At 37.5% G+C, this 66,010-nt stretch overlaps 7 protein-coding genes and 1 pseudogene across 12 annotated transcripts; 4 read left to right on the top strand and 4 right to left on the bottom strand.

Annotated features, from left to right (window-relative positions):
* Positions 1-21,492: 21,492 nt before the first annotated feature.
* On the top strand, positions 21,493-22,550 carry LOC130997323 (calcium-binding protein KIC). The gene has a single exon (XM_057922605.1). It carries the CDS (start codon positions 22,076-22,078, stop codon positions 22,448-22,450), a length of 375 nt encoding a protein of 124 aa, XP_057778588.1. The 5' UTR covers positions 21,493-22,075; the 3' UTR covers positions 22,451-22,550.
* A 1,098-nt stretch (positions 22,551-23,648) lies between these two features.
* On the bottom strand, positions 23,649-26,282 carry LOC130997322 (serine/arginine-rich splicing factor RS31-like). Of its 4 annotated transcripts, none has more exons than XM_057922601.1 (6): positions 26,083-26,282; positions 25,854-25,998; positions 24,623-24,735; positions 24,306-24,529; positions 23,962-24,213; positions 23,649-23,842 (listed from the first exon to the last, which is right to left on the bottom strand). In XM_057922601.1, the coding sequence occupies exons 2-6, from the start codon at positions 25,957-25,959 to the stop codon at positions 23,821-23,823; spliced, it is 717 nt and encodes a 238-aa protein (XP_057778584.1). In that variant the 5' UTR covers positions 25,960-25,998; positions 26,083-26,282; the 3' UTR covers positions 23,649-23,820. The 4 variants fall into 4 exon arrangements, with proteins under 4 accessions (XP_057778584.1, XP_057778585.1, XP_057778586.1 ...); XM_057922602.1 differs by having other exon boundaries at positions 23,649-23,839; positions 26,083-26,261; XM_057922603.1 differs by having other exon boundaries at positions 24,623-24,751; positions 24,869-25,998; positions 26,083-26,206.
* Positions 26,283-27,053: 771 nt separating this feature from the next.
* Positions 27,054-32,230, top strand: LOC130997320 (calcium-transporting ATPase, endoplasmic reticulum-type). 3 transcript variants are annotated; one of them, XM_057922596.1, is made up of 8 exons: positions 27,054-27,511; positions 28,016-29,536; positions 29,624-29,745; positions 30,139-30,417; positions 30,513-30,896; positions 31,030-31,139; positions 31,236-31,464; positions 31,537-32,230. In XM_057922596.1, exons 2-8 carry the CDS (start codon positions 28,057-28,059, stop codon positions 32,101-32,103), a joined length of 3,171 nt encoding a protein of 1,056 aa, XP_057778579.1. In that variant the 5' UTR covers positions 27,054-27,511; positions 28,016-28,056; the 3' UTR covers positions 32,104-32,230. The 3 variants fall into 3 exon arrangements, with proteins under 3 accessions (XP_057778579.1, XP_057778582.1, XP_057778581.1); XM_057922599.1 differs by lacking the exon at positions 27,054-27,511 and adding an exon at positions 27,514-27,675; XM_057922598.1 differs by lacking the exon at positions 27,054-27,511 and adding an exon at positions 27,524-27,861.
* Positions 32,231-32,293: 63 nt separating this feature from the next.
* LOC130997321 (U-box domain-containing protein 43-like) lies at positions 32,294-37,269 on the bottom strand. Its single transcript, XM_057922600.1, has 5 exons — positions 36,919-37,269; positions 35,237-36,569; positions 34,833-35,136; positions 34,201-34,691; positions 32,294-33,504 (listed from the first exon to the last, which is right to left on the bottom strand). The coding sequence occupies exons 2-5, from the start codon at positions 36,470-36,472 to the stop codon at positions 32,506-32,508; spliced, it is 3,030 nt and encodes a 1,009-aa protein (XP_057778583.1). The 5' UTR covers positions 36,473-36,569; positions 36,919-37,269; the 3' UTR covers positions 32,294-32,505.
* Positions 37,270-45,788: 8,519 nt separating this feature from the next.
* LOC130997319 (ATP synthase delta chain, chloroplastic) lies at positions 45,789-46,812 on the bottom strand. The gene has a single exon (XM_057922595.1). It carries the CDS (start codon positions 46,602-46,604, stop codon positions 45,915-45,917), a length of 690 nt encoding a protein of 229 aa, XP_057778578.1. The 5' UTR covers positions 46,605-46,812; the 3' UTR covers positions 45,789-45,914.
* Positions 46,813-48,815: 2,003 nt separating this feature from the next.
* LOC130998253 (uncharacterized) lies at positions 48,816-49,643 on the top strand. The gene has a single exon (XM_057923685.1). The coding sequence runs from the start codon at positions 48,816-48,818 to the stop codon at positions 49,641-49,643; it is 828 nt and encodes a 275-aa protein (XP_057779668.1).
* Positions 49,644-52,991: 3,348 nt separating this feature from the next.
* Positions 52,992-56,732, bottom strand: LOC130997317 (AAA-ATPase At2g46620-like; annotated as a pseudogene).
* Positions 53,043-53,915, top strand: LOC130997318 (ras-related protein RABA3-like). Its single transcript, XM_057922594.1, has 2 exons — positions 53,043-53,278; positions 53,373-53,915. The coding sequence occupies exons 1-2, from the start codon at positions 53,043-53,045 to the stop codon at positions 53,809-53,811; spliced, it is 675 nt and encodes a 224-aa protein (XP_057778577.1). The 3' UTR covers positions 53,812-53,915.
* Positions 56,733-66,010: the final 9,278 nt, after the last annotated feature.

Raw genomic sequence — 66,010 nt, 5'->3', positions numbered from 1 at the left:
AGTGCATAATTGCGCATACTATGTAATTTGCGCAGAGTTACTATGCGCATTGTGAATTGCACATAGTGTATTGCGCATACCATGTAATTTGCGCATAGTTACATTGCGGATTGTGAATAGTTCAATTGCGCATAGTTAAGAAGAGGCCCAAGAAGTAAATTGTGCATAGTTAAATTACAGTGCGCATACTATGTAAATTGTGCATAGTTACATTGCGCATACTATGTAAATTGCGCATAGTTGTAGTGATGCTCAATTTTTTCCAATTTTTTCTTCAGATCTAAGACAAGACAATGGATACAATTAATATTTTGATGAAATAATTTAGTGAAATAATTTAGTGAAATAATTATTGCTAGGCGTATAAAAATAATTATTTTGTGAAATAATGATTACATATTTAATATTATTTGAGCAAAAAACAATGGATATAATGAATTTAGTGCATAATTGCGCATACTATGTAATTTGCGCAGAGTTACTATGCGCATTGTGAATTGCGAATAGTGTATTGCGCATACCATGTAATTTGCGCATACTATGTAAATTGCGCATAGTTACATTGCGCATACTATGTAAATTGCGCATAGTTACATTGCGCATACCATGTTAAATTGCGCATAGTTACATTGTATAATTTTAATTGTTTGCGCCAATTAATTGTGTTTGCAATAGTTTGCAAAAATTAGTGATTCCTCTTGCTCTGTTGAGACCGACTACTATCAATGTAACATCGGATGTGGGCACTTCTTACAAAATCAAGTATTTAGAAAAGGTTAATAAGGTTTTAAAGCAAAAAGGTGGTCAAGAATTATTAGATAGATTTTTAAATGGTTGCTTTGGATATTTGTTGGGTTGGAATCCTGGTCCCAAATGTGCAATGGCCGTGCATCACGTAGTTTCTCGTCAAATTAAGTCAGATATGGATGGTCTATATTTTTTGTTGAATAATACTAGGGTGCATTTTTCTAGGAGGGATTATGCTTTGGTGACTGGTCTTAAATTCGGTGATTTTAATTTTGATATGTCACGTACTCATGATTTGAGTGAAGTAGAAGTATTTACGAGATTTAGTGGTGGTCAGACGCATGTGAAATTTTCTTTTATCGTTGATCTGTTTGATAATTTTAATATTGATGATGAGGATGGTAGTTTATACTTGAGGATTGCCTACATTATAGTCCTATATGGAATACTGGTAGGTTACGAGACCGATAAAACAATTGAAAATTGGGTTTGGGCGTTAGTGGATGATCTTGATGCATTTAACCAATTTCCTTGGGGGGAGTATACTTATAATGTGTTGTGTCATTACACTACAAAGTGCATGCCCAAAAAAAATTATAAATTCTATGGACCTGTTTGGGCGTTGCACGTGTGGTCGCTTGAGATCATGCCCGACTTTGGTAATGTGGTTGGCAAGTGTGTTGCTGAGTTTGCTCACCCTCGATGTTTGAAGTGGAAGTTTCGGAGTAGACCGGCTATGAAGGATGATTTACAGTCCTTTTTCGAGAAAGAGGTACTAAGTGCTTATTCTATAATTATTTATTTTATATGTGAGTTGTTATATTAAATTGGTTTAATTGGTTACATTGATAATGAGGTTCTTTTAATTGGTTTAATTAAAAGAAAATGACATTATAATGTTATTAATTTGTGAGTTGTTTTAATGATTTGTTGGGCATTATAAATGTTTTTAATAATGTGCATGTTTCATATAATGGAAGTGCGCATTGTTTTATAGTTTGGTTAATTTTAAAGTGTATGCGCATACTCTATCTATTTTAAAATATTTTATTAAGTATTAATCTAAGTTATTTCTATTTAAATTGAATGCGCATAGTTTAAACGTTTATAATCATTTTAAAATATTAAAATGTGCATAGTTTATCATGCGCATTGTTTATTAATCATAAAATATTTCCATTCAAATGCGCATAGCTATTTCTAAGCTATTTCCATTCAAATGCGCATAGTTAGATTAATAAATATTTAAATGTTTATAATCATTTTATATCTAAGTATAAATATTTTAATAAATATTTATCTAAGCTTTTCTTTGTTTTAAAATGTTTTTAATCATTTTATATGTAAGGATAAATATTTTTAATAAGCATTAATCTAAGATATTTATTCTATGTTCGCATTTTACTTTTAATCTAATGGAATATCTCTAAGTATAAATATTTTAATGGAATCTAATGCCATGTTGCGCATTTTACTTAACTTTCTTATAATTATATGTTGCTCATTTTGTTTGTTTGATTTATTGGGCATTTTTTTTGAAAGAGGTACTTTCTTCCATTTAATTGCTGAAATGTGGCGCCATAAGTAATTAACATAATGCAATCATATATTGCATAATTAATGTATTTTTATAATTGGGCATTTATGTAGGAGCAAGAGAGATTGTAGTTGGTCCCATATGAATTTGAAGTCACCACTATGTACTACTTGTCTACCGTTGGAATATATATGGGGGCACAGTATAACGAAGGCCAGAATCAGGATTTTCAGGACATCCCTATCCAAGGTGAAGAGCCAGAACAAGAATATGAAGTGCCATTGCATGACACCATTGTACAGGAGGAAGAAGTGTCTCTGCATGATATACCTATTCATGCGCATGATTTGCCCGCGACAGGGATGGATAGACGGGCGCGGAGTTCATCCTCCCGCGGAGGGGGTTCTCGTGGACGAGCTAGGGAAAAGCGTGTTAGGCCACCTACTACATCTTCATCCTCTAGTAGCGGCGATCATAGTAACCGACCTGTAGACCGTGCCTATCTAGATGCCACTGTGAGGAGGATGGAAGAGGCACATGAAGAGAGATTGAAGCGGCACAGCGAATCTATAGAGGCACGGGTGAAGAGGACTTTGAAGGAGTTTTTAGTGGAACTGAAGGGATTTTTAAGTTGTAAGAGTGTTCAAGCTAGGGATGTACATTCCCCTGCTCCTCGACCTACACCGGCATCCGAGACAAGACATTTTGATGATATACGAGACGAGGGTGCCGAGGAAGGCGATGTTCCTCGTGATGATAATGTGACACAATCGCCATATGTTCCACAGTTTACTCAGTTTGAGTGTGGGAGCACATCTTTTTTGGGCACTGATGCCGAGATCCCTCGTTTCTCCAACCCAATTGATCAAATGAGAGCATGTCTTGATTACATGGGAGAGGTACAAACTTAATTATAATTTAGAAATCCTTTTTTTTTATTTTAATTTCTTATTTCCATTTTGTTGGTATTTGAATTGGAGATGGTTAGTTTTGGAGAGCCCTCCCAACGCATTGAGGCGCCGGTATTGCCCCGTAGAAGTACACGTCAGAGATTCCCATCTCAACAGTTGGAGTCCCCGTATGCTGCATCTGGAGAACCCAGACTAGTTTCAACAAAGGAGTTGGATAACTTCAGGTCCTTCCTTAATGGAAACGATTCTGGGGCAACCGTGCTGGAAAGTAACCATAAGCTATCCAAGAATTGGTTCAAGAGCATACTGAAGCCCGATGCTTCTCTTCATCAGGATGTTAGTTGCTTGACTTTTGTTTTTAAATTTCTAATTATTTATGCAAATTTATGAACTGTATTGTATCTTGTAGGTTTTGGAGTTGTTCATATTGAGCTTGCAATCCAAGTTGATGCATCGGGTTTCTCTTCTCCCATTTGTTAAACCCGATAACACGATGATATCCTCTTTTGATTTATATGTAAGTACTTTTATTTGTCTTTAATATTGTGCGCATGTACTTTGCCCTTGCATAAATATGAAATTATTTTCCGAAATTGACATTTGTTTTATGAACAGCGAGTTTGTGAGCAATATTGGGGTCGTTGCTTCTTTAGTACAAGGTTGAACCATGCTATTCCTGGTTCATACGAATCATTTCATGATTGGGTTGTCCCACAATCCATCATATCCATGATTCAAGGAGTGAACGGTTCATCAACGGCTCAAAATTGGTTTGGTGCCACTCAGGTACAATATTTCCATAATGGTCATTGTAGCTCTAAAACTAATTGAATTATATGCGTAGTAATTTTATATGCGCAATAGTTTTAAGTCTATAATTATATGCGCAATAGTTATAAGTCTATAATTATAATTATTAAAACTAATTTTATATGCGCAATAGTTATATGCGCATTAATTTTTATATGCGCAATAGTTATATGCGCATTAATTTTACTATAATTTTAACTAATTTTATATGCGTATAAGTCTATAATTTTATATGCGCATTAAATTTTTAATTAAAATACTAATTTTATATGCGCATAGTTACTGCGGAAATCAATAGTTATATGCGCATAGTTATATGCGCAATAGTTATATGCGCATAGTTATATGCGCAATAGTTATATGCTAATTTTATATCTCAATCTTAACTTCCAATTATTAAAACAATGCGCATTCAAATTGCAAACACTACGGAAATCAAAAAATTACAACGCATAGTAATACAAACAATGCTCAAATTAAGTATAACTCAACTATGCGCTCCAATATTAACTCTGCGCATATTAGTTGCGCAGAGTTTGGACTATGCGCAATGAATAACTAACGGAATCACTCAGTACGTCGACATCCACACTGCAAATCATTTTCCCAATCATTACGCACAGCTTTTTCAGGGTAAGAAATATTAAATTAATACAATGGGTATGGGGTAAATCATTTTCAAAAAGTGGGTATATGGGAAATGTAATTTGTAAAAGGTGGGTATTTTAGATTTCCTCCCATATATATATATATATATATATATATGTATAGATTAGCTTCATTGTTGTAATTCAGTTTTCACATTATGAAATAAAATCAGAAATTTTCTCTCATTCTTCTGGTTCAGTTTATATCAACAATCTTATTATTATCCATGAATTAAAGCAATGAACATAAAGTATTTTGTTTGTGAAGAAGAATCACAGTAGATGCGACATCTTTTTTTTTTTTTGGCTTTATGTTGTTACCTATTGAATAGAGACCACTGCTACTGCTTCAGACGCAGGCGCCAAGGACAGAGGAGGCTAAGCGGGTCGGAGCGACGGGGAAGACTGGGCGGGTCAACGAGACCGGCGGCGCAGAAAGAAGAGAGGAGATGAGGGAGACGAGGGGTTGGGAAAACCGGCGAGGGCGGGGGCACCGAGAGGCCGGAGACGAGAGAGAGAGTATGTATGAGAGAGATAGAGAACAGCTGTGTCGCAGAGAGAGAGATGAAAGTGAGAAGAGAGACAAAAGAAAATACTCCCTTCGTCCGCCAAGATTATGTAAAATTGCTTGGGCACAAGATTTAATAAAATTTGTGATGATTTTGATGTAGTGAAAAAAGGGTCCCACCACTTTATGAGATGTGTGGTTGAGATTGAATTTGAGGTGGATTTTTCGTAATAACGAGTGTTAATATTAAAAATGATGGTGGGATCATTGCCTTAAAAGAAAAGTGATATAATTTTGGCGGACGTCCGATATAGTAATTTTTACATAATCTTGGCGGACGGATGGAGTAAAATTTTAAAAGCGGTGCGTTAGAGCACTCCCAGCAGAAATCTCAAAATTATGCTCCTATATTCCTCCATAAAGCTTCCCTATTTAATTTTAGGATCTCGATTTTATAAATGTATGCACCAAATCTTCTATTTTCTACATAAAAATAATAATTATGTGTGGGCCCTACTAATTATAAGCTTAAAATAAATTTAGGGTGAGTGTAAATTTAATATTGAATTTAGGTAGGTGTAAAATTTTTAGTGGGCCCCATCCAATTTAGGGGATCTGCTGGATGCATTTTTTATCTCATTTTCAATTGTTTTAACCTAAATTTAGAGTTAGTGATGCATTTAGGTGATTTGCTGGGTGTGCTCTTAGTGCTCTTAATTTCTTTCATTTTAGCTTGGGCTTTTAATTTGTTTAGTTTTATTAATGGCTCAAAATTGTTATAATTTGTGGGCTATACAATATTTTTATTAAGAGTAATTTTAAACACATCCCCCAATTTTCTCACTATAACCCCCTATTAAAAATAATTATAATTTTAATATTATACCCTTATAGCTTATTTAAAATTTGTAATAAATTAAAGTTTATAAAAATTAATTTGACTGAAGAATAATGCGTACAATCTCTTAACAGATAAATCACGTATAGCTCCATCCTGATTCTAATATTAAAAATACTTATAAATAACCTTAATAACTCCATCAGTATAGCCCCCAATTCAAAATTTTAGTCAAACACATCAGAGAATAGATGCAGAGAACAAAACCACTAGGTCCACCACCCATCTACCAAATTATGTTTGTGGATTTAAATCATTATTTTGAATTATATATTCTCTAATCAATATTAAATTCATTTCTAATTTGAGTATCTACCTAATTAAGCATAAAAAATAAACAAAAGAAATAAAACCCTACCTCTCATTCCAATAACCCAGCTGCCGCAACCACCCATCTACCAAATTATGTTTGTGGATTTGAGATAATTTCTTTTGAGTTTTGATATTTTGTAGTGTTTGGAGACTTCTTATTATTTTCGTTATTTTAGTTGTATTTATATGTTAATATTTGGCTATTAGCATGTTTAATAAAGTAGAATATTTACGATAAATTTGTTTAGTTTTTGGCCCATTTTGGCCCTACCCGCCCAATGGCCCGTGTAGGCTGGGCTTCAATTTCTGCGGCCCGCCGAATTTTTGGGCCGGCCCGACCCAGCCCAAAAAATTGCCTAGGCCCGCTGAGCTGGGCCAGGCTGGGTCGGCCCGCTAGGTTTGACAGCCCTAATTACAATAGATTATGAATTTGAAACATATCGACTTAATAAACCCGGAGATTGAGAATTGAATGGGAGTTTATCAATCCTTTGTGCTTTTGGGAGTTATAGGTTAGGGACGGTAACTATGACCCGTAATCTACCGTTTTAGTCGTCCGGGAGGGAGTTAGAACTAGTTGGGAGATCACTCTAGATAAATAGGTAATATCAAGATTAGGGGTGGCACGGTACGGTATACCTTATTAAATCGACCATACCTTATACCTTACCTTTACCTCCGGTATGCAGAAAATTCATACCTTTACCTTACCTTTACCTACGGTATACCTTAGTTCGGTATACCTTAAGTACGGTATGGAGAATATACAAATCCTTTACCGTACCTTTATTTCGGTATACCTTACCGAATTTCGGTATACCGTACTTTCACGGTATACCGCACTTTAACGGTATACCAAAATAATCGGTATTATCAAAATCGAAAAAATTCAATTGGTATACCGTACTTTATATTCGCATACTTGTATGCATTCATGTAATATATAATAAATTATATAAATGTTATAAGTTACATATAATTTATATGTTAGAAGTAATATTATTTATAATATAATACTAATATTATAACTATGCTATTATATATGTAACTATTATAAGTTAGATGTATAATTTATTGTAAAACAATAATTTTAGTTATATATTATAACTATACTATAATATCAAAATAAATAATTTTATTTTATTGTATAACTTATACTATATACTATATTTTATTTGTTTTTGTATCATTTGATGATATTTATAAATTTATAAGTTATATAGTATATACTATATACTATACAGATGTTATAAGTTATATGAGATTTATGATGATAATAAGGCTTGTATTAAAGGAAAAGAAAAAGAGTACAAAACATCCAAGAAAGCGCAAAAGAGAGCAAACAAAAAACCGAGCCTCATTAAAACCTTCTAAGAGGAAGAGACCTTAGAAGGAAAAAGAGTACTCGTGAAAGACTCACATCCGGTTCAGGAGCGGGAAGAGACAACTTCAGGAGTTCCGGCCTAACCATCACCCCTAAGAAGCTCGGCTCAAGAAAACCGGAAGAAGAAGAACCAAGAAAGAAAACAGGAGACCAACAACAAAAGAAAACAACCCAACCAAAGCCCAAGGGAACCAACGAACCTGCTTATATAACCATACGGATATGACTATGCGTCGACATATCCCTTGCAACCGCAATCCGAATCTCCTCAATCGCAAAAGGCCACCAGCCTTCCTGCCGATCATCATTGGCCATAATATCTGCCGGTTGATTACCCTCACGGTAAATATGCGAGACCATCAAAGAAAAATCCCGAAGCAGGCGAAGAGTATGATGCCAAAACGCCCTAAATCTCCAAGGAACATCACTCGAGCGAGAGTACAAAAGGTGAACCACATACATAGAGTCAGCCTCAACCCACAAATGCCGCCAGCCTCGGGTATGAGCAATGTGAATAGCATAGATCACAGCCAACAATTCCGCCTCGAAAGCAAAGCCTTTGCCGCCTTTAAAATGAAAACAACCTCGGACATGAGACCACTTGTCTCGAAAAACCCCACCCGCAGCAATAACTCCAGGAGCTCCCGCCGCCGAGCCATCTGTATTAACTTTAATCCATTGACCAACGGGAGGCCACCAGTGAACCTCCACCATAGAGGGGGGAGGAGCAGCACGGCTCCTCACCCCAATCGCACGAGTGATCGAATAGTCAGCCCAAGAATTAGAAATATTACCCAACTTCCGGAAAACCCCATCAATCTCCATAAAGTAAGCCTTGACAAAGGCCAAAACCGCACGTCTATCAAAGCACAAATCCTCAAAAATAAGCGCATTGCGTCCCGACCAGATACGCCACATCAGAGTGATAATTCCCGCCTTCCAAAAAGAACCAATTTGGGAACTCCAAGAGAGATTCCAAGCCAGAACTAAGAAGGAATGAATATCCATGCACCCCAAGAGATTCTCTTTACCAAACCAACCTAAAAAATCAGTCCAAAGAGGGCGAACACACGAGCACTCCCAAAGCACATGCGAAATCGTCTCACTATCTCGGAGACACAAAGAACAAGCATTGGGCGCAATTAAACCTTGCCGGATCAGAACATCAATAGTAGGCAAGCGCCCATGGAGGACACGCCAACAGAGAATAGATCTTCTCATCGGAATAAAGTCCTCCCAGATCCATTTGCCCCAGCTAACAGCAGGAAAACGATGGCAAATATTAGAAAAGGCCAAAGAGGCCGAAACCTCACCCTTAACCGACTGTTTCCAATATCTCGTATCCCTCTGGCCGCCCATCGGAATACGCAGAATATCATCCACAATATCAGGATAACGAGAAACAAAGGATGTAGTGAAATGCCAAACACCATCATAAAAATAATCACTAACCGAGAAGCTCAGAAAATCATGCATATATATCGGAATTTTAAGTTTATCCACAAGCTTGTACCCAAGCCAATCATCCCGCCAAAAGTAAGTATGCTCACCACGGTCAATACAAACATAAGAATCATCTACCAACTGATTGACTTCTTCTTTCATCCCAATCCAAACAGAAGAGTTCGACACCGAATCCTTTGCAACCCCAAAATTGTTTAGATATCTCGATCTCAGAATTGAATGCGCCCAAACAGTTCCCTGAATTAACTTCCAAGCCAGCTTCATCAAATAAGATTTGTTCATTAACGTAAAAGATCTAATGCCGAGGCCGCCTTCTTTCAAGGGGGAGCAGACTCTACCCCAACTAACAGCACAGTTGGGCCGTTTATCAATATTTCCCGACCAAACGAAATTACGACATTTCCTGTCAAGGGAGTGCAGTAACGATTTTGGCCATTTGTAAACCATCATGGAGTGAACAATCGAACTCTGAATAACCGACTTGACTAAACAAAGCCTCCCAGCCATAGAAAGATGACGACCTTTCCATCGAGCAAACTTCTGGACAATCCTATCATGAATTGCCTGAAAGAAAGAAGCTCTCGGACGCCCAACGAAAATTGGAACTCCCAAGTAATTGAAAGGGAGGTTCCCGGTAGTGAAACTGAGCTCACCATGAATAGCATTTTTCCTGTCATTGAGAACTCCCGAACCAAAGTAAATGCAAGACTTCTCCAGACTACACTGCTGACCCGATATAGAGTCATAGTAAGAAAAGATCTGATGAATTTTTCTAGCATTCCGAACCGTAGCTTTACAAAAGATCATAACGTCATCCGCATAGAACAAGTGAGTAGGGAACTGAAAAGTTCGACTATAGCGCATAGGTTCAAGATGCCCAGAATCAACACAACCTTTAAAAAGCCGACTCAAGATATCCTCCGCAATTCCAAAGAGAATCGGAGAAAGGGGATCTCCCTGACGCACTCCGCGAGAACAAGCAAAATATCCCCGCAGCTGACCATTGTAGAGAATAGAAAGCCTCGCCGAGCTGAAAATAATAGAAATCCAGTAAATGAATTTCTCATGATAGTGATTAGCTCGCAAAACTTGCAAGATAAAATCCCATCGAATAGTATCAAAGGCTTTTCGGATGTCAACTTTACAAGCCATATTACGTCCCCTGTCCGTGCGTTTCATACAGTTGAAACCTTCCGAGCTGAGCATGATGCAATCATGAATATTACGCCCGCTAATAAAGCCGAATTGATTGTCAGAAACATGAGACGCAGCCACCACGCCAAGACGAGAAGCAAGAATCTTCGAGATAATCTTGAATAAGAAATTCGAAAGGACAATCGGGCGAAGATCGGCAACAGTGTCGACAGAATCCTTCTTGGGAATCAAAATCATCGTACTGGAGTTACACCCAGAAGGTAAATAAGAATGGCGAAAGAAATTCTGAACAGCCGCAATGACATCCGCTTTAATCACATCCCAGCAACTTTGAAAGAATTTACCAGAGAAACCATCAGGGCCAGGAGCACTTGAAGCATCCATATTAAAAACCGCCGCCGCAATTTCACTCTCATCGGGTATACTTACCAACCGCGCATTCTGATCATCAGACACCCCCGACTCAAAAAGCGCATCAATCTCTAACTGATCTCCAGAAGGTCGACCATCATCAGCGAAAAGAGACGTAAAGTGGTCAATAATATGATTCTCAATAATAGTGGCATCATAAGTCTCTCTACCATCAATCTTGAGGCGAGTGAAAGGAGCATTCCGTTTCTTGAACTTGGTCAAACGGTGAAAAAACTCAGTATTCCTGTCTCCATCCCGAAGCCAGTTGGCACGGCTTTTTTGCTGAAGCAAACAGTTCTTATGTGTCAAAGAAACATTTAGCTTTGCCTGAATACTAACCTCCTCATCAAAGAGATCGTTCGTGTATCCAGAAGCAGAAATCTTCCCCTGAGTAGTCTCAAGCTGTTTCATGAGAGAAGAAATGGAGGAATCCACATTGCCAAAAACCTCTTTATTCCAAACCCCAATCTCCTTACGAAGCCTTTTCAATTTCAACATAACACATAAAATAGGGCAGCGTGTGCTGACAGTCTCCCTCCAAGATGTCGCCACCATCTCCTGAAAGGTCGGATGCAAGGTCCACATATTAAGAAAACGGAAAGGCCTACGACCAGTAGGGTTTGTCAATTTGCATTGCAACACCAACGGAGAGTGATCCGAAGTGAGGCGAGGCAGGACAGCAGTAACCAACGACGACCAGTGATCAGCAAAACCCTGCGAAAACAAAGCACGATCTAAAACAGATTCCACATGGTGTGGTAAAAATCTACGTCCCGACCAAGTGAAACGAAGCCCCTCCGTAGGGGATTCAATAAAGCCAGAGTCATCAATAAAATCACAAAACTCCTCACAAGAACCTCTATGTGGCGAAGCTAAACTCAGACGCTCATGAGCACCTTTCACCGCATTAAAATCGCCCATGAAAACCATTTTTCCAGAGACAAAACGAAGAAGATCATGCCAGAGATCACGGCGGTCATTTTGGTCATTCGAACCATGAACAAAAGCAATACGAAAATCATAACTATGCCACAGGCAGTCCACCACAACCACCTGATCAGAAGAGAACAAAACATTAGTAACAACAGAAGAGTGAACAAAAACCCAAATATTCGAACAGCGAGGAGACCGGCAGTTTTGATGCACCGGGACAAGATTCAACGAATGCCAGTAACTCTGTCTAACTTTCCGAAACGCCCGTTTCGGTTCAAGAATGCCCAACACCACCGGGCTAAAAGAGTTACAATGCTCCTTCAGCAGACGTTTGGATTCATCCGTCAAACCACGGACATTCCATGCAATAATATTCATCAGAATTGATTTATGTTAGCGGAGGCAGCTCCGCTTCTTTCAACCTCTTCCGCCCAGCTCTCTTTGGCGACGCTCTCCATGGCTAGAGCGCTGTCTCTATTACTTTTATCAATCACAAAAGTACGCGACGTATCACCCGTGTTACGAAGTCTACTTTTAATGGTTGTGTCCGCTGGCCTGTTGGCTGTGTTCTCCGCTGCCCTAGCAGCTTGCTCCTGTTTGGATGGTCTTCCTCGTCGCTTAGCAGGAGCAACTGTTTCTGGCATGGGCGCTTTAGCTATCGCCAAAATCTGCTCAAGTCTTTGAGCTTTCAAGGCATTATTAACAGCAATATCATCCGTTGTGGAAACGTACTTCCCACTGCTGTCATAGTTCACTTCTTCATCCTCATCCGAAACCTCCTCCGAGATATGGCCATCATGGATCGCAGAAATGTTTACTGGCTGATCAAACACCGAGTTTTTACAAGGTTTTAGACACTCGGCCAACCTATCAGGGCCGTAGTGTTCAGCAGAATTGGAATCATCCAAAGATTTACCCCTAGAAAGACGTACCCGCCGCTGCTGCTCCGGTTCTTCAAGTAATTCAGTGCCTTCGTTATCCAACAGGGCAAAACTGTTGTTCGAAACCGGCAAGCCTAACTGTTTCTGGTGATCATTTTTCTGAAGTGAGTAACATCCCGGGTCCAAACGAGCTGGGGAAACCTGTATGTCTTCGCGTCTCGAACCCACCTCAACCGGCCTATCTCCCTTTGCTGTCTCCTGCTCATGTTCTCTCTCGTCTCTTGCATCACCAGAGATAGGTTGCCACTGTTTCCCATTTTTAACCAAAGGCTGTTGACTTCTATCTTGAACATCCTCTTCCACAACCTTCTTAACCGAAATTTTCCGACACTTTTCGGTGGGATGTCCTGTAATTTTACATTTTGAGCAATAGAAAGGTAAATTCTCATACGTGAATTCAACATAGAACGAAAAAGTATCGTTATCAATTAAGAGTGTAGTAGGAAAGGATTTGGACATATCTAACTCAATAAGAAGGCGCGCGAACTGCCCAAAATCACGACGAGCCGATGCTCCATCAATTTTAATAGGATGACCAATGTACCGCCCAATCCCGGCGAGAATCTCAGGATGCCAATACTCAATTGGCAAATAATGTATCCTCACCCATACATTCGCCATGGAAGAATGCTCTTTAAATGGATCAAAGTGTTTGGACCATTCTCGAAGACGTACATGACCACAAGATAATTCCTAGACAGGCTTGGCTTTAGCACGAGTTTTGTCTTCAGGAGTCCGGAAAGCCAGCGTATAATACCCTTTCCCAAGAGGAATAAGTTGCCACTCAGATTCTAATTTCCAAATTTTGTGAAGTTCTGCCTTGAGAAGCAATGCAGGTTGAGGTTTGTCTCCTTTACGAAGGAGAAGACGACCAATAATAGCATGAGAGAATTCCTTACTGACTTCTTGCGCATATAGGTGCTGTGGAACTTTTAAGGAAAACTGCTCTCCCTCTTTGGTGGGACGTAATGAGTGAAACCGATGAGCAGCTAGGTCTGGACGTTAAGTTATATGAGATTTATAAGTTAGATGTAATCTAAGTTATAATATAATATCAATATTAATTATATTAATTATAGCTATGCTATTATATACATAGATGTTACACGTCAGATGTATAATTTATTGTAGAACAATAATCTTAGTTATATAATATAGAATATTATATTATAATTGTGTTTGATATCAATATAAATAATTCAGTTATATTAAATTATATAACTTACATACTATATTATATTTTATTCACTTTTATATCATTTGATGATATTTATATTCGCATACTTGTATGCATTCATGTAATATATAGTAAATTATATAGATGTTATAAGTTACATATAATTTATATGTTAGACGTAATATTATTTATAATATAATACTAATATTATAACTATGCTATTATATATGTAACTATTATAAGTTAGATGTATAATCTATTGTAAAACAATAATTTTAGTTATATATTATAACTATACTATAATATCAAAATAAACAATTTTATTTTATTGTATGACTTATACTATATACTATATTTTATTTATTTTTGTATCATTTGATGATATTTATAAATTCATGTAAAATTGTATATATTCACATAATATAGATTATATACATCATTTTATAAAATTTATAAATATTTTAAAAAATATAGACATAAAAATAAATATTATATATTTTAAAACTATAGATTTTGATACGATAAATACCGCGATTTTCGGTATACCAATATATACGGACAACTGCGGTATATCAGAATAAGGTATTGTACCTTATTACCGGTATATACAGAATATTAAGGTATACCAGAATAAGGTATGATACCGCATCACCGGTATATGCAGTAATATTCGGTATGCCAGTAATACAGTATCATACCGTATTCTGGTATATACCTTTAATACGGTATTTATTGATTTTTTCGGTATATACCGCGGTATCGGTATACACCGGTATACCCCGGTATTTGGAAAATCCATACCTTTACCTTACCGTAAATCTTCGGTACGGTATCATACCTTACCAAAAAAACCGGTATACCTTAAATTCGGTATTTTGCGGTATTTTACGGTACGGTATGGTCGGTATACCGAGTTTTCGGTATATTTTTCCAGCCCTAATCAAGATTAATATTGAACTAACTTAAAGTCCATTGCTAATTCATTAATGCCTAGTCCCTAAATCACCTTTATCACTTAATTAATTCCTTTACTTGTTTGATCTTATTTGTCTTTAATATTGTTAGGTAATCAATTAGATAATCACACCACTTAGTCTAAATAGCCCTAGTATAATGAATTATGATAATTACTAGAATTAACCACTAATCCTCGTGGGATACGACCTTACTTCCACTTATTGCAACTACACCGTATACTTGCGGCGAGTGAACACATTTCAGTTTGATTATATCTTGCTAACTGCTCAATATACTGACCTCACACTCACAATCATCACGAACATTAAACTGCACATCAACATACATAGTCAGACCGATTCAAGTCACTGATCATTAAATCGAACATTGCTAAGTTGAAAAGATAACGTATAAGATTTTCTAAAAGCAAGTTTACCAACCACCACATTCCGCACATCAGTTAATAGTCCAATTAATCAACTTTCGAGCAATCAGTATGATTGCTAATTAATCCATCAGCTTGAACACTTAGCTTTGGATATCAGTCAGCTTGCCTTTAACTTGGTGATCTGTATCAATCCAATTGACTCATTATCAATTGAAATATTCATTTACACTTGTATTGGTGATAAAAAAAATACAAATGTGTAAGGTTGTGTAAGAATTTTATCTTCCAAGTGCAAAGTAGATGCTAACATGAAGATTAATTATGTAATTTGGACATAGCATCCACTTTTTTTTCTAAAAGATAGCATTTTTAATTTTCTCTTCTTAAAATATATTTATATAACTAAATATAAATTGTTACAATAATTAATTATTTGTGTCAATAAAATTCGAACATTACAGAGTAACCATTCATAATAAATAACATAAATACTTGCTAATTAGTCTGACTCAACTCAAAACACCTATTGAATTGACTCGCAACCGTACGAAGTCAATTACAGTGGAATAAGCTAACCCAAGTCGTCTCTCAAGGAAGGCTAAGCATAGCGTTCTCTCGTGTTGCACACAGATAACAGAAAATAAACCTAAACACTCTAATCAATATTTTGGGTCTGACACACTCTCTCTCTTTAACTAGCGCATGATTGAAATATAGCATGTAAAATTATCTAGGCAAAAATCAAATATAAATAAGCAATAAAGAAATAGCATGTAAATCTACGCTAGGGTTCTTAAGAAAAAGCAGTTATTCATTAAAATAATCGCGAAACAAAAATAACAGTTATCTAGACAGCAAACGAAATTATTATCCAGAATAAATCTAACAAGAGCATAAACGATAAATAAGAAATACTATGAAATCATAAATTCAGAATTTATCTAGGAAATAAATAAATGACTTACAGTAAATGGCAATAACTGAACAAGAATCTCTGACAACGAATTATTTTAGGCGTAAGAATTAAATAAGAAAACGAATAAACCCTAACTAAGAAAATGGTGTCTGGAGCTTTCTGTCTAAGATCTGGACTGCGTTTGGGAAAGTGTAAGTGTACCCTAGCAAATGAGGATTCCTTCCTTTTATATTCTGAAAAATGTAAAATACGCTTCTTTTATTTTCTCTTAAAACTGAACACGTCAAAGGCGCGGGCGCTGGCAAAATTGCGCGGCCGCAGGGCGAAGGCAGCACCCGTTGGGCGTTGCGTGCGTGGGCGCAGGGCAGAGTGAGCGGATGCAGGGTAATGCACTGGAGTATTGCTCAAGCGCGGCCAGAGCTCGGCCGCTGGCTTGGCACTCGCTCGCTGGGTGGAAGACTGGAGCACTCGGCCGCGGCACGTAGGAGTTCGCCTGTTGGATGGGCCCGCCATCGCTGGAGAGTTGCGTGGGCGCGGAGCTCGGTCGCTGGGCTACGCGTGGGTGGAAGCTGGGCCGAGGGGTGAGTTGCGCGCGGGCGTGGGGGAAGAGCCAGCACCCGCTGGGCGCTAGGCGAGTGCACGGGCGCGGAAAAAAGGCAGCGGGCGCGGAGAAGAGGCACTCGGGCGCTAGAAAATGCGCTCGGGCGCTGGGAAATGCTCGCTGGGAGTGCTGGGTGTAATGGCGAGGTCGCGGGGAAAGGCCAGCGTCCGCTGGCTGAGTTGCGCGCTCGCGGGTCGCTCAACATGGACTGTATTGCGCGGTGTTTTTATTTTGGCCCGTTCTCCCTCGTTACAAGTCGGATTTTGGATTCGTTTTTGCCTACAAACTCCTATCGAGACGAGATATAATTCTTCTTAAGACTAATCAACCGAATTCGAACTCCATATTTGTCCACTAATTAATCAATTAGCGCATCAAATCTTGAGACAACAAAATAAGACATAAACTCAAATTAATCAATTATTGAGTGAACGAGACTAAAAATATATACTCATAGCACACCTAAACACCCATAGAATCATCACAAAATAGGACTAAACATAGTCTTTTTTTGTCTAAAATCTATTTAATAATATTTTCCAACTTAAATTCAACTATCATTTTTAAATGAATTGTCGGAATTATAATATATTTTATATTGAAATCTAATGAAAAATGGTCGTGTATTATTTTATTTTGATTTTCAATTGACGAAGTCTATTAAAAAACTAATGTGATTGTACAAAATTTATCCTTCTATATAAATTTTTAATTGATGAAGTTTCATAAAAAATTAATATGAGATTCAGGATAAAATGAATAGAATCAAATTGTGTTTTTTCATTCAACCATTCTTCCGTTTATTAAAAATGTGGCTAATGGTACAAAACAAGTTACTCCATTACACAACCAAATAACAACAAATTGTAAAAAAGAAGAAAAAGATTAAATATTAACAATTTACTAATAGAGAATCAAAATTAAACTTCAAAAAAAACTCTGTAAATATTGATTGAAACTCAAAATATTAATAAATAATTTTTTAATTAACATTCGAACTAATATTATTCGAGTCCATATTAACTCTAACAAAAATAAATGGAGGATAAAATTAAATATAATTGAGAAAACATTTTTACCAGAAAATCCAAATTCTAAAGGCAAAACAAAAAAAAAACACACTTATCATATTTTATCGTGTTCGAATACGATAATATCAAATCTAAAAAAACTATTGAATTTGATTACCCGACATCAGGGCCGGGGCTTTAAGGGAGAATTTTAAAATAGGTCTCTAGATCTCTAGAGTGTTACTCTTTTTTTTTTCCCCACGATATCATAATATTGTATTATTTGATACTCCCTCCGTCCATGAAAGAATTTCCTAGAAGGGAGTGACACGAGTTTTAAGAAAAATATTGTTGTGTGTATTGAGAGTAGAGAAAAAGTTGTTGAGTGTATGAGAGTGGTGAAAATGTATTACTATAATTAATATTGAGAGTTGTGAAAAAGTGAAAAGTAAATAATTATAAGTGGTGGGCCGGGTATAGTCCAAAAATAGGTAGGAAGTTTTTTTGTGGACGTCCCAAAAAGGGAAGATAGAAAATTCTTCCGTGGACGGTGGGAGTATTTAGCAAAACATAAAAACCACCAACTTTTAAGAATTGTAAAAGAAACAATATAAATTTACTTCAAAATAGACAAAATGTTTCTTATTTTAAAGCAAATACAATACGTCTTGCATTTTAGAGGTAAAGATTTTGTTTACTTTTATCTAGTTCTGCAACCAATTTTTAGCTTGATCTATGACACGATGAAACTCACACTTACTCTTTAAATTCATCAAATAATAAGATGAATCCTTGTAAAAATATACAATATATATATATATATACACACACACACAAACTAAAAAAATGACCCCCCCCCCCCCAAATTTGAGGCCCTAGGCAATGGCTTGTTGAGCCTATATATGCCTAGTTACGATGCTGCTTGACATACTGATCACGTGAAAATGTGTGTTTATTGAGAAATTAATTGTTCCCTTTTGTTTTGGGGATTGTGATTTGCATTTCGCGAAGACAAACATGTGTATAATATTTTTGAACCACAGTGGGAACTGCAAACAAATCAAATAACTGATCATACTAAGTGCTCATTTGGTTAAAGTAGATGAATGGAATCAAATAAAGGAATAGAATGGTAACAATAACTATTACTTTTATTGAGTGTTTGGTTTAATAATGAAAATGAATCATTAGTAAGAGATTTCATTTCTTTTGTTTTCCTTCTATTTTGAGGAATAACAAATTGGATGATTGAGTTACCCCCAAGTAAGGGTAATGGTTAACTCATTATCCAAACCAAACAACAAATAATGGATTCAGTTAATTGAATCCCTTTACAACTTTTAAAAACACTCAACCAAATATGGGATAAAAATAAAATATCTCCTTCCTTCACCGAATATTTTCTTAATTTTTTATTTTTATTTGTCTTCAAAATATTTTCTTAATTAATACTCCCTCCGTCCGCAATATCGTTTCCACATTTACCATTTCGGTCCGTCCGCGATATCATTTCCACTTCCATTTATAGAAGTAGGGTCCACAATCTTCCACTCACAACAATTGTGGGACCCAAACTCCACTCACTACATTTCCACTACTATCCACCACTTTTCTTAAAACCCGTGCCGTCCACAATGTGGAAATGATATTGCGGACGGAGGGAGTATATTTTTTCAGAAATAATCTATTTACCATCACTCATACAATTTTTACATATTTACGTACATTTATTATCAATTGTTTACCCTATTTGAAAATAGCTGATCAATTGTTTACCAATTCTATAATTGGAGTGCAGCTTCACTAGTCATATCTTTTTTTGGGATTTAGGTCGGATAGTTGGGATTAATTAAAGATCCCAACAAATTTCAATGTTGATATTCTTTTGTGATACCGACGTCCAATCTTTGATTCTCCTTCAATATTGAATCATATAAAACTAGCGTCGAGCTACAAAATATATATACTCCCTCTGTACCCGGAATAACTTCCTAGGAGGGAGTGGTACGAGTTTTAAAAAAAAAAAATTATTGAATGTATTAAAAATTATTTTAATTAATATTAAGAATGATGATGTATAATCCAAAAATAGGTAGAAAGTTATTTTGTGAACGTCCCAAAAAAGAAAAGTATAAAATTCTTTTGTGGAGGAAGATAGTATATATGGAAGTGATGGTAAGGTTCGAGCTAGATATTTTAAAGATGACCGAACTATTGTTATTCTTTTGTAAGGGTGAATTAAATTAAAGCTTTGAACATATCTCGGACTATTCACATCAAATCAAGCACAACTAGTTTATCTTGTTGGGTTAATTTCATGTAACTATACGAAATATATATTTACATTCTGGTTCTTGATTTTTTTTTATTAATACATAAACTTTGAATCTTTTAAAATTTGAACCGGACTAAAATTAGGGTCATATTTAATCATGCATGGATACTGAAATTTTATTATATGACATTTATTTATGTAAACTTGCCATGATGCGACAATATTGAATTAAAAGTTTAAATTGAAACAATGTCGTATACATTGAAACGATAGGATCCGTAGCAAAGTCTAGAAATCGTAAATCAAAGAAACATAATTATCAAAACTTGAGCAATTTGACAACAACTGATTGTGGGCTACATGTGGAGGTAGGTGGAGAAGGAGGAGGAGATAGAGATGGAAGTTCAGAAGAGGACATATATTGCCGCTTAGAGTGTAATATACAACGTGGTTTTAACTTAAATCGATATTTAGATTATCGCATTATAATTAGCTTATATAAAAATATTACATAATAAAATTTCGATGTTGACGTAGGATTAAATGTAGTTAAAAATTATACACAAAACATGGAATATTCGTATACTTCGTGTATTTGCATGTACCTAATTATATTCTTTATTTGAATTTCAGTTAAATTTAAGATTTATCATTTATTTAACCATCCAATTCGGCATGACATAAGAATTGCGAAGTTATGCAATTCAATAAACTATGCCGGCTCATGAAAGTCATTACGATGAATTCATGACCGATAATGACCTTAATTAATGAATATCTATTAAGACTACTAGCCAATTTCGCCCCATTCAAAAAACCATAAAAATAAATATAAGGCACAACATTTAAATATTCACAATCCTAATGAAGTGCACAAAGAGTATTTTGATTTAATAAATATCGATAGAGCTCGACTAGCTCGATGGGCTAGCCCGAAATCCAAAAATTTAGGGTTAAAATTGGGTTATATTAAATCCAAAACTTTTATAATTTGAATAGCCCATATTCAATAGAACTAACTCGAAAATTCGGTATAGAACTAACCCGAATAGGATATGATGATGAGAATGCTATATGATAATTGTATTTAGATAATAGCTTGACTTCTCAATATCATTCAATAATTTATGTTTTATAACTTGGATTTATTTATCTTGTTCTGTTGTGAAATACAGTTACCTTTACATAATGCAGTTTTGAATGAAATTCTTTGTAGCTTTGTGGCAGTGGAATCTTGGCTGCAACCAAGTCAAAATTCTTTAAAGAGTAAGAAAAAAAAAAGGATAAAATATTTTGATCGGACTTTCTGAGGGCGGAAATGAATAAAGAAGTATTTTTTTTCAAGCAATTCCAGAAGTCGGTGATTACTGTAAGAAATACAAGCAAATTGTTTGAAATCAATAAATAAATCCAAAGATAGAAAAGCAAGTTGATTAATTTAATATTCAGCGTGATCGCAGTAGGTAGTAGGACTTGTAAATTCATTCACCAAACATGCACTTTGATTATTACAAATACATATAGTAAAACATAAGATTCGGACAAATCACATCACAGTAGTTTAGTAAATCGAACAATACTCATGACTCGCACGTCGGTCATATGTGACTGTGTGTAAAAATAATTAATGAGGTAAAAACATAGGACAAATAATAGCCCATATTATATGGTCCCAAAATAATGAGAGAGGAAGCTTCTTGGAAGGTACAGAAACAATAGAACAAATAAGCAATTCCTCATGAGTCACAAGTCATGATATACAGCAACCCCACTCCACCTCGAATAGCACCTTCCTCGAAAAATCCCTCATTTTGGAACCAAATGCCAATTGGAACTATACCCAAATATTTCAATAAATCTCCAAAATTGTAGCATAAAGTCCGTGTGAAGACTTGACAACTCGAGGCAGCCATCAAAACATTTACTATTAACAAAATAAAAATAATCAAAAAAATTCAGCCGCTCATTCTTGCGAAATTATTTAATCATCGGTGAGTGCCTACCATATCACCAACACCTTACATTACAATTTACAAGACTAGTACTACTCTTTATAAAGGGTCATCACAAATATAAAATAAAATTGAGTATTGATGGCTGCTTCGAATCCTATGAAAATGGAACAAAATTCCGAGTACGAAGACTTGTTGCCGGTGATGGTGGACAAGCTCGATGGCGACGCCTTCGTGGCGGAGCTGTGCGGCGGATTCCGGCTGCTGGCGGATCCGAGCAAGGGGCTGATCACGGCGGCGAGCTTGCAGAAGAATTGCGCGCTTCTAGGGTTGGAAGGGATGAGCAGAGACGACGCGGAGGCGATGGTGCAGGAAGGCGATCTCGACGGCGATGGAGCTCTCAATCAAACGGAATTTTGCATTCTGATGGTCAGACTCAGCCCTGGGATGATGGAGGATGCTCAGACCTGGCTTGATAAGGCCATTCAAGGAGAGTTGCACAAATCCTCTTCTTGAATCTTCCTTTTTGTATTTAATTTACAAACCTATTTTGTATGTATGCATTTGTACTAATTATTCATGAAATCACTTGATCATTCAGCTGCTGCTTTGATTATCTTGTATAGTTTTTTATCAAGCTTACAATTGAGCTATATAAACTTGCTTCGCCGGCGTGAGTACTGACATATATTTTAAGAAATATTAGACGAGTCTATTCCAAGTGAAGACGGAGTTCTACTTTATATAATGTTAGGATGATATTATCACAAACTATAGGTTTGATAATATTTTCTCATATATTATTTTATGATCTTTCAATTTTATCACCAGAATTTATAAAATTTAACTCATTTTTTTTTATATTTCTCCTTTTCTTTCATCTTTTACTTTCTATCTATTTTTCTCTTTTCATAATATTTTCATACTATATTATTTTTTTGATAAATTAAAAATATTAAATAAAAAAATTTAAAGATTGCGTCACTTGAACGGTTGAACCCAAGACCTTTGACCTTAGGCATTAATCCCTTACCGCTTGACCAATACAAGCACACTCATACTATATTTTTTCGTTAAAGAGAACATGAGATAATAAGAGTGGAGATCACGAAAATGTGATAAAATTTTTCCATCTTTTCTTTTTCCTCTTTTTCTCAAGATAAACTTACAACCAAATAAAATACGCCCTAACAAAAAATAATGGAGAATGCTTTTTTGTTAAATAAATATAAAAAGTAGGAATAAAAATAAAGGAATTATGGTAGAATAACATTCAAAAAAAAAAAAAAAATAGTACATGTTTTTTCAAGATAATTCAAAATGACAAAATATACATATTCTTCAAAGACAAAGAGAATATGCGTTTATCTCTACCATTCAATTTATAGTTAAAAAAATATTCATGGTATAGGCATATTATTAGTTTTGTTACTTTTTTATGATTCTTTCTTAAAGTCAAATCAGCTTAACTTGCTCAAAATTTTTGATATAATCTATTAAGTTAACAATAGAAATAAATATTGTTTCGAAAATAAAACGATAGAAATAAATATAAACTATATTAATATTTTAAAATTCAAACTAAAAATCACCATGAAAAATGATATTTTGAGGTATAATTTAAAAATAACCCTCATCTTATCTTTATCTATCCAAACTGCGAACAAGAGTGAATTCCAAGAAAAACAAGTGTTACTGCACAATCACAATAAAGTAGCACGAAAAAAAAAACAGAAGCTCCATATATGAAACCAGGCAAATACAGAAGAAGCACATAAATAAGTCATCCATTCAATTCAAGATACAAAAGCACTAGTGTATAAAGCTAGTTTATATCCTTCATCGCCTAAACCCTGAGTTCATTTACACACTCGCCATCAGGTTCTTCATCTTCGAACAGGCGACCTGCTAAAAATATTACACAGCCAGTAATATATAAAGTGAGACAATAATTTTTGTATATGTATTCATCCAAAACACATATAGCAATAGTAGTCAAAACAGACATGCATATGTTATATATCTACCTTCGGAATCTGCCATAATCAGGACTCTTGCCCCTGTCATACGATGGGCCGTTGTACCTATCATACACAGGGCTTCTGTCACGCCCATAATCAGGACTTGGGCGGTTCCGTCGAAACCCTGGACTTGGCGACCTTCGGTAAGGACTGTCTCCACGCCTTCCATAGTTTCTTCTGGGGCTCTCATGCATTCCACCCCTCTCATCATCATCCTTCAGTGCATACTCAACAGAAACAACCCTATCCAGTATCTTGCTGCAGAATTCGCAAAATAATAAACTTATTCAGAACAGAAACACAACAGAGAAAAAATTCGCATATGGCTGTGATATGTCGAGGCTCCTGACCTCAAGTGGGTGCACTCCAAAGCTTTAGTTGCATCGTCCTGAGTCTCAAATTGCACAAATGCAAAGTTCCTCCTAATGCGAACATTGAGAAGCTTCCCATAGGGCTCGAAGTGTCGTTCTATGTCATGGACTTTGGTACGCAAAGGATCAAAGTTTATCACGAAAAGGGTCTTAGTTGGCCTCTGATTTGCAGCTCTCCCATCACGATGCCTACCACGTTCACCCTGTCAAGATGAAACAGCACAAACAAATTCAACTATATTATTAAACAAAAAGCATAACATATTATATCAAGGCTACAAACAATGCAAACATACCTTGGCCCATTCAACTGACAACCTACGCCTATCATACCCAAATGGTATATTATCAAGATTGCGGATGGCATCTTCAGCATCACGTTCATCCTCAAAGTAAACAAAAGCAAATCCTGAAGGTGAAACAACCTATATGAGAAGTGTAGACAACAGAAATCATTCAGGAGTACAACCTTGCTACAGAAAGCTGCATCACTAAGCCAGGATATTGTTTTTTCCTTTGGAGATTTGAAATAAGTACAACACCTGCCAACATGCGAAGGTTCTGAGGAAAGCAAGGATGTAGAGGCCTTGCATGTTGACCTAAAGAAAGATGAATAGTGGAGGCAAACTAAGATCATGGAGATAGTTGAGTAGTCATTGCTAAGCATGCTTCAGCAATATCACAGCATGAGATCAGTAAATGGAAGACATGGCATGTGATACAACTCATTGATCGCCTTAACATTAGTGATGGAAGGCATGGCATGCTGAACTGACAACTAGATCCCTTATCATTATGGACGCAAGCATGGCATGCTGAAATCATCCCCACCCTTACCATTTGGGTGGGATAGCAATGCTAGGCATTGAAGAAATGAATGGGATGATTGGGAGAAAGATATATGGAACCATTCCCATCTGCAACTAGGAGAGCAGGTAGGAACGTAGGCAGCCTTTGCATTAGAGGTTTTTATTGCAGAGAAGATGGTTCCTTTGTAGATGTTCCTGCGTCAAAACAAACACTTAAATATCGAGACCTTCTCGTATAAGTAACCATATTTCCTGATTTTTTCATTAATTTCTTTTTTACAGGATACACCCTGCAATATTTAGAAAATGGATATGCATGCCCTACATGAGTAGTAAGTGAATGCAGCTAAGATCAACTACATATAAGCGGCATGCCTCCATCTAAACCAAATTAGTTCATTGGACATATATCCATCAACTGAAGCAAATCAAGTACAGCTGACTTAACCGCTGCAACCAAAAATCAGGTAGTCATCCAGAAAAGGCACACCTCATTGAATGAAGGTAACAAAGGAACCCCCAAACCCCAGCAAAACAAATATCTAAACTCATAAGAGTTTTAAATTTAAAACCGGTACATTTGATGAAAATGTAGATTTTAATAGAATATGATCAATAATCCAAGAGTCGCCAACAATCTCAGAAGAGAAAAGAAAAAAAATTGACAGACAAAAATGAATAGGATGTTCACAAAAATGAAATCGCCTGAAAAATATACCAGATTTCATGTCGACGCGTTCGACTCTTCCATACTTGGAAAACAACCGCTCCAAGTCGGATTGCCGAGTTTCGTACTCAAAGTTCCCGCAAAAAATAGGCCTCATCTTTCGCCGCTCACAAGATTCTAACTTGCAGAACAAAACCTGAAACAAAAATTCAATGCTTCAATTTATACCGCAACGAGCAATAATCATAACAATTGTGATTTTATATTTTCAAAAACTCACCTTGCAAATTCAAAGGGCACGTAGCTTCGAGAAGCAACGTTGATTAAAGTATGAAAAAAAAGGAGTGACTGTGAGTTGGAGACGAGCATCTATCGGAATCAATATATATCGTCTCATTAGTTCTTTATTTATTTATTTGTGCGAGACTAAGAACCCTAGATTTCAAATTGAATTTTAAGTGCACGGCGGGGTGGAGAGACCACTCAAATAATTATTGGGCTGCTACCAAAATAATTATTGATTGGGCCAACAAAAAGATGGCCTATTATGTGTTAAGTACTATTAGAAACATAAAAATGTGGCTAATTTTGTAGTATTCGTATAAAATAGTAGGAGTAAAAATTAATAATTTTGATAAATTATAGCTAAAATTTAGTGTTCTCGTAGGCACCCGCCCCTTTTCTCTTGTACATAAAAAAAAACACACACACACACACAACTTCTCTATTTTCTGTATTTTTACTCTTCCCTTAATCTCCTCTCTCAAACCTATTTATAGATATATAATTTTTTTTTAATAAATTACACAAATAAATAAAGAAATTTAAAGATCACACGATGAATAATTATTGTTTTTCAAAATTATTGTCGTAGACATTATGGGTTTTTCCATGGATTAGGTGCGAAGATAAAAAATGTACTGTAATTTTTTTTGCAATTTCAATGAAACAGTGATATTTAGTCATTCAATAAAAATAATTTAGAAGTGATGTGAAGATAAAAAACATGTGATGTAATTTTTTTAATTGCCAATTCAATTTGTGGCGAGACGCGTCATTCTTATGTGGTTGAAATTTTGACTTAATTATAAACTGAATAAGAAAGATAAATTCAGGTTACATTTGTAATATTTATAAATTTGGATTAAAAGATTACCTTTAAATAATAATCCTAGAATTTATATGGTGCAGGCCTTCTTGTATTGAGAACTTTTAGTATTAAACAAAGAAAAAAAAGAAAGAAGATATCTCCAGTCTTTTGTTTATTCAATATTACAGACTATACTATACAGATTTCTATCTTAGAAGCTTTCACGTCTTCATAACCAGAAAGTCAACCCGTTGCAAATACTGTGAAATTTCACCTTCTTTCCTTTCCAATTAAAGAAAAAAGCTGTACTCTTTAAATTCGAAACACATGCGAAGGAAGATTGATGGACTTATCCCGCTTTTAAATTCGAAAATATGCACTCTGTCCTAAACTGAATAAAGCAGTTCCAAAAGAAGAAATTGGTACAGAAATTCCAATGAGCCGTAACCACTTTTATCCCCCCCCCACGCAAATGCAACCACTCTTTGAAAGATTTTTCCACTCTCCGAAACAAAAGAATATTTTGACTGAAACCTTCCACTACTTTTTAATTCTTTATTTGAGAGTAGCGATTCCTTGTTGCTTGGTGTTAAAGCCATGGACTTTTCTTCGTTTTGAGGTATTTTGTGGATTTCTATGAACTGGGGTCTTGTCTTGTTTGTCAAAGATTTGATTTTTTTGTCTTGGGTTACTCTGTATTTATACTGTGATTCCAAACATCTAGTTACGGAGCATAAAGTTGTAGCTTTTATGTGATTTGGGCCATACATTGGTTTTCTTGAGGTTAAGAAAGTGTTAAGAATTGCTGTGGTTTCTCATATTTTATGTTGTTTTGTAGTTTTGTTGGAGTTGTGATAAAGAATTTTTTAAGTTGGTAGGGAAATTAATTGCTTTTAGTTGGTGGAAATTTAAATCGATAACCAAAGCTGAATTATTGTGTCTTCCTTCATGTCCACGGGCCAAGTTTTGGTATAGCTGTCTTTCTGGCTTCCGAGAAGATCAAATGTCTCTTTCCAAATTAAGATTACATATTATGTGCCATTTATGGTTTATTATTAGTTAATTTCAATTTGCCTGGCTTCTTTTCTGAAGCTGCTAATTGTAATTGCGTTTATTTTTGTAGGAGTTTTGAGTGAAATTTGGGGGGTTCTATTTTGTTTGCAAATGGAAGAAAGAATTGATGAAAAGCCATTTAAGGCATGGTCATGGTCTGTAGAGCAGTGTTTGAAAGAGTACAGAGTGAAGCTAGAGAAAGGGTTGAGCACGTACGAGGCCGAGAAGAGAAGAGAGATATCTGGATGGAATGAGCTCCAGAAAGAGAAGGGGAAGCCCCTATGGAGACTTGTTTTGGAGCAATTTGATGATATGCTTGTCAAAATCCTTCTTTTAGCTGCTTTCATTTCATTTGTTCTGGCTTTCTTGCAAGGAAATGATGACGGGGACTCAGGGTTTGAGGCGTATGTTGAACCTTTTGTCATAGTCTTGATACTAATCCTTAATGCAATAGTCGGTGTTTGGCAAGAAGGTAATGCTGAGAAGGCCCTTGAGGCGTTGAAGGAGATGCAATGTGACTCCGGGAAGGTGTTGAGAGATGGATACTTGGTGCCTGATTTGCCTGCACGCGAGCTAGTTCCTGGTGATATTGTGGAACTGCGTGTAGGGGATAAAGTGCCGGCTGACATGAGGGTGGCAGTGCTGAAAACCTCGACCTTAAGAGTTGAGCAGAGTTCTCTGACCGGGGAGGCAATGCCGGTGTTGAAGGGCACCAATCCCGTGTTCTTGGATGACTGTGAGCTGCAGTTGAAAGAGAACATGGTTTTTGCTGGGACCACAGTTGTTAATGGTAGCTGCACTTGCATAGTTGTCAGCACCGGGATGCAGACCGAGATCGGACAGATACAAGCGCAGATACACGAGGCTTCGTTGGAAGAGAGTGATACTCCTTTGAAGAAGAAGCTTGATGAGTTTGGTAATAGGCTTACTTCTGTTATTGGCATCATTTGCCTCGTTGTGTGGTTTATCAACTACAAATATTTTCTCTCTTGGGAGGTTGTGGATGGATGGCCTTCGAATTTCAAATTCTCTTTCGATAAATGCACTTACTATTTCAAGATAGCCATTGCCCTCGCAGTTGCTGCAATTCCTGAAGGCCTCCCTGCTGTGATCACTACGTGCTTAGCCTTAGGTACCCGAAAAATGGCTCAAAAGAATGCTATAGTGCGCAAGCTTCCTAGCGTGGAGACATTAGGCTGCACATCTGTTATTTGTTCGGATAAAACGGGGACCTTGACCACAAATCAGATGGCAGTGACAGAGTTCTTCACTTTGGGAGGTAAGACTACAGCTTCTAGAACGCTCCATGTCCAAGGCACAACTTATGACCCCAAGGATGGAGGGATAGTGGATTGGAACTGTTACAATATGGATGCCAATTTGCAAGCAGTGGCTGAGATTTGTGCAGTTTGTAATGATTCTGGAATATTTTGCGATGGTCGTTTGTTTAGAGCAACGGGACTTCCCACAGAAGCTGCTCTTAAGGTTTTGGTTGAGAAGATGGGAGTTCCTGATAGTGAGGTCAAGGACAAGATTCGTTATTCGAAGCTCTTGTCCAATCTTTTGATTGATCGCAACACGGTTAAATTAGGTGAGCAATCATATGAGATTGTTTATCTTCATTCTTGCTGCCCTTTTTCTCTGTATATGTCATTTCTAACATTCCATTTGACTTCAGCATGTTGTGAATGGTGGGCTAAAAGATCAAAAAGAGTTGCAACGCTAGAATTTGATCGCATCCGTAAATCGATGAGCGTTCTTGTCCGCAAGACAAATGGTAGCAATCGACTTCTTGTCAAGGTAACTCCATTCATCTAAAATGTATTATAGCAGCTAATTTCAATAGGATGCTTGCTCACTGAGAAATAGACTACCCTTTTTTTTTTGGTTGTTAAATTTTGTTTGTTTACATGCATATTCATGGAACTTTAATCATAAATTCAGGTTCCCATTTTGTTATAATAAGATATTCATCAAAGGCTCTCCATTAACCTTCATTTTTCTCCAAAAGTTGGAGGGCAATGGCAAATTATATCTCTCACAAATACTGAAGTAATTCATGATTTCATGATAATTTGATTAAAATGTTCCAAGACTATTTCCTCTTCATTATGTTTTACAATAGAGCTGGAGGCCGCTCTCGATGTGCTGTAATTTATTTGTTCTTTTCTTCTATGTGTGCTACTCATGTAGGGTGCCGTTGAGAGTTTGCTGGAGCGCACTACCTATGTGCTCCTTGCTGACGGTTCAACTTTCCCCATTGATGAAACCTGTAGGCGAATGTTGTTAGCAAGGCTCTTGGATATGACTTCAAAGGGTTTGAGGTGCTTAGGCTTGGCATATAAAGATGACCTCGGAGAGTTCTCAGAGTACTATACTGAGGCTCATCCAGCACACAAGAAGTTGCTCGACCCCTCGTGCTACTCCTCCATAGAAAGTAACCTAATTTTTGTAGGAGTAGTTGGTATAAGGGTGAGTATATCTTACCTTGTCATGATATGCAATCTATTTATTAGTTATGAAAAAGACTTGTATGCGTATCTTAAGATAATCCATACGAACCACAGGACCCTCCTCGAGAGGAAGTTGATAAAGCAATTGAGGATTGCAGAGGAGCTGGAATCAAGGTGATGGTGATAACTGGAGACAACAAGTCCACAGCCGAGGCCATCTGTAAGGAAATCCGGCTGTTTTCCGAAGGTGAGGATCTCCAAGGAAGGAGTTTCACCGGTAAAGAGTTCATGGCTCTTTCTTCTTCACAACAAATTGATATATTGTCAAAGCCTGGGGGCAAGGTTTTTTCTCGAGCCGAACCTAGGCATAAGCAAGATATTGTGAGGATGCTCAAAGAAATGGGGGAAATCGTTGCAATGACTGGTGATGGAGTGAATGATGCACCTGCCTTAAAACTTGCTGATATTGGAATAGCTATGGGAATCACCGGTACTGAGGTAACAGAGCTATATGTTAAATGCATTTTGTGTTACTTGGTCTAGAACGTGTTGCTTATTGTACGAAGCAACTGTATAGTTGTGATCATCGAAGTCAATTTAGCTATGATCTGTGTCATTGCCAATATGTTAGGTAGCGAAAGAAGCATCGGATATGGTGTTAGCGGATGACAATTTCAGCACAATTGTGTCAGCAGTTGCAGAAGGCCGTTCAATCTACAATAACATGAAAGCCTTCATCAGGTATGCTTTGTTTCGTCATCTAAATAAAGGCACAAATGCCAAAATCTCTAGTAGATTATACCTCTTACTAATGGGGTTGTGCTGATTATGTATCAGGTATATGATCTCGTCTAATGTAGGGGAGGTTATATCCATATTCTTGGCGGCTGCTCTCGGACTACCAGAATGTATGATACCAGTGCAGCTTCTGTGGGTGAATCTGGTGACGGATGGTCCGCCTGCAACAGCCCTCGGATTCAACCCTGCTGATGTTGATATCATGCAGAAGCCACCTAGGAAGAGCAGCGAAGCTCTCATTGACTCGTGGATCCTCTTCCGCTACATGGTCTGTTTGCTCTATTCCTCATTTTAGGACAAATTAGTTAGTACTGCTTTCTTACATGTTCATTCTTGCCAGGTGATAGGGTCCTATGTTGGCATTGCAACAGTTGGAGTGTTCATCATGTGGTACACGCGTGCTTCCTTTCTATGGATAAACCTAGTCGCGGATGGGCACACACTGGTTGAGCTATCCCAGCTGCGCAGCTGGGGAGAGTGCTCAACTTGGTCGAACTTCACTGCGTCTCCCTTCACAGTAAGTGGTGGGGGCACCATCTCGTTCTCGGACCCCTGTGACTACTTCTCTGCTGGGAAGGTGAAGGCTATGACTCTGTCATTGTCTGTGCTGGTTGCTATCGAGATGTTGAACTCTCTGAATGCGCTGTCGGAAGACAACAGCCTTGTGAGAATGCCACCGTGGAGGAATCCTTGGTTGCTGGTGGCCATGTCCGTCTCTCTTGCCCTGCACTGCTTCGTTCTGTACGTTCCTTTCATGGCGAATGTGTTTGGCGTGGTTCCGTTGAGCTTCAACGAATGGCTCGTCGTCTTGCTGCTCTCTGCACCCGTCATTCTTATAGATGAATTTCTTAAGTATGTGGGAAGGAGGAGGAGAAGAAGATTAACACCAAAACTAAAGATGTTATGATCTTAATTTTCAGGAATTGCGGATCATTATCATGCCTTGTATGCTTTTTTTTGGTGTGGATATAGAAGCCTGTATCTGTAATGTTATTGAATATGTTATTTAGTTTTTATTTTTAAAAATTAACAAATGTCAGACTATTTTTGAAATATTACAAAGGTGTAAAATCACATAAAACTAAAGTGCAACCACCTAGAAGAAAACCTGGTATAAAATTTTATTCCAACTAACAAAATTTACATATACAGTTTACAAAAGAATATTAGTATATAAACAAGAAAGATCTGTGTTCTCCAATGGCCAATCAGCAGTGGGTTTCAATAACATAATCCCACTTGGAAAAGTGATTACCATCTAAACTTGTACCAAAAAGAATGGTTTGATCAATGATGAGCTACTTTGTATTCAGAAATATGAAGACTGATCATGGAGCACATTCAACTGAGCAAGTATTCTTGCTGCTAAAGATCTTAGCCTGTTGTTTCCCCTTTGAGTCAAATCCACCAATGGCATATGAGCTGAAGCTCCATATTTCTGCTTATATTCAACTAACCGAAAAATCCTCTCCAAACAATTCATCACTTTTTCCTGCAGACTTGCACAAGGGCTGCTGATCAGTTTGATCATAGCCGGAATGGTGTTGGCCTCGGCTAGCACCTTGCAACCGCTTTGCAGCATTTCATCGTTGATTAGAGTTAGGAGGGCATCTAGAGCCGCGTCACAGACTCCGGTATCTTGACATCTGAGAGCACGGCTGAGTGGTTCGACTGCGCTGGCTTCTACTAGGCAAAATGAGGACTCGATTGTGCAAAGTCCGTGGTGAACGGGGCAAACCGCCTCTGGCAATGCAGAGAAGCACCAAAGGCTTTGGCGCCTTGAGATCTGTCGAGTTAACCTAAGAGAGCTCTGTGAGAGGTGAGAAAGACAAGTGGCTGCTCGTTTCACTGTCAAGTTGGTTCCTGTCTCAAGCAACCGTACCAACAAGGGAATGGCGCCGGCTTCAGCTACTTTCTTCTGTAACTGCAGACTTGTTGGAGTGGTTAAACGGCCTATGGCTCCCACTGCATTCTCTAGAACCAAAGGTTTTTGGTGTGCGCTGTTTCTATCATCGGAGAGAAAACCAAATATTGTTTGGAGGTTAGGCGATTCCAGCAGCCACTCGGAGATTTGACTGGATTCTGGGAGGCTAGCAATTGTGCCCAGTGCGGAGGCGGTCTCTTCCTCGTTGTTTGAAGTCTTGAGGATCTTCAGCAGTGATTCAATTGAATTTTGTGTCACATGCTCCAAAACTGTGTCTCCATCAGCATCTTTGATCAAACAATCCAATAGCTTCACAGCATTTGCGCGTAATGATATGACATCATCGACCTCACATAGTCGAAACAAGGTTTGCACAGCTGAGCACTGCCAAGGCAGATCAATCAAGCAAAAAGTCAGCATCAATGAAATTGTCATGCATCTTAACAATTAGAAACAAGTAACCAAAAGATAAAATAGTTGACAATAAACTTCCAGTTTGCAGCAACCGGAGTATTTATCACTATTTGTCATCATATAACTAACAAGAAAGAAAACCTTCAAAGCACCAAAAATAGAAACAAAATTATAAGGTGGCTTCAGCTCTTCATCTATAGTGTTACTCACGCGTTCTAAATTAAAATGCAATACAGATAGAAACAATATTATCATAGCGTGGCGCTAATACGCTGGAGTTTGAATATAAACACCACAGCCTCACTTGAAGACATGCCTGTTCTGATATTCTTAATGATAGACATCAGAAGATAGTGACGAAAGTATGTAAAACTTTCGCGTTTGGACTAAATAATGGATCAATTAAGACATGGTAGAATTTACTTGCAAAGTTAAACATTTCGGCAATCCTGATGATAGAGTTAGCAATACATCATATCAATACAAAAATATTCTCTTTCATTTTTCTCAAAGCAGATGTTTCAAACATGAAGGCATCTATAAATTGTACGAACGAACTCCTGATCCAGAACACAACGTCAAACGCAAAGGAAATACTGATCCATTCGCTTCTAAACATTTTAAGCCTATTCAGAATTAAAAGTTACCCTGTTGTAGTGTTCTTACCTCTCTTAGTTTAGACTTGACCGTATCAGCAGATGGAGATCGACACATGGCATGAAATGCCCGGAAAATCTCTTGCTGCAGAGCAGGGACTGTCATAGTACTGAAGGAGAAGAGTTCGGAAATATCATCACCAGTTTCCAACATGAAAACTGGCTCCGAATCAGAACCTTCTTTAGCTATGGTTGATAGAGCAAGATTTACAACAGTAGCTGCTACTAGCTCACGCAACTTCTGCGATGATGTTTGGCGGTAGAGAATGTCCAGCAACGGACGCACAGCACCTTTCTTTATTATCTCCTGCCCATTCTTTTCCAAGCTTGAAACATTGAGGAGGGCTTGAACAGCTACTATTTTCATTTCAACATCATCGTGGGGAACTAAGTCAAGTAGCAAATCTAGTACACCACATTCAGTGAGGGCTGCTTTTTTATGATCAGTCAATTCCATATCTCCCAAGGTTTTCGCCATTCTCATTTTAACCTGATCAGAACCTGTTAAGAAAAAATAACCAGATATTATTCTCTGAAATAACCTGTAGGAGAAGCGGTGTAACTTGATGTCCTTATTTATTTCAAAGAATAATATCTAATATACTGGAAAATCAAAGTTAGAAAAGGACAAAAGAGACACACCTGAAGAAAGACGTTCCAAAAGATATGTAAAATAGTTACTCTTTGCCATGAGGATAACATTGTCATCAGAGTACGAAAGGTTGTCCAAAACATTCTTGGCATCTCCGGCAGCTTGAGGGTCTGTATTGCTCAACATTGTTACCAGAAGAAGCATGCAGCCCTGGACCTTCCCTATGCTATCACGCACAGCTTCACATTTTGATAATTCCAGCAATAATGTGACAGCTGATTTTCTTTCCCCGATGCGTCGCCCAAGAAACTGAACAATGTGTTCAATAGAATTCTCAACTGTAGCAATCCTTTCCTGAAAAATGCATCACAAAGGAAAATGTTATACAAATTAAGCTCATTGTCATATAAAGTTATGATGTAAACAGGTGAAGTGATGTAAACAGGATAAGTACCTTAGCGTCATCATTGTCCTTTACCAGCAAGCAAAGGATACGAAGAGCTTGATTCCTGATATCCCTATTTTTTACACTAAGAAGCTTAACAAGAGTTGGTATGTAATTCTCCAAGATCAACCATTCTTTGTGGATTTCTCTCTGTTCACAAAGATCCTTCACCTGTCCCAGGCAATGAATCACCTCTTCCTCATTTTCTGAGGAAAGTCGGGACTTGAGGGAAGCCACCATGATCATGTTATTTCTGTCCCTCCATTCTTCAATAGACTGCCTCAGGGTTTTATTAGGCCTAAGCATTGATATTTCTAATGAATTCGAGGTAATGGGACACGATGGCTCATCCGCCTCTGACAACCACTTCTCAATGGCACTCCTCTCAAAAGTATGCCCCGAAGGAGTCTCCACTGGATCGATCATAACCTCTCTTGTAATTGGGCAATAAAATGACATGAGAGGCTCTAATGGCTGCACCCCTAAAGAATTTCTCTTATTTAGGTATTTCTTTTCTTTATCATCAAGAGATGATGCTACGTCTGCCCTCTCTAGCAAAGCAATGATTTGATCCATCTGTATTGCTTCAGCCTTGTCTTTCCTCGAGCATAGATTCTCTATTTCACTCTTGAAATCATCAAATTCCTTTTTCAGTGCTGAACGATCCGTTGGAACCCCAACAGCCTTTGCAATTGAGACCAACAAATCATTGGCATAGCTCCGATCAACATTCCTTTCCTGTATGCCCGACTCTATCTTCTCCAAAATATCTTCCTCTGCCAGCGCAGCTCTGAACTCGGCATTCTGCATGTTGCTAATTAGCTGCTCAATATCATCCCTCATCTTTAATGACACATTCAAAGATGCAAAAGGGATGCAACTAATTGCACGGATGATCTCTTTAGTGATTGCTTCAACGTGCTTAGCAATTGAGCGCGAATTCACCAAGAGATAAAACCTGCTTCTTTCACTACAGTCCCTGATCAGCTTCTTCCCCTCCCTCACCTGATGGTCCAGAATCTCAATGAAGTTCTGTATGCCTTCAGAAGCAGCAATGTGTCCCCTATTCAACTCTTGCAAGAGAGGAACAAGCGCGTTCAAGTAAGACGAGAGTTTGACAAAGCTTTTCTTGCCAACAAGGACATTTTCAGATGCAACTACCATCTCTATGATACCCTCAATAATCTGAGAGGCGGCTTCCACTAACGGAGTAACAGACGAATTGATCAGCACGTCCATAACCATTTCCACCAATCAGTGAGACCAAGTCCACCCAGCTCAAAGCTCGGACTAAGCTCTACATAAAAAGGTTCAGCTACCTCATTTGCAAAGCCTCAAGCACCTACATACAAAATCCATATCCAAAATCATAACTATAAAAATAACTCTACTCATCAATTCAGAAAAAAGGGTCATCAGTTTAGAATACAGAAATGACCCTAAAAGGCTAAAGTATTTGGGGGAAATTAGCTTAAAGAAGAAGAAAAAATTCATCAGGAATCATTATAGCACAACGAATTATCCAGCTTTCAGTCAATCTTAGGGCATCCCTAGACTCTATCATAAGCTAGGAAGGCCCAAAACTACGCAAATCATATAATTATAACGAAAACCATAAACACAACAAGCAGAAGACCATAAATATAAGTCAACGTTAAATGGACTTCGCAGCTCAAGAAGAAGAAGCTGACCTAGGATACCACAAAGACTGGGATTCTCAGCCCAGAAAGATGTTTGCTCATTTTGATGATTGACTGCAGCAAGAAGATTCTAGTCTCAGCTAAACTAGGCGGAAAAAAGTAACGATCTTGCATGAAATGATGAGTTAATGAGCTGAAATTGGGAGATGATAACGAAATTGGATTTGTGTTGAAAGAGTAAAAGGATACCGAGTTGCACGTAAAGAGGTCCACCATAAAGAAAAGCCCAATAATAAAATCAAGTGAAAAATGGAAACTCTCAACGACTTGGCTTAATTAGTCACAGAAATCTCTGTGTTTGTACCGCTCTTATTCCTTGTAGTTTCCCAAATGGGACACATTTCATTCATGTTCTTTTTTTTTTTGGAAGTCGCGTTTCATTTATGTTTTTTGTTTTGCTTTCACATAAGTGATGCTGCTTCAAATAATTTTTTTTTTCCAAACTATAGATTTGGAATCTTGGATATTTGAGATCTAATTTTCAATACACTTGGAATATATAATCTATCTTGTGTTTTTATCCCTTTAAATACAGTAATATAATTAAGTGTAAATTTATTACTTAAAGTGAGGATCATATTTTATATGTTTTGTTTATTTTGAATGATAAATATATTTATCCACGCTCTTTATAAGGTGATATATATAAAAAAAATTATAACACCTTTCTTTTATGTATAAAATTATACATTTTCCAAGAGAAAAAGTATTAACTCGAATTTTATACTATATGTCTGAATTTTTTATTACGTCAAAGCTAACAAAGTATAAGATGATAAATGAAGCTTTATCCATTCTTACTCAAAGCAAACACACCCTTAAAAAATAGTACTCCCTCCGTCCCAAACGAAATGTCCTGTTTTCCTTTTTGGGTTGTCCCAAACGAAATGTTCTGTCACTCTCTCTCTATACTTAATATTTAAATAATTTTCACCAACCCACTTTATCTACTTTATACACATTTCTTAATCTTCGTGCCGAAAAGAAGTAGGACATTTCGTTTGGGACGGAGGGAGTAGTTTTTTAGAGGGTGTTCGATTTGATGATATGATGTTTGACTGGGTGGACTCAGCTAGGTATTTAGTATGAGAATAATGTCACGTATGATTAGTCTTGATATTCACTTCTTGATAAAATTAATCTTGAATAGTTTCAAGTCTGTTTAATCTTGAACAAATTTTATCTCACATCATCGAACATTCCCTTAATATTTACAAAAATAAGATTATTTTAAAAGCGAACAAGCATGTACTGAAAATGTTGCGCATTAAACACTATATTAAGGGAGCGTTTAATTTTTATAATTGATAAAATGCATAATTGGGTATTTTAATCCTAATTACTAGAATATTTTCACTCACATCCTTTCAATGTGATATGAATCAAGCAATATTAGTTCAAATGATAGAAGTTATCAAAGGCCTTGGGATATCCCAACGTTCCAATCTATCTAAGTAAAGACGAGATAAGCCTATAATATTTTTATCTATTAAGAAGGCGTTTATTAGCTTTTCATGATTTATAAGATATATGATTGAGTCATGTTAGTACGTACTCATTATTATGATTTTTTCAATCTCTCCATTTTAATGAATATAAATCAAATAAAATTAGCTCAAATGATAGGAGTTATCAAGGGCTTTAAAATATCTCAAAGTTCCAATCTATATATCTTAAGAAATAAGGGATTAGCTTATATTATTTTTTATCTATCTAAACTAATATTCAAAAGTAAGGACCACCTAAAGCTAATCCTCAAAAGTAAATGCTTCTTAAATGAACATTTACTTTGCATGATTGATAATACATATGATTGTGTATTTTATATATCTTAAGACTAAGATTTCTTCAACCTTTTCTTTCAGTGATATGAGTCAAGCAAAATGAATTCAAATGATAATTTTATCAAAGGTATTGAGATATCTCAAAGTTTTAACTCATTTTAATAAAATAAGAAAATAGTCTTATTATTTTTAAATATTTAGACTAATCTTCAACGAAAATAAACAAAATAACCTCAAAAAAATATTGAAATGACACATGTTCTCTCACAAAACAAAAAAAATGACGCTCGTTAAATGGTTACAGATTCCATGTTATATATTGGATTTTGTGACATACTCTCAAAAGGGTTTGACATTATTCTCAAAAGGGTTTACATTGGTAAATGAAATGGTTTGGTTTGCAGTCAAATGATAAACCTAGTTTTTTTCTATAATGGAGTGCGAGAAAGCTACATAGCAGTCGAGAATAAATTTTTTGATATAATATTTGGTTTTGACTTTATGCAATTTTCGTGGTGTTGGGGGTCTGTTTTGGTCAACTAGCGAATGACTCGCTTCCATTTGGCGGAGAAATCTACGCGTTGTAAAAAAGAAAATTAAAAATTACATGCATTTTTCCATTTCTTAATTTCTTTAATTTTCACACAGAAGAATAGCTCTTTCTTATTATCTTAATTAAAAAAATTGATTTTCTCTTCTACTATTCAATCCACAAACATCGTAACAAAAGAAGAAGATGAAGAAAAAAGACCAGAGAGCACTGAGTTGCGCCCTCTCTCTTCCTTTGTCAACGATGAATTATTTACAATGTTGCTTTACGAAGAAAAATTATTAGTATCATCTGAATTTCTTATCTAACAAACAATATTAGAATTGCTATAGTTATTGAGTGAAATTACTTTTTCAAAATGTTCCATCTTGTACTCTCGTATCCCTCATAAATATTTTAATATATAGAGTTAATAGGCCAAATTAGACATTTCATTTAGTAAAAGGAAATAATATCCCTGACGATAAAAAATTGAAAAAATTAACTATTTTAGATACAATTATACCTTTAATAATATTTTTAATAAAATAATAAAAAAAATTCCCGCCCTCTCCCCACGATTCCTGCGCCGGCGCTGCGAGACCTCCCTCCCATGCACGGTTGTTGCGTTGCCGCTGAGCCCTTCTTCCGCGCTTCCCTGAGCCGCCGCCGCCGTGGCGCCCGCCCCCCTCCCCCCCCCCAATACCTCTTTGCTGCGCTTCCGCCGCCCTCCCCTCTCCCCCTAAACCTGTCAATTTCCCGTCCCTCTATACCCCCAAATCTAATTTCTCTTTCTCAGGCGCAGCCACCGCCACCATTTCCCCTTCACGGCGCCGCCGCTCACCTGATACAGCCGTACGTTTTCAGGTTTCTTCTCCTCTCACTTTCTCTATCTGTTTGTCCGTGGTGCCGCTACCTCTTTCCCCTCTACGACATCGCTGCCTCTATCCCTCCTCCGAGCTGCCGCCGCCTCCTGCCTCGCAGCCGCTACAACCTCCGCGTTGCTTCGCCGCTGCAACCTTCAAAGTCGCGATGATTACACACTTTTGCAAAAGTGTGTAATTGTGTATAATACACTATCACACGATCTTTTCCAAAATCGTGTAATAGTGTATTTTTACACTGTTACACACTTTTCCGCTAAAAGTATTTAATTGCGAAAAAGTGTGTAATTATTCAAAATACATTATTACACATTTTTCGCGACTATAAAGTGTGTAACAATGTATTTCACATTGTTACACACTAAAATGATATTTTGGTAAAAAAAATTATTATTTTCATATTTTTATTTGTATGGCTAGAATTTCTATGACTAAAAGATTTTGGATACATTAGGATACCGCCTCCTTAATATATTTAAACATATTGTTTATAACATTCAAAGCTAAGATTACACGTGAAGAACAATATCATTCTTGAGTTATTGAGTATTGACATTAAAACGATATAATATTGTCTTGGAAATCCTAAAATAGATAATATGAGAATATTAATATATAAATAAGTCCTTAAAACATTTAAGATCTTTTGATAATAGAGACTTTTAGTTTGCGTTTTATATAATTAATTGGGTCTTTTAAAGATTTAATCGAATCAAAAAGCAAAGCATGAGACTCGAACAAATGAAAAAGTTCGTTTGTCAACCTATCCACTTAAGAGGCATGCTTATTATTTACATTCAAATAAAAATTTCATATTCGCATAAATTAAGTCTTATTTTCTATTAAGAGAAATCTTATTTACTTTTTTTTTTAAAGTCTTATTTACTCTTATGAAAAGTATTTATTTGATTTTATAATGTAAAGTCATATTCACATTTAAACAAAAGTCTTATTTACAAATAAAAAAATTTATTTACTCTTAAGAAAAGTCTTTTAATTAAGCTCCTAAGAAAAGTACTCTTATTTAGTTTTATTTATGAATAGAAAATCTGAAAGTCATATTTGCTATTATAAAAGTCTTATCTTCTTTTTTAAATGGTCATATTTGATTTTATAAAATATATTATTTACAATCAAGCGTAAGTTTTATTTATGAATAAAAGTCTTAAAGTCTTATTTACTATTAAGAAAAATTTTATTTGATTTTATGACAAAACTTACAATCAAGCAAAAAAATCATTTACTAATAAAAACTGTTAAAATCTTACTATTTGCTAGGAAAATTCTTATTTGATTTTTATATAATATATATATAGCATATATATATATATATATATATATATATATACATACTCCATTCGTCCCGCTAAAAGCGGCTCGGTTCATTTTGGCACGGAGATTAAGTAGAATATATAAATTGGATAAAATTGATAGGGCTCGTACATTTTCAAGAGTTTGTTGTCTTTTATGAAAATGAGCCACTTTTAGTGGGACATACCAAATTGAAAAATGAGTTACTTTTAGCGGGACAAATATAAATTATTTATATTGAAACAAAGTCTTAATTCTTATTTACTATTAAAAATTATTTAATTTTATGGAAAATATTATTTACATTCAAATAAAAGTCACATTTAGAAACAAAAAGGTCTTAGGAGGCATTTACTTTGTATAAAACGCATAATTGAGTATTTTTTTTTTTATTCTTAAGATTATGATTTTTCCAATCTCACCCTTTCAATAAGATAAAAATCAAGCAAAACTAGCTCAAAATGATTATAATAATTAAGGGTTTAGGGATATTCCAAAGTTCCAATCTATCTAAATAATCAAAATTTGCCTGACTATATATTTTTATTTATCATGACTAATCCTCAAAAGTAAATGCCCCCATAAAGTCATATTTATTATTAAGAAAAGTCTTATTTACTCTTAAGAAAAGTGTTATTTGATTTATATTTAATAAGAGCATCACATCGGCAGCTCATAGGGCTGACGCGATGAGCCGGCTGATGCAACCTTCCCTGACTTGAGCTGCACCTCATATGGATGCGCGGGCTCATCCGTCCTTATGAAATAAATAAATAAATTCGAATTTTGAATTTAAAAATTCCCAACGTTTGAGAAAACGGCTACTTTATTTTAATTTATTTTTTCTCTTTTTTCCTTCTTTTCTTCTATTTATACACCTTCCTTCTTCATTTCTTTTCACTTCTTTCATCAAATTCACTAATTTTTCTTTCTTTCTTCTTCATTTTTTTTTCTATCGCAAAATGACTTCACGGTTCAATGATACTTCGTCTTCTTCGTTCGACGGGTTGACCAAAAAAATAGCAAAAATTATCGTCAATGCACAAGAAATGGTGAATCAATTTTTCACTCCCCAACCACCACCCCAACGAGTTATCTCCAATGAGGGTTTCATCTATCGTGATCGTGAGACCGTCCATCAATAGCTTTTTCAAGACTACTTCAACGACGATCCAGTGTACGACCCCACATTTTTCAGACGTCGTTTTCGGATGCAAAATATGGTTACTTCCACATGGGGCAAGATGTTACGGGCCGGGACTCCCTCACGTCGTTTCAGAAATGCATGGTGGCTATCCAACAATTAGTCACTGGTGTTTCTGCGGATACTTTTGACGAGTATCTCAAGATTGCAGACACTACAGGGTGGCTATGCATAAAGAAGTTTCGCAAAGCTGTCATCCGGGCACACAGTGCCGAGTATCTTCGACGCCCTACACCGGCGGACGTCACAAAGCTGCTTCAGATTCACGAGGCGCGACATGAATTTTTCGGGATACTCGGGAGTGTGGCCTCCATCACCATCAACAAGCAATCAGTCTATGGCGCGCCATAAAAGCTTTCACCTCCTTCAGATTATATAAGTAGAAGGCAAGGATAGACCAGACCTAGGTCCTATATGCATTGGGCTTAGAAGAATTGCCCAAAGACGTAGTGTGGCATGGCGCATTTACACGCGGTGATCAAGGAGAGCCCACCTTGATTCTCGAGGCTGTTGCATCCCACGATTTGTGGATTTGACATGGCTTCTTCGGTGTTACTGAATCGAACAACGACATCTAACGATCTCAATCCAATCACCTCTATTAGCCGAATGTCTTGGAAGGAAACGTCATCACGAGTGATGTTTGAAGTCAATCACCACAATTATCAGATGAGCTACTACTTGTGTGATGACATCTACCCTGAGTGGCCAACATTTGTCAAGAGCCCACCGATGGTGACCAACCCGAAAGAGGCGAGGTGCACGAGGATGCAAGAGGCGGCATGAAAGGATACCGAACGTGTCTTTGGAGTGCTTCAAGCTCGATGGGGAATCATTAGAGGTCCGGCTCGGCCTTGGTATATTGATCATCTCAGAGACATCATGATGACATGTATATATCATTCTCCACAACATAATTTTGGAAAATGAAGGGGAAGAAGCTCTGCACTGGAGATATGACAACCCGAGACACGGGACGTCTAGCATTGACTCCTCCGATGCTTCTCGATCAGCCCCACTTAGCTTCGAAGAGTACGTGCAGAGAGATGTAATTTTGAGAGATAGGAAGATGCATGCAAAACTTCAAGCATATTTGATCTAGCACGTTTGGACACATTTCAGACCTCTAGGACCGGAATAATTATTTAGGTGCTTATTTTAAGTTATGTTTTATTTTTCTAAAATTTTATGTAATTTAAATTAGGGGTTATGGCAAAAAAATACACGAACTTTGAAAAAAGTTGCAATTTTCACCTGAACTTTTAATTAAGACACAAAATACACGAATTTATATTTTTGTTGCAATTTTCACCTAAGTTTGGCTTTCAACGAAATTAGAGCTTAATTGACAGTCAAATCAAGTCAAATATATTATTTTTGCCTTCTTAGACCTCTGAATTTCTAAATACGCCCCATCTTCAAAAATTAGACTAGCATTAGGCGAACTTCCGACTGCCAACTAAGCTCTAATTTCGCCGAAAGTCAACTTCAGGTGAAATTTTCAACAATAATATAAATTCATGTCTTTTTAGCTTACTTGAAAGTTCATGTGAACATTACAATTTTTTACAAAGTTCGTGTAATTTTTTTGCCATAATCCCTTTAAATTAATGTAATTTTAATTCAAGTAATTGTGTTATTTAAATTGGTGCCATTTAGATTAATTGAAAAGGGCAAAAATCAAAACTAATGGATATGAGTCAGCCCATACAGGCTTTGGCTCATAAGTAGTCCCGGAGCATGGATGAGCCATCAATTGACTCAACGGATATGGATGCTCTAAGTCTCATTTTTTTGAATAAAAAGTAAAAATTTATTTGATTTTATGAAAACTCTTATTTGATGTTCAAAACGTCTTATTTAATTTTATAAAAAATATCATAATTTTTTTTAAAAATTAAGAAAATAAAAAAATAATTTAAATACCTCAATTAGGAATCAAACCTAGTATCTCTAGATTTATAAACCAACATCTTATCCATTTTTAGTCATTCGATCATCAAGATCTACGGTGGATGCATCATCTTGTTCGATGAGTGTATCACTTGGGTTCAAATCCTGTAGAGAGCAAAAAAATTATTTTTCGAGTGCATTAATGTTAACATCGAATGCATTAATTTTTACAGTGGGTGTATTAATTATAATGGTTCTCACTTCTCATGCTCTCACGAAAAATACATTTCTTGCTAGAATCACACAATCATGTAGTACCCAAACCTTAGATAGTATATAGTACCTAATTTTAGAGAAGGCGACAAGACGGTGGAGCAGAGCAGAGGAGGGAAAGACGGAGAGAGAGAAGAAGAAGAGAGAGAGACGTGAGTGTATTATTTTTTCTTTCTTTTTGATTTTATATTTATTTTTAATTATATTTCCATTAAATGTATAAATATCTTAAATAAGTACTATTATTTACATGTTTTAATTTATGTGAGTATTTTTTATTTTTATCTTTAAAAATGGATAGAAGGTACAATTAATCCATAAATAAACCACAAATAAGCATCTCTTTAGAGCATCAATATTAGTTGAGTCAAGTCTTAACTCATTCATGCTCCGGAACCACTTATGATTATGAGTCAATTGTTGCGTTGACTTGACTCATATGAATTAGTTTTGATTTTTAGATTTTTTTATTTAATTTAAATGATACAAATTTAAATAATACAATTTCTTAATTAAATTAAATTAGTTTAGTTTTGAAATGTCAAATTTTTAAATTTTATTTTAATTCGTAAATTATATTAATTTAAATAAAATAAAAAAATTACATTAATTTAAAAAATTTGAAAAAAAAATAATTAAAAAATAATAATCATAATGAATAAGATTGATCATTACAAAATTTAACATAGTCTATTAGTATAGCCCAAACTATAGGCCCATTAATATATACTAGTATTTTTTTATTAACGCTAGTCTAGTTTTTTTCTTCAAATTGCCATTGTGTCTTCCTTGTGCGTCTCTCTTTCTCTCTTCTTTCTTCAGGGTTGCCGCTGCTTTGAAATCAAGTGTGAATTTTTTTAATTTCGACGCGTGTATAACACGTGCCTCACATTTTGGCCAACGAACCTGATTTATTGGAACGAGTCGAGCCTCAAGTAATGACCCACTGCATTGACTCACTCGATCGAGATGGGTTCTCTTAATTAACATCAAATGAACGTTATTATTGATAAATATGGATACGTTGCATTCGAATAATTAAAACGCAAATATGTTTCCAAAACTCAAAAAAGATAAAGTTGTAAGAGCAAGAAAAATTAAAGATTGAATTACGCAAATCTAGGATCAAGTAATTCTCTGACAGTAACCTTATCCGCCCCAGTAACCCTCTGAACTCTCCCAATTATCTCCAAAATCTTATTTTCCTCCATTTTCATTTTCATCCCGTATGGAAGCAGCAGCACTTGATGATTGCTGCAGACGCTAAGTTCATCATAAATCTTTCCGAATTCCGACAACACTTGGCCCAGCAAATCCACCTTAGCTTTCTCAGCCAACAGCTTAACCAGCTTAACCAAATGCTTCTCAAACCGCCCTTGTCTCACCACCTCTTTCACTATCTCTCCCTTCGCCGCCTTGTCCGTCAAGGGGTCGCCCATCACGCCGCGGAGTTGGTCGTTTCGCAGCCATCTCGACAGCCGCCTGACGTCTCTGCTGACTGCGTCCACCGCGTTGTGGCGCCGCGCGGCATCGAGCAGCGCGACGGCGTAGCCGGTGGATGGGCTGTGGTGGGGCTTGGAGTTGGGGGAGTGTTTGAGCGGCGAGGATGATCGAGATGAGCTGATGTGAGGAGCGACGAAGTGGTTTTGGGTTGTGAAAGTGACGCTGGTTTTGTTTGAGAGTTTGGTCGTTTTGGGTTTGGTGGTGGAGGGGATTGAGGGGTGGTGGTGATGGAGGTGGGTTTTGAGATTGGATTGGGGGATGGTGAATGTGGAGATGGAGGTTGAGAGGGTGTCCATGGCTTGCTTGGGTTTGGATGGGAATGAGAAAAGTTTGGATAATTTGGGAGGTTGTACTTGTGACAAGAAATATACTCCACAAATATTAAAATGGGAAAATTTTATAAATACTTATGCTAAAAGAATTGGGTTGGTAATTTTCATAAGTTAATTATATGACATCTTCCATTGTTTTAAGGCAAAAAAGAACATAAAATTCATTCAAGCAATATCATTTTTTACAATGCTATTTAGTCAAAGAGATGGATGTAGCATTAATATCCAACAAATTAGCAAATTGAGCTAATAAATAATCAATTTTATTCTATGAATCGATCTATACACGTAAAAAACTCTCATCAATATATTCACAGATGGTAGCCAAAATTTCACACACATGATCAAGTAGCCAATATCTTCCACCGTTAGCTGGATACTTGATTAAAGGGGGCATTCCAATAATAATAATAATAATAATAATAATAATAATAATAATAATAATAATAATAATAATAGTGCTAATTTCTTGGAAAAAAAATGCTCATTCAATGGCTCACTCATGTGAAGAATCTCTCGCGTGTGAGTGATTTTATTCATAGTCCACAAAATAGTTGTTTGAAAATAATGTGGAAAAGTATGCGTGTGTTGGCCCAATGATAGAAGGTTAATATCCAAAATCTGAGGTTTTGGATTCGAGTCCTCCGTTGCGCGATCTTTGAATTAATTTATCTACTAATTTATATAAAAAAAAAGTTGGAAAAGGAAAAAAATGATTACAATTAAGCGACGATATTATTACCTGACCGGACTGGTTAGTTGAGAAGCTTGCCGGGTGATTTTCTTTCTCGAGTGACATGTCACAATCCTATGCAAGAAGCGCTACCCGCAAAACTAGCATACTCTCTCCGTCAACAATCAATGTCTCTTTTTTATCGTTTTAGTACGTCCACAAAAAATGTTCATTTTCCATTTTCTAACACTATCCTCAACATAATTTATTAATATGAAATTCAAACTTCACTCTTCTACCACATATTTTTAAACATTATCCTACGTTACCGTCCTTAGTATGAGACTCAAACTCCATTCACAACACAATTTACTAGCGTGAGACCCAAACTTCACTTCTTCACCACACATTTTTAAACACTACCTCATAATAACACTTTTAGTGTGGGACCCGAACTCCACTCCTAACAGTACACTTCTCTAACTTTTTTTAAAATCTGCACCGAAAAAAGTGGGAAACATTGATCATGAACGAAGGGAGTATAATTTATCACCTTCAATTACTATGCTTTGCAATAACTAATATTGGGGTTGTAAGACTGTTTCCATCGTCCGTGAACAAATTCCCACATCCTTCTCAATGCTTCCTTTCTTGCATTATCCATAAATGAGGAGCATTTATTTTTGTGTTAATAGGCAAAAATGTCTTATTTCTTATGTTGTATATGAAAAATGCCCCACTTTAGAAACTTAAGCATTTTATGCCCAAATTATGTGAAGTACCTATTTTACCATTGATGTTGATGAGTTTTGGTTTTTTGTGAAAGTCTTACACATTTGACCGATTTGACAGCTGTCAGTCAATAGTACATATGACCAGTGCATGGGTGGCTAAATCATGTGGTCGGCCGGACGGATACATGATTTCACCGGGCGGACACATGATTTTACCAGTCGGACGCTTTTGTAAATATATGTTATGCGCATATATAACGATATCAAGTCATTACTTTATGTATAAGTGTTATATTTTAATCATATAAAGGTATGAATTGTGAAAATTAATAAATTTTTGCTACCTTTGGGATTCGAACTCAAGACCATAAATCCATCCAACAGGATTACGAATCAACTGTAGATCTTGATGATCTAAGGGCGGAAAATGATTCTTATTTTATATCTTAAGAAATGCTCTTATTTTAGCCCTTATATATATATATATAACGATGTTACAGAACCGTCAAATTATACGTTATATATAAGGCATTTCGCAATGAAATTCGCGCTGGTATGAACCAGACCAACCAGCAGATTAGTCATTTGACTAAAGCGGTGGCCAAACTGATGGGAATCAACCCCAGAGAACATGCTCAAGTTGTGCTAACTGAGTTTCCAGAATGAGAGGAGAAGGAAGAAGAGTTGTTGGCTGAGGCTGAACTGATTCAAAGAAACTTGAGTAAAAGTGGTGAAGGCCTAACTGCTGAACAAGCTGGAGGTAGCAATATGACCGACGCACCCTATCCAGGACGCCTGAGACAGAAAGCTAAAGAGAAGGAAGCAAGTGAAATGATGAAGATGTTCCAGAAAGTGGAGTTAAGCATACCCTTACTCGACGCTATCAGACAAATTCCAAAGTATGCTAAATTCTTGAAGGACCTTTGTTCGAGAAAAGTGAAGATGGATGAAGAAGTCCGCTATGTGATGGGAGAGAGTGTCTCGGCGGTGATCCAACGGAAGTTGCCCACGAAGCGGAAGGACCCAGGAATGTTCACCATCCCGTGTAACATTGGTGGAACAAACATGGATAAGGCCATGATGGACTTAGGAGCTTCCATAAATGTGATGTCATTGGCCGTTTACAAGAGATTTAATATTGGGGAGATGAGAAACACCCGTGTGGTCATACAGTTGGCCGACAGATGCAACGCCTATCCTGAAGGGGTGGTAGAGGACGTACTGATTAAGGTTGGAGATTTGATCTTCCCAGCTGACTTTTACGTTCTGGATACCGGACCAGAAACTGGAGAGAATGCTATACTGTTGGGAAGACCATTCATGATGACCGCTGGAACCAAAATTGACATGAAAACCGAAATTTTAACATGTGAGTTCGATGGAATCCATGAAGAGTTCAACATCTATGAAACGATGAAGAGGAAGCAATCAATGGAAACGGTAGACATGATCGATGTGTTTGAACCTCTGGTACAAGAACAGGGAATTGGTTTTGGTTCCGGGGATGCCACAGAGAAAGTAATTCAGTATGGTCTGACTGACCGAGATGCAGAACTTATGGAGGATGATGAGATGAAAGAAGCCATCATGGAATAAAAATGAAATTAGAATGATATATGAAGAAAATAAAAAATTATAATTGAGTTATATATGTAAAATGAGTATTGCTTATAAGATACTGAGAAAATAAGTTGAGGTAGAGGTACTTATTTTTTTTGGAAGTTTATAAGGTCTTAGAGCTTATTTTTACAGCTTATAAGCTGTTTGAGAGATTATTTTGTCAAACACCTTGAAGGAGTTTATAAGTTGCTAAACAACTTATAAGTTGTTTTGAAGAGCTTATAAGCTCAGCCAAACACCCTCTTAATGCAATGCCGCCACGTCGGAATAGTAGCCACTTTTTTCAAACCACCAGCTAGTATAGGGAGCTACCGAGGTCCAAAAGCAACAGATTTTCGGACTCCGACATAGTGAAATGTCGGAGTCCCCGTGTGCACGTACGAGTCCAACGAATTCGGCCTCGATCCTTTTTGGCCGAAGAAATCGGCGGATCCAAAATAATAAATCAATAGGTTGAAGGTCTGCTTCAAAGATCAGTCCAAAGATCAATTGTCAAGATCCAAGTTCACGGCTGAGGTTTAAGAACCGAGAGTCGGGGCCGCAACCGCGATCGGGTGCCGGGGTCGGGGCCGCTTGGGCAGTGGCGGCGGTGCACCTATGGGTATTGCAACCCATCACTTATGCATATAATTTTATTACATGTATTAATGTAATAATTCATAAAATCATTTCAAATGTTAATTTTACTGAAATTTTGGAGAAATTTTCATAATAACTTATATGAATTATTTGATTAGTTCTCTGATAAGTATTTGTATTTTAAACCTCCCCAGCAGCTTTGTCCTTCTATCCATCAATTGCATCATCCATCTATCTTTAAGTGTGAGTTCGCCCCCTATAATGGGAATTCGCATAAGAGAACATCCTTTCATCAGCCGTTATCTATCTTGAAATGGGCTTGAAAGCTCTCTTCTTCTAGTGAATTTGGTCTACCCTTACTGACTATTAGATAGAAAAAAAAAAAAGAAGTCGTTGTGCCTATGAAAGAAGAAGAGAAGTGAGCCCATTAAGTAGGGAGGGCTAAGAGAGAGTTGCATCGAAAAGACTGGCTGCGGTGAATTCCGGTGCGCGTGAGCTAGGCTGGAAGTCTTGAAGACATACCTGTACCCATTAGACTGCGGGTCTGCGATAAACATCATCCCTTTGAAGATGCTGCTGAAGTTGGGATATACTATCAATGATCTCAGTCCAACCAATGCACCCAAGATATATTGGTTAAGGAAAATCCTTACATGCCGAAGTACCCCCACATCGTTTATCGCCAACCGAAGATGTGTTGTTTCCGCTCTGACCCAAATTGTAGTGAACTAATAAGTTTTTCTTTTACACTTCTTAACATTATTTAACCTTTTGAATTACTGAAAATTTTGAATTTTCACCTAAATTCATAGAAGTATCAAAATAAATTAAAGTGAATTTGGGTGGGAATCTCAAAATATGTATCCGAATTTTTGAACGATGATGACGATATATGGAACTAACCCAGGGGTTTCGGCTTAAAATTAAGGTAAAGTGCTACTTCAACTCCAATAAAACTAACCAACTAAACTTTGCTCATTAAATTGGTCAAGCAAATTGTTCAGCTAAAAGTCAAAAGTCAAAATCGATTATTTTATGCCTCACTTTAGATTGCTTCTCTCTCTAGCGTAAAGAAATTGAATGCTGGGAATATCTACATCATTCGCTATATTATGCTAACAGAGCTCCACCCATTTTTTTCATTTACTGTATGTTCTTTTATTATGATAAATTGTTATGAAAAAAATAAGTAACAAAAAAAAATTCCTTTAAATATATATATATATTTATTTTCTACAAAAGAGAATTTCACTATTTCTCATTCATTCTTTTCACTCCAAAAAGATACAATATTATCATTTTTTGAAGTGAAAAAGATAAGTGAGAAATGGTAAAATTATTTTTTATAAAAAAATTTAGGGAAAAGAAAGAGAAAATTTAAAGGAAGAATTTTTTCATTGTCTTTTTCCTTTATTACAATAAATTTATCAACCAGAAAAAATACAATCTTATAGTTTTACCAGATCGTGCAGCTTTTATTATTGTTAGTTATTAGAAATTAAATATTTATTTTAAATAAAACACAACTCACTAACCTCTCTGTGCAGTTGGGCCGAACCCCATTTCTGTATAGATTATGATAATTCACCGTTTTTATGGAATTGGCTTTGTTAATATATTAGCTATTAAGTTAACACTACTGTTTGCGCCGGTGCAACACACAGAAATTTATATATATATATATAAAATTGATATTAATTTAATTATTATATATTAATTCAATTATTATATAAAAGTTATAAATATAAAAAAAATACTACTCCCTCCTGTGTCATTATGATTTACTTTTCTTTTTCATTTGTCCCATTAATAATGATTATTCCAATAAAAAATCATTTTTTTACACAAAAAGTTATGGACGCCACCAATTTCTATCACTTTTATGATTTAATTACTTTTTTTTTCTTAATAATTGTGCCCAAAATAGGGAGTCATACTTAGTGGGACGAATGAAGTATTTTAGCTAAATATATTGAAGTTTAATATAATTTTTTTTTAAAAAGAAGAATTCACAATAATAAAAACTGATTGTGTAAAAGAAAAAATAATAATAAAATAAGTTAAAAGAAAAAAGAAATAAATAAAAAAATAGATTTATTTTAAAATAAGAGGAGACAAGAAAAAGAATTTTTAAAAATTTTATTCTTTAAACGTATAATTTTTACGTTTTAAATCAAATATTAAATAAAATATATTAAATGAAAGTCTTTATCGTAGTTGATGAGTATATCAAATATTTTACTATTAGTCGAATTTTACAATTTTATTAAAAGTAGAAAGAGACATGAAATTAAGGGACAAAAAAAAATGCAAAAGGTACTAATGTTCCTCTAAAAAGACTTATTTATATTTTGATTCGTTGCATTATAGATGACTTGTTTTCATTAATAACAAAATTTAATGCATAAAAAAGCATAAATTTTAATCCACTTTACTTATTTTTCTTACTTACCTACAACAAAGTAACTATGAATTTAATGGGACGAAGAGTTGGAAGTATCATATTTTTACTAGACCCGACAAAAATATGGTCATGCTACTCTACTGAGCGAGTAAAAATTGAAGAAAGAGTCCAAAATTGGAAAATAAAAATTTAGTATGAAAATGTGATTGAATATAGTGAAAGGTGCGAACAGTTGATGGAGGCACAGTGAATGCATCCAATTGAAAAGAGTGTTTGTGCCCATCAATTTGTTTCCGCCTTATTTATTCAACTTAACCGCCTTTACTTTCATTTGTGTTTGCGGGTACACTCCCAATTCTCTCTCTCCATCCACCCAATTTTGAACAGGAAGCATGAATCAAGAGATGAGCGGCGGCGACGCGGAGGCGGAGAAGATCGCCTACGTCTTCAAAGTGGTGGTGATCGGCGACTCCGCCGTCGGGAAGACTCAGCTGCTGTCGAGGTTCGCTAAAAACGAGTTCTGCTTGGACTCCAAGTCAACAATCGGCGTTGAATTTCAGACGAGAACAGTCACCATCAGTTCCAAACTCGTCAAGGCTCAGATCTGGGATACTGCCGGACAGGAGAGGTCCTTAAACATCATATATATATCTATCTCTCTCTCTCTCTGTTTGTTTTTGTTATCAACTCAAGTGAGTCTGCGGTTGGGTGTGGAAAGTCAGGTACAGGGCGGTGACGAGCGCCTACTACAGGGGTGCGTTGGGGGCAATGCTGGTGTACGACGTAACGAAGCGCCAGAGCTTCGACCACGTGGCCAGATGGGTGGACGAGCTCAGGGCTCACGCCGACACCTCCATAGTCATCATGCTCATCGGTAATAAGGCCGATCTCCTCGACTCCAGAGCCGTTCCCGCTGAGGATGCGCTCGAATTCGCCCAGACCCAAAACCTATTCTTCTTCGAAACCTCCGCGCTTAGCGGCGAGAATGTGGAGCCCGCCTTCCTCAAGCTGCTTCAAGAAATCCATGATGTCGTCTCCAAGAAAGCGTTGGATAGCAGCAATTTGGTAAAGCCCAGTTTGAGCGACGCGGCCCACTTGACAGGCTTCAAGATCGAAGCTGAAGTTAGTGAGATGAAGAACTTGTCCACCTGTTCCTGCTGAATCTTTCTTTCTATGTAGTCTTGCAATATGCTGTGTTTTTGGATCACGGATTTCTTTCCATTGTTTTTTTTACTGGAAGTGGTGTTTGGTTTTTAGACGAAAAAGATGAGCTCAAGTAGCTTTCACCACTAGATTCTTTAGTATAGATGAATCAACGTATATGGATAATTATTAGTAAATAATGATAAATAAAAATTGTATAATACGAGTATATATAATTTAGTCAGGTCGGGTGTATGTATAATGTTAAACCCATCGCTGTCCGAGGAAATTTGCCATCTCAGATCTCAATGGCATCATGTGGTGGTTGATAATCATATCTGCCCGAATCAAAAATGACTTCTTTGCGGCTAATGCAATAAATGAAAACTTATAGAAAAAATTTAACTATTGGCTTCTCAAAGAATTAGAATAGGTAAATAAAATAAGAGAAGAATTTGATAGTTATTTTTAGGCGTTTTTGCTCGTGCATTTCTCTGTTGAGACAGCTTGCATGTATCCAGAATAAACATTAAGTTGCTGTCTGATTTATGATGCCAACGTTTGCAGTGGCGGTGCCCCCAACTTGAAATCGTATTATAAGATGTAAAGGAGTGAGACAGCTCAAGAATTTAAGAGGAGCACACAATCATCACCATTCACCGATAATCACCCACCTAATGTAGGACCTCTCTGTTTGTCTTTTCATACTCCCATCTTTCACACGCCTTTAGAGTCAAATATCAGCACCTTAATTGTATACTCCCTCTCTTCCACTCTAACAGTTCCAGTTCTTTTTTAGCGTGAAGATTAAAAAAATTATTTTTTAAGAGAAAAATGGTGTAATCCATACGAATTAAGTACATTTTTTTTTATTTAAAATAGAAAATGAGTCTATTCTAGTGAGACGTCTTCACAAGAAAAATGAGCCTATTAGAATAAGATGGATGGAGTAATATATATGGGCTTGAAAACAAGATCAAATAAAGAATTTTCGAAATTTGTAATCACCATCTATTTATACGTATGATTTCACTATATAATTTTCGTTACTATTCCGGAAAACAAATACAGACAAAATTGAAGTAATTAATGTTATTCACTAAAATTAATTACTCTATATAAAAAGAAAAAAGAAAAATTGGGGGATGTGTAGTATTGGAAAGCACGTATGGTATGGAATGATATGATGGTGTTTTGTCACCTATCAACAATTTCTTGGTCAGGATCAAACGATGCAGACTTCTTGCCACTCTTCAACCTCAACATTCCGTACAACTTGCGGAACTCCTTGGGCAGCGACTCCTTCCTGGTGGCGGCCGTCTCGCAGTCCTCCGCCGTCGGAGACGAAGAGGCGCTGTCGGACATCATCAGCGGCACCGCCTTCTACTATTCCTAGAGCTCGACTCCAACGCCGATATAACCGTTTTAAGAGCTCGACTCGGCGAGCTCCGGTTCACTAACATCAACTCGCTGATCTCCGCTGGGCTCATCGTTCTCCCGCTCTGGAAAATTTCCTCCACTTGCGTGAATAATTTGTGCTCTTTTACCCCTAAATAATTGCTTAGCTAGGTTTTTGAATGAATTGAAATCGCACAATGGGAAATAAATGTGCACATCGATTCTCCCGGGGCGGAGCATGGCTGAATCGACGTTTTCTTTTGTGTTCATGGTGAAGATCATGATCCTCTCGTCCTGGAAATTGGACAGTCCGTCCATGAAATTGAGCAGAGCCGATGTGGAAACCCTAGGCGCCGGATTCTCGGAGACGTAGCGGTCGAGATCCTCGACGACGACGAGGGATTTGGAGGAGCTCTGCAGCAATAGGGCGTTGAGGTCGGCGTCGTCGGCGACCTGCCAGAGATTGACGTTGTAGACGTCGTAATTGAGGAAATTGGCGACGGCGGCGATGAAGCTGGATTTCCCGGTGCCGGAGGGGCCGTAGAGGAGGTAGCTCCGCTTCCAAACGCGCCCTAATTTGTGGTGGTACTGTTTGGAGCGGGCGAACATCTCCAATTCCAATTGGATCCTCGTCTTCAAATCCTGGCTGATCACGAGGGAGTCGAAATTGGCGGGGTGATCGAAGGGGACGGATCTCCAGCAACTGCCGGCGTTGTTATGGAGCTGAGGGCCGCGACCGCGGTCCTCGGCATCATCGGAGACGGCGTGGATGTGCTGGAGATAGGGTTTGAGAATCCGGCGCTTGTCCTTGCGCTTGATTTTGAGCACAAAGCTGCGGGCGACAACGTTGTTGCTGTCGTCTCTGTCGACACGGTTGAGCCAGGAGAGGTGGGCGCCGAGGAAGGCGTCGGGGATGACCTGATCGTCGCCGGGGGATAAAACGATGTCGTTGTGGCTGTGGCCGCGGCCAGAGAAGAGGTTGATGTAGTCGGAGTCGTGCAGGGAGGGGAGGGATTCCAGGTAGAGCGCGACTCGGCGGTAGAACGGATTCTCCTGGCGAGTCGCATCATCGAGCTGCGGCACCTTGAGGTGGTGGTGCTCGTCCGCCCCCGCCGCACGCCGGAGAATTAATCGGATTAAGAATATGAGGCATGTGATTGAGGAGCATACCAGGAGGAGCATCAGCATTGCTGGGAGGAATTCAGGAGGCTAGATTTTTGGGTCACATATCGTCCAAGAGGAGAGGAGAGGAGAGGAGATTGCTTGCTATCACTCAAAAAATGATAATAATAGTAATAATAGGGGAATTATTATTATTATTAGTTAGTAGTAGTAATGGTTGTTGGTTGCCTCTTGCCGGCAACGAAATATGTATTGGCAATTGGCCAAATATGAGTGCGGGAAAACGATGACTATTACTCCAATTTCCCAAACGCCAAAATGAGTAATACAATACAACTCGGTTTCTTCGTAATATCGTTTTAAAAACAAAGCGACACACAAAATTAGTCCCGCCGCATAAATGTCGCGTGATTTTACAAAATCTGTAATCATGGATTGATGATAACTGTATTTCATCCTAAATTAATGCTGTTTATTTTTCCTCGTGTGTTGTTTATTCTCCTATATCAACTGTGATTTACGCGAATGGCCAGATCCACTAAAAATAGGAAAATCATCCCAAATAAGATGGAGTGAAATGCGGCTAGATTGATACATGGGTTAACTAGTGTTAAATGGGTTGACGGAAAATCAATTTACTTTGTAATTTATAATTATTTTATATTTTTTAATAGTTATAATATAGTGGTAATTGCCTGTAAATCCATAATGTTTACACGGAATTTATTTTTATTCAAATTTTAAAAAATCTGCCTCTAAATATATAACCTTTCATTTTGTCTCGTTTTTGTCCGGTGACCGGTTTTTTCTTATGTCGGCGCCGGAAATTACACGGTGGCAGCCAGAATTGATGCGGTGGCAGCCGAAAATTGACACTTAGGCATATTATTGACGTGTGAAAAAAAAATAATAAAAAAATAAAAAGAAACCCACATCATCTTCCCCAATCGAAACCCTAATCTCCCCTCCCCCCACCCGCCGCTGCCACCCTCTGCCGCCGGCGATGGCGCCCGCCGCCCCCTCCCCACCTCGTCGTCCCCCTCTCCCTCCCCACCTCTGGCAGCAGTGTTCTAAAAAAAGAACAAGTCCACAGCGCGGTGGACGAGCTCCAGGGCTCATCGGCAACTCGGTGGCGATATGGTGGCTAGAGAACACCAACGGCGATTGAGAAACATAGACGACCTCGCCGAAGGTCGAACCAGGGCGGTTCGAGGAGCCAAGGCAAACGCGCGGCGGCGGCGAACCTAGGCGTCAGCCTCGCCAAGTTCAGAAGCGGCGACGACTAGAATTGCCGAATCTATTCGTGAAATTTCGAACGAGGGAGAAGAGCTTCGTTCTGGGTTTTTCTTGGAGTTGTTGATTTTGTGGGTAATTGATAGGTGGGATCTCGATGGGCGGCCTGAGATTCTGGATTGAGCATTGAATTGGGGGAGATTTGCGCGAAAGATGCGCCGTCGGGGCTCCCGGTTAAGAGGAGGTTTTCGTGCTGGATCTGGGTGCTGCTTCTCTTGTTCTTGATTGCAGGTTTTGGGTTGTTTGTTGCTCAACATAATCATCGAGATGAGGATCATGTGGAACAACCTCTTCTGGTAAGGCTGCAACATGCTTTCCTCAGTCTCTGGCGCCGATGGTGGTGGCGGTAGCAAGCGCTGTCGCCGGTGGCAGAGGGTGGTGGCGGCGGGTGGGGGGAGGGGGGATTAGGGTTTGGATTGAGGAAGATGATGATATGGGTTTCATTTTATTTGTTTTTATTGTTTTTTTTACACGTCAATAATATGCCTAAGTGTCAATTTTCGGCTGCCACCGTGTAATTTTCGGCGCTGGCGTAAGAAAAAAATCGGTTATTGAACAAAAAACGAGACAAAAATGAAAGGTTATGTATTTAGAGGCAGATTTTTTAAAATAGAAGCAAAAAACCAATTCCGTGTAAATATTATAGATTTACACCCCTATAATATACTACTTTTTTTTTTTGGTCGATAAAAGAGAATTTATAGAAGGAAACGAAAAGCTGGGTACCAGAGGTACCAAATTACAAAGAGTCCAAAACAAGCTCATTCGAGCACCACAAAGAGAAAGGACCCCTATAATATACTACTATCAAAAAGTTTGTACATAAAGCATTTGTTAATTAATTTGATTTAATAAAATTAAATTGGTGATATAACATTTGAAATAATATTAATCTCAATCACTTTCATCAACTAAATAATACTCATTCTGTCCACGAAAAAGAGTCTTACTTCTCATCTCGATCTTTTTTATCCACAAAAAAGAGTCCCCTTTCATTTTTTATACAATTATACCTTTTATAACTTTATATATTTACTTTATTTTTCATTGGAGGACCCACCTCAATAATTAAGAATTCTCCCCACTTAAACATAATTAAAAACGATTAGGAATAAAAAAACCTCAGCCTCCCTTTCTCTCGTCTCTTACAAGCCATCGGTGTCCTGGCGCCGCCTTCGGCTGTTCCCTCTCTCAGAGCTGAAGGCTGCCATCTCCCTCCTCCCGGCCAACTACAACTTCAAAATCAACAAAATCATCCTCTGTGAGCCCAATTTCAATGGCCATCTCCCAAACACCAGTTCCACCCAAAACCCCCAAAATACAAACTCATCTCTTCCGCTCCTACTCCCACGAGTACCTGGTAGGTGACGACGACACCTGTAACACCCTAATCTAACTAAAGAATAAAATATAAATTAAAGAAACTATTTAACACCTAACATCGTATAATCAATAATTTTTATAACTTCAAAAATATCAAACCCTAATATATACATAACACAACGATACTATAACGTACAAAGTCAAACATGACCTGGAAAACAGTTTGAAAATCCAACGCTATTACTAAAACAAAAGTATCTGATACTGTACAAGGTTCAAAAGAAGATAATTTCTTTTGACTCAAAAAGATTCGACGCGCCCATTCGACCCTCCACGCGTCTCCAGCATCAGCTACCTGAAAATGTTAAATAAGGGATAAGCATACAAAGTATACTTAGTGTGGGATATCATGCAATAATTGTCCACGTTAATAAAACGGAAACACATACGGTCACTTCATATATATCCTCAATATTCGCACTGTGGCAACCCAAAGACGGTGAAGTCCTGGACCCTATTTACGGGCCCCTAGCGATATCCTCAAAATATACGTCACAACACATATGGTAAACACATATTATTAAAATGGACAAGAATTAACCACGACATGTACTAAAATAAATCACACACCTTAACTTGACTTGAAAATTTAACTTCGATAATTCAAAATCACAGTCCACGTCCTAGTCGCGCCGCACCTAGTCAGATAACATTCAAATAACCAATATAAGGAGCTACTTGAAATTTAGAAATAATATAAATATAAATATAAATATTAAGAATTTATTTTAAATCATTGGTCTAATAGTTTATAAGAGATCTTTTAGTATAAAAATAAAATTGGACCTAATATATACTTAAAATATAAGGCCCAGTTATTAAACATATATAAGATCCAGTTTATGGCCCAACAATTCAATAATAAAAACTACAAATCTTAGCCCAAATAATTAATTAAGTTAGGCCCATGAATTAAAAACCCAACATTCATTTTTCTTCATCCATAAATCTTCACTCTCAACTCACTACACACGCACCCACAAACACTCTCACACACGCACACAACACCAGCTCACCACCCTCTCTCCCTCTCTCAGCCTTCCCGCCGCCGCCGCCGCCGCCCGGCGCCTCTCCTCTCTTTCCCAGCCTATCTCTCTCTCCCAGCCTCCCTCTTTCTGACTCCTCAACCTCTCTCCCGACCCTTCTCACCCTCTCGGCCAGACGGCCACGACGCCACTCCCCCAGCCAGCCATCGCCGCCGCTACGCCCGACGCCGTCTCCTCCAGCCCGGCGTGGTCCCCTTCTTTCTTCGACTGGAAGCAGCGGGTGCCGCCGCCATCACCTCGACGGACAGCACAGCTGCTTCGGTGCCTCCTCCCCTTTTCCAGATCTGGCACCGCCGCCACCCCTGTTTCTCCGGCGAGGGCGCTGCCTGCCTTCTCTCCACACCGGCGCCGTTCAGACACCCCTCCCCTATCTACCCCCAAATCCACTTCAACTTCTTCTATTTTCCATTTCTTAGTTTTCTAATTTCTTTACTGGAAAAGTAGCAGAATTTTACTCTCTATGTTTTCTCATGAATTAGATAAATGTTTCAGGAATAAAATATTTGATTATAAACATGTCTATGCTGGATTTGATTCAAGAACAGAAATTTCTTAGAAAGGCAGAAAAATAGAATTTGCTTTGATGTTTTAAAATCACCGAAGATAAATTTACCCAAACTGAAGTTCTATAGAAGATGATGATCGCAGGAATTTACTGAAACAAGTTTGAGGCTTCACGAAATTTTCCAGAGATGAAATGGTAAGGGCTGATGGAGATGAGGTAATTTAAATGAGATAAGAATTGGAGTGATACGTGGCTGAAAAATGGTGAAGTAAGATCAGGTGGCTATTGGAATTGAACAGCACGTCAAACTACATCTCAGAATTAAAATCAAACAAACATTTATTCACCAAATTTATACATAAGCTGGTCAAATATATAAAGAGGCCCAATGTGTACTATCAGGCCCAATGTAAAATAAAATGCTTAACATAGTAGATTATTAGGTCCAAATTTAAAAGAAAAGTAAGGATATAAATTTCTATATTTATAGACATTAATCTGTAATTCAAAGTCTTATATCCAACTAGGAGCGCGACTAGAAAATTCATAAACTGAGTATAATAAAATTTTCAATGACTTCATAACAATTAAAATTTAAATATTCAAAGATAAACAATTTTAAATAAATAAATTGAGTGCGGGCTGTCACAACCCTACCCACTTAAAGAGAATTTCGTCCTCGAAATTTAACTTACTTGGCTCTAAGTGAGGGTAACGAGCTAGGATTTCTTCTTCGCGTTCCCATGTTGCTTCGTCAGGTCCATGTCTAGTCCATTGAATTTTGACTAAGGGTATCTCTTTACCTCGCAAGACTTTTAGCTTTCGATCCAGTATAACACTCGGCTCTTCCTCGTATGTGAGGTCCTTGTTGATTTGAAGATCTTCATGATGAACGATGTGGCTAGGATCATGTAGATATTTTCGCAGCATTGAGACGTGAAACACGTTGTGTACAGCTGACAATCCTGGCGTTAAAGCAAGACGATATGCTACGTCCCCTATACGCTCTAGGATTTCAAACGGTCCTATGAATCGAGGTCTCAACTTCCCTTTTTTTCCAAATCGAAGTACTCCTTTCATGGGTGCCACTTTTAGAAATACTTTTTCGCCGACTTCGAAATATAACTCCTTTCTCCTGCGATCTGCATAGGATTTCTATCGATCTTGAGCCATCTTAATCCTTTCTTTTATTTTCTCAATCACCTCGACCGTTTTCTCAATGATCTCTGGGCCTAATATTTTCCGTTCACCAACTTCATCCCAATATAAAGGTGACCTACATCTCCTCCCATATAATGCCTCATACGGAGCCATGCCAAGGGTCGTTTGGAAACTATTATTATACGCGAATTCTATTAGTGGTAAATGAGCTTCCCAACTTCCTCCCATATCCGTGACGCAAGTTCTCAACATATCTTCCAAAATCTGGATAGTTCTTTCGGACTGTCCGTCTGTTTGAGGGTGATATGCTGTTGAAAAGTTGAGTTTAGTTCCCATGGCTGCGTGCAAGCTTTTCCAGAATTTGGATGTGAATCTTGGATCTCGATCAGAAACAATAGATACTGGGACTCCATGTAGTCTTACCACCTCTTGAACATACAATCTCGCCAATTGATCCATTGAGTACGTCATCTTCACGGGGAGAAAATGTGCTGACTTAGTCAGTCGATCTATGACTACCCAAACTGCATCATGTCCCCGTGTTGTCCTCGGGAGTCTCACCACAAAATCCATTGTAATGTGTTCCCATTTCCATTCAGGTATCTCCAACGGGTTCAACAATCCAGATGGTCGTTGATGCTCGGCTTTCACCTGTTGACAAGTCATACATTTCCCAACATATTCGGCTATTGTTCTCTTCATCCCTCTCCACCAAAACATTTTGTGCAGATCTTGGTACATTTTGGTGCTTCCGGGGTGTGCTGTATAAGTAGTGCAATGTGCTTCATCTAAAATATCTCTTATCAATTCTTTATCCTTGGGCACACAGATTCTGCCTGCATACATAAGCGCCCCATCACTTGCCAACGAGAAACCCATATTATCGTCCTTCATTCCTTTATTCTTCATTTTCTGGAGAAAATCATTGGTTTCCCGAGCCTTCTTAATTCTATCTCGTAGTGTGGGTTTAACAACCAGCGTTGCTAGCCTGGCCTTCTTGGTATCAGGAGATACCACCTCAAGTTCCAACTTTTCAAATTCTCTTATCAGGGCATCCTGTTGAGTTATCAGTGAAGCGAGTTGCCCTTCGCTCTTTCTACTAAGTGCATCGGCCACCACATTAGCTTTTCCCGGGTGATATTGTATAGTGCAATCGTAATCTTTCACGAGCTCTAGCCATCTCCGCTGTCTCATGTTCAGCTCTTTTTGTGTGAAGAAGTATTTCAGGCTCTTATGGTCGGTGAAGATCTCACATTTTCCACCATACAAATAGTGTCTCCAAATCTTTAGTGCGTGCACTACGGCAGCTAGCTCTAGGTCGTGTGTTGGGTAATTATGCTCGTGCGTCTTCAATTGTCTTGATGCGTAAGCAATAACCTTTCCTTTCTGCATTAGAACGCACCCTAGGCCCAGCTTCGATGCATCAGTATAGATGACAAAATTATCTGATCCATCAGGTATTGCCAACACAGGCGCCGTAGTTAATCTTCTTTTTAACTCTTGAAAACTTTGTTCGCACTTGTCAGTCCATTTGAAAGTGACCCCTTTCCTCGTTAATTGTGTCATCGAGCCTGCTATTTTTGAGAACCCTTCGATGAATCTTCTGTAATAACCAGCAAGCCCTAGGAAACTTCTCACTTCACTAGCGTTTGTAGGCGTCTTCCAGTTATTTACAGCTTCGACTTTAGCAGGGTCAACTTCAATCCCATTGGCAGTCACCACGTGACCGAGAAAAACTACTCGATCTAACCAAAACTCGCACTTCTTAAATTTGGCATACAGTTTCTCGCTTCTCAATGTCTCCAAGACGATCTTGAGGTGCTCTTCATGTTGCGCATTGTTAGTCGAGTATATTAGGATATCATCAATGAAAACTATAACAAACTTGTCTAAATATGGGTGGAAAACACGATTCATCAAATCCATAAATACTGCAGGAGCGTTGGTCAAACCAAAGGGCATGACTACAAACTCGTAATGACCATATCTTGTTCGAAAAGCCGTCTTCGGTATGTCACTCCCCTTTATCTTAAGTTGATGATAACCTGACCTCAAATCAATCTTCGAAAACACTCCTGCTCCTTTCAGTTGATCGAACAAATCTTCTATCCTTGGCAGAGGATACTTGTTCTTGATGGTGAGTCGATTGAGTTCACGGTAATCAATGCACATACGCATTGTTCCGTCTTTCTTTTTGACAAACAAGACTGGCGCTCCCCAGGGTGACACGCTTGGTCGAATAAACCCTAGGTCCAAAAGCTCTTGCAATTGCGTCTTTAATTCATCCAATTCTTTTGGCGCCATCCTATATGGTGCTTTAGAGACAGGTACTGCTCCAGGCACTAAGTCAATCGCGAACTCTATTTGTCTGTCCGATGGGATTCCAGGTAGGTTCTCGGGGAAAATATCGGGGTAATCACGTACCACTGGTACATCTTCGAGAGTGAGTTCTTCATTTTCCTTGCCAACAATGCTCACTAGATAGCCTTCTCCACCACCCTTGTTTAAGATTTTTATCGCTTTCATCGCAGATATCACCGTAGGTACTTTACCAATCTTTGATCCCCGAAAAGAAAATTCTTCTTCCCCTGGTATCTTAAAAACAACTTCTCTCTCACGACACTTAATTGTGGCGTAGTTTCGACTCATCCAGTCCATTCCCAATATCACATCAAAATCACGCATATCGATGAGATATAAGTCAGCTTCAAGTTCTCTACTTCTAAAGTTCAATGGTATTCTCCGAGCAATTCTATTGGTCTTAACGTATTCTCCAGAAGGGACACTTATGTTCAGTGCTAAGTTTTCTACTTCACAAGTGATCTTATTCTTTTGACAGAACTTAGCAGAAATAAACGAGTGCGAAGCTCCAGAATCAAATAAAACGACTGCAGGTGTTCCAGATACGAGTAACATACCAGTCATAGTGTCCTCATCATCTGTTGCTTCTTGATGTGCTAAGGCGAAGAAACGAGCGTTTCCTTTCTTTTCGGGCTCTTTACCTCCTCTTCTATCTGGCCCAAAATTCTTTCTCCCCTCTGGCACATTGTTCCTTAGTTTAGGGCAATCAATTGTGGTATGTCCTGGTTCATGACAAAAGAAGCAAACTCCCTTGCCCCGCATGCACTCTCCATAGTGAAACCTTCCACATTTCTGACATTGTGGTCTCGTCCCTGTTGAACCTACACCAGTGTCACCTCCAAACTTCTGTCTCTTATCTTGGAAGTTCCATCTGCTTTGATTGTAGTTCTCCCATTTTCGTTTCATAGGTTGGTTGATTGGCTTTGGTGCAGAGATGTTTGTTCCAAGAGCCGTCGCTACCTCTTCGGCTCGCTTGACCAAATCGCTGAAATCATCAATTATATGTGCAGCCATGATCCCCTTGATATCAGTTCTCAACCCTCTCCTGAACCTAGCTATCATCTTATCTTCCGTGTCAACCAAGTGTGGCGCGAAACGAGCCAGCTCATTGAATTTTCGCTCGTACTCTTCTATTGTCGTATTTCCTTGTTTCAACTCAAAGAATTCTGTCTCCTTCTTTTCCTTAAACGAGAGGGGAAAGTACTTATCCATCACCACTTTCTTGAAAATATCCCAATTCAAAACCCTGCGGTCTTCTTCCCCCAACAAGCGATAGAAATGCTTCCACCATTGGCGTGCATCTTCCTTGAGTTGAAAAATAGCACAAGATACTTTCTGTTCATCGGTGCAGTTGATATGAGTGAAAACTCGTTCGAGCTCTTCCAACCACTCCTCGGCTGCTAACGGCCCATCACGTCCGTTGAATCGTGGCGGGTTGTAATTTCGGAATCGTTCCACAGCTTGATCTGTCATGTTAGTCACCTGAGTTGGATTAGGTTGGGTGGCCTGAGTTTGAGTTTGTTGTTGGACAAATCCTTGCAAGACATTCAAGAATTGGTTCATGACTTCTTCACCACCAGGTTGATGTTGATGTCCATCGTTTTCTTCGCGATTCGTACTTGTGTTCTCAGTATTACGGGGAGGAGCGCGTGTATTCCTCATGGTCCTACACTCAGAGGTACTATCAGTTTCAACTTACTCACGCTTACTTGAAATGAAAGAATATATGACAAGACTTTTCTAAGGAAATTCTAGGTTATTCCTAATTCGAGGACGACATCATAAATAAGATTTTTCATAACTCGTAATTTAACATCATGAACTGATAATTCCGAAACAAATTCATAGCTGCAATTGATCCTCAACATAATAACTTGTAATATGAACATCAACTTCCTCATAATAACTTCAACAATTGCAGCAAATTCAACATAATTTCGGAATATAA

The sequence above is a fragment of the Salvia miltiorrhiza genome, chromosome 8 (genome assembly GCF_028751815.1).
Source record: "Salvia miltiorrhiza cultivar Shanhuang (shh) chromosome 8, IMPLAD_Smil_shh, whole genome shotgun sequence".
NCBI classification, from domain to species: domain Eukaryota; kingdom Viridiplantae; phylum Streptophyta; class Magnoliopsida; order Lamiales; family Lamiaceae; genus Salvia; species Salvia miltiorrhiza.
The sequence above is the reverse complement of the archived record's forward strand: the minus strand, read 5'-3'. Positions and strand labels throughout refer to the sequence as shown.

What these genes read in the sequence shown, in the direction of transcription:
- LOC130997323 (XM_057922605.1), top strand. Translation starts at nt 22,076, where the DNA reads ATGGCTGCTTCGAATCCTATGAAAATGGAACAAAATTCCGAGTACGAA.
- LOC130997322 (XM_057922601.1), bottom strand. Translation starts at nt 25,959, where the DNA reads ATGAGGCCTATTTTTTGCGGGAACTTTGAGTACGAAACTCGGCAATCC. An exon ending in ACGCGTCGACATGAAATCTG is followed by an intron (nt 24,736 to 25,853) that starts GTATATTTTTCA and finishes TTTCACCTTCAG; the next exon opens with GATTTGCTTTTGTTTACTTT. An exon ending in TTGGAGTGCACCCACTTGAG is followed by an intron (nt 24,214 to 24,305) that starts GTCAGGAGCCTC and finishes CGAATTCTGCAG; the next exon opens with CAAGATACTGGATAGGGTTG.
- LOC130997319 (XM_057922595.1), bottom strand. Translation starts at nt 46,604, where the DNA reads ATGGACACCCTCTCAACCTCCATCTCCACATTCACCATCCCCCAATCC.
- LOC130997320 (XM_057922596.1), top strand. Translation starts at nt 28,057, where the DNA reads ATGGAAGAAAGAATTGATGAAAAGCCATTTAAGGCATGGTCATGGTCT. An exon ending in TAGGAGTAGTTGGTATAAGG is followed by an intron (nt 30,418 to 30,512) that starts GTGAGTATATCT and finishes TACGAACCACAG; the next exon opens with GACCCTCCTCGAGAGGAAGT. An exon ending in GGATCCTCTTCCGCTACATG is followed by an intron (nt 31,465 to 31,536) that starts GTCTGTTTGCTC and finishes CATTCTTGCCAG; the next exon opens with GTGATAGGGTCCTATGTTGG.
- LOC130998253 (XM_057923685.1), top strand. Translation starts at nt 48,816, where the DNA reads ATGACCGACGCACCCTATCCAGGACGCCTGAGACAGAAAGCTAAAGAG.
- LOC130997321 (XM_057922600.1), bottom strand. Translation starts at nt 36,472, where the DNA reads ATGGTTATGGACGTGCTGATCAATTCGTCTGTTACTCCGTTAGTGGAA. An exon ending in TTTGGAACGTCTTTCTTCAG is followed by an intron (nt 34,692 to 34,832) that starts GTGTGTCTCTTT and finishes TTTTCTTAACAG; the next exon opens with GTTCTGATCAGGTTAAAATG. An exon ending in TCAAGTCTAAACTAAGAGAG is followed by an intron (nt 33,505 to 34,200) that starts GTAAGAACACTA and finishes CTGCCTTGGCAG; the next exon opens with TGCTCAGCTGTGCAAACCTT.
- LOC130997318 (XM_057922594.1), top strand. Translation starts at nt 53,043, where the DNA reads ATGAATCAAGAGATGAGCGGCGGCGACGCGGAGGCGGAGAAGATCGCC. An exon ending in GATACTGCCGGACAGGAGAG is followed by an intron (nt 53,279 to 53,372) that starts GTCCTTAAACAT and finishes GTGGAAAGTCAG; the next exon opens with GTACAGGGCGGTGACGAGCG.